This window comes from Hyperoodon ampullatus (assembly GCF_949752795.1).
Source record: "Hyperoodon ampullatus genome assembly, chromosome: 6".
Lineage (NCBI taxonomy): Eukaryota > Metazoa > Chordata > Mammalia > Artiodactyla > Ziphiidae > Hyperoodon > Hyperoodon ampullatus.
This window is the reverse complement of record NC_136919.1, coordinates 121576254-121648342: the sequence shown is the minus strand read 5'-3', so window position 1 is coordinate 121648342 and position 72089 is coordinate 121576254. Positions and strand designations below refer to the sequence as shown.

General features: G+C 38.5%; 1 protein-coding gene across 3 annotated transcripts; it reads right to left on the bottom strand.

Annotated features, from left to right (window-relative positions):
• Nucleotides 1–22165: 22165 nt before the first annotated feature.
• HPGD (15-hydroxyprostaglandin dehydrogenase) lies at nucleotides 22166–50037 on the bottom strand (the record flags this gene model as incomplete). 3 transcript variants are annotated; one of them, XM_079706325.1, is made up of 7 exons in its annotated part: nucleotides 49882–50037; nucleotides 49461–49584; nucleotides 46220–46326; nucleotides 38159–38255; nucleotides 26911–26987; nucleotides 24139–24302; nucleotides 22166–23143 (listed from the first exon to the last, which is right to left on the bottom strand). In XM_079706325.1, the coding sequence occupies exons 1-7, from the start codon at nucleotides 49972–49974 to the stop codon at nucleotides 23005–23007; spliced, it is 801 nt and encodes a 266-aa protein (XP_079562451.1). In that variant the 5' UTR covers nucleotides 49975–50037. The 3 variants fall into 3 exon arrangements, with proteins under 3 accessions (XP_079562451.1, XP_079562452.1, XP_079562453.1); XM_079706327.1 differs by lacking the exon at nucleotides 24139–24302 and having other exon boundaries at nucleotides 23105–23143; XM_079706326.1 differs by lacking the exons at nucleotides 38159–38255; nucleotides 46220–46326.
• Nucleotides 50038–72089: the final 22052 nt, after the last annotated feature.

The window sequence follows — 72089 nt, the reverse complement described above, 5'->3', positions numbered from 1 at the left end:
TGTTACTATGATCATTTTTCTATATAAAATATTAATTCAATACCAAGTGGTCAGGTTGTAGTTTTATACCTTAATATAATCTCTCTGTCTCTTTTGGTTAGAAAGAAATTAAAACATATTTTTGAAGGTCTTTTATCTGTAGGGGAAAAAAAATGTTTTTCCCAAACTGATTTTATAGACATTCTTCTTTCAAGCTACTCCATAAATATTTGGAAACCTCCCTTAAATCAAATGACCTTTTATTTGATATGTTACAAAAAAGGCAGTTAAAGATGTAGTGGACAGATAACAGAATGGAAGGAAAAAGAAGGACCCCATTTCTTTTGGAAAAACAAAGTTTATTAAATGAAAGCTGAACCAGCTTTTAACTATGTCTGGTTGCAATTCTAGTAGTTAATCATTGCTTTTTGTCCAGTGAGACAAGTAGAAGTTTTTCACAAAGCTGGTTCCTTTCCAGTTTAGATGGAAAATGCAGCAGAGAAATCATGTAAATATCTTGTAAGGACAGATTGCCAAGAAAATCATTGACTGGCAGGATCAGGTGAAGGGAGGGGGTGGGGAAAGGGGGTAGGAAGGCAAAGCCTAAGGTTTAAAATGTGGCATTGATTCAGTTTGTTTGTAGCAGGTTTTTGGCTTGAACCCTCTTCTAGTTCAAGGACATGTTCTTAGGACTTTGCCAGTTGTTGGTGTCAGGGTTCATACTCCAATGTAGACATACATAGTCCAAGTATTAAGATATCATTTATCAATGTTCTCTACATAGACTGGCTCTGGAGAAAATTACAGAAAGTGAGGTTAGGTTTTTGAACACTCTTTGTCACTTTACTACTCTTTCCTCACCCCTACCCTATGATCTGGTCTCCCCTGAGACCTGCCTTCCCCTGTAGGCTCGCGAGATCCAAAACCCTCTTCCACCCCATTCCTCCACCTAATAACGTTTGTATTCCATTTCCTGAGGGTTATTTCTCTGCTGGACCTAATCTGAGAAGGTAATGCCTGCTGAGTTGTTAGTAATAAATCATCGCCCCTACTTTGCCCATCTAAGATTATCATTTCGAATAGTAAGATCTTTCAAAGCTTTATCTTTGAAAGCATGACTAATGTTGGGTGTTTTATAGGATAGAGAAGCTGGTTAGTAGAGAGCACATATTAGATTAAGCAACCTCCTGATGGTGCACTCCCCTTTCTGGGCATAATTTTCAAACAAGACCTTCAAAGTTGGCCTCCAACATTTATTAAAAAGCACTTGAATTGATGACCACGTATATATACTATCAAAGGCGTGCTTGGTCCTGATAAACTTAGTTTCTTTCCATCTAATATTCTTGAGTTCATGAAAGGCTGCAGTGAGTGAAAATAAACAGTAGTGATTAATTTAACCTTTGCTATATTCTAGTATTTACTCTCTGGATAAGTCCACCTTCCCAGATGATTTATGTATTGGGATGTTTCTGGTTGTAAGTAACAGACCTCCAACACAAATTAGCATAAATAACAAACCAGATTTACTGGCTCCCACGTCTGAAAAGTCCGGGCGTGTTTTGATTAAGGTGGTCTCCCAGTTTTCTGTGATTCCCTTGGCTGTGCCCTCCTCTGCATGCTGGCTTCATCCCATTCTCACTCTGGTTCCCATCACATTCTCAGAATGGCTGCCAGTAGCAACCAGGGCAACATGTTACTTGATTCACATCCAAGGGGAGAGAGATGGTCACTTCCTATAACCATTTAATAAAAGTCTTGAGATTTACTCTGATTGGGAAAATCACTGTGGCCAGGAAGAAACCAAATGCTGATTGATCTAGGTTTGGGTGAAAGCCTCTATTGAACCAACCTTTGTTTTAAGTGGGGAAAAAATAATATACCTTGGAGCTGGGATGGAGTCAATCCATCCAAAGCTCATGGCGTATGGCATACTGAGTGAGGGACATTTCCAAAGAGAATCTGAGGGCAATTTGCCAAAGTGGAATAAATTCTAAGTATGTAACCAAATATTATTCACCAAGTTCCTTTATGTGGAGTGCATTCTTTCAGCTTTTTGACAAATGCACAGGAAAACAGAGGTATAGAGTTATTTGCTTGTCAAACAGGATAATTGTATGTGACTCATATCTAGTTCAGCAAAGAAAGCTCCTTTCTTTTTTTTTAACATCTTTATTGGAGTATAATTGCTTTACAATGTTTTGTTAGTTTCTGCTGTATAACAAAGTGAATCAGCTATACATATACATATATCCCCATATCCCCTCCCTCTTGCATCTCCCTCCCACCCTCCCTATCCCACCCCTCTAGGTGGTCACAAAGCACGGAGCTGATCTCCCTGTGCTATTCAGCTGCTTCCCCCTAGCTATCTATTTTACATTTGGTAGTGTATATATGTCAGTGCTAGTCTCTCACTTCGTCCCAGCTTACCCTTCCCTGTCCCTGTGTCATCAAGTCCATTCTATACGTCTGCATCTTTATTCCTGTCCTGCCCCTAGGTTCTTCAGAACCTTTTTTTTTTTTTTAGATTCCATATGTATGTGTTAACATACAGTATTTGTTTTTCTCTTTCTGACTTACTTCACTCTGTATGACAGACTCTAGGTCCATCCACCTCACTACAAATAACTCAATTTTGTTTCTTTTTATGGCTGAGTAATATTCCATTGTATATCTGTGCCACATCTTCTTTATCCATTCATCTGTTGATGGACACTTAGGCTGCTTCCATGACCTGGCTATTGTAAAGAGTGCTGCAATGAACATTGTGGTACAAGACTGTTTTTGAATTATGGTTTTCTCAGGGTATATGCCCAGTAGTGGGAATGCTGGGTCATATGGTAGTTCTATTTTTAGTTTTTTAAGGAACCTCCATACTGTTCTCCATAGTGGCTGTATCAATTTACATTCCCACCCACAGTGCAAGAGGGTTCCCTTTTCCCCACATCCTCTCCATCATTTATTGTTTGTAGATTTTTTGATGATGGCCATTCGGACCGGTGTGAGGTGATATCTCATTGTAATTTTGATTTGCATTTCTCTAATGATTAGTGATGCTGAGCAACCTTTCATGTGTTTGTTGGCAATCTGTTTATCTTCTTTGGAGAAATTTCTGTTTAGCTCTTCTGCCCATTTTTGGATTGGGTCGTTTGTTTTTTGATATTGAGCTGCATGAGCTGCTTGTATATTTTGGAGTTGCTTCGTTTGTCAGTTGTTTCGTTTGCAAATATTTTCTCCCACTCTGAGGGTTGTCTTTTCATCTTGTTTATGGTTTCCTTTGTTGTGCAAAAGCTTTTAAGTTTCATTAGGTCCCATTTGTTTATTTTTGTTTTTATTTCCATTTCTCTAGGAGGTGGGTCAAAAAGGATCTTGCTGTGATTTATGTCAGAGTGTTTGCCTATGTTTTCCTCTAAGAGTTTTATAGTGTGTGGCCTTACATTTAGGTCTTTAATCCATTTTGAGTTTATTTTTGTGTATGGTGTTAAGGAGTGTTCTAATTTCATTCTTTTACATGTAGCTGTCCAGTTTTCCCAGCACCACTTATTGAAGAGGCTGTCTTTTCTCCATTGTATATTCTTGCCTCCTTTATCAAAGACAAGGTGACCATATGTGCATGGGTTTATCTCTCGGATTTCTATCCTGTCCCATTGATCTATATTTCTATTTTTGTGCCAGTACCATACTATCTTGATTACTGTAGCTTCGTAGTATAGTCTGAAGTCAGGGAGCCTGATCCTCCAGCTTCGTTTTTATTTCTCAAGATTGAAGAAAGCTCCATTCTACTCTAGTAACCAAATCTTTACTCTTTCTTAGAACTGGATACACATACTTAATCATGTGAGAGATTCCAAGAAGCACATGGTTAAATGACACTTCTAGCCCCCAGCTGTGTGGGTAAGTTCTGAGATGCCGCATATGATTACTTTGAGAGGAAAAGATGGTAGCCAGCCAAAGTTATGAATTCCACATAACTGGTGTAAGATTTACGTGCCCATCCTGAGACTGAATGCAGGGCATGTATGTGTCTCCTATTTATAAAAAGGTAATTCTGAGGAAAGAACCCATTCAGTGCTTAAAGAGTTGCCTAGGAATTGATTTCCTTTATTCTCATTTCTCTTCTTGATTCTATTGCTACTATGTCTTCTAAAAATCAATCATTAGAAATTTTAATTTGATATCCTTACGATAGCTCTTACTTTATTACAGCGAAGGGAAAAGAAGAAAACCCATCTTCAACTTTCAGATTATCATGTTCAAATATTTAAGACAATCCAGGTAGCAGAAAGAAGCAAATAAGTATTTTTCTGCTTGGTATTGACAGGTAGGCCTAGAGCAGCCATGCTCCAGTCCCCAACTTTATGGCTACCAGAGTCTCTACGTCTAAAAGTACCTCTTTATCTTCCTCTAGTGCCTAGAATTCTTGCCTGTAGGATCATTCCTTGTTTGCTTTTAGACCTTATCCCAGCGAGTTACATTTCAGAATTCTTAATACAGACTACAGAGTAAAACATGCTGTTCATATGCAACTTAAATCACGTGCCAAGCTTAGAATGTAATATGGTTGGCCCTTGCCTATCTGTCCCTGGCTGTGTGTCTGTTTTCATTGGACAGGGCATACCTGAACCAGATCAACTGGAATCCTTACAACAGTTTTAGAAATAGAAATGAAGTTAATATCTTTCAGGATGCCATGCATGTAGGTATAAAGCATGGAAGCTATTAGTGGCCATATTTTCTACTCTGTGGACAGGACAAGCCAGGATGCAGTTACTACTGTGGTATTTGAGTCAAACAAAATCATGAAGGATATGCAAGCTCCAACATATATACCTAAATCTAAAAGGAAACAAACAAACAAAAAAATACAAAATCCGATTAAGTGGTGAAAAAAATGTAGCTAAAACCTCAGGTGGCAAAATTCCATTTACCCAAATCAGATGGAAATATAAGCTAAAGGAATGTCTGAAGCCTGCTTTCAGAGGCAGGAATGGTATCAGTCTGTATGTCTGCTGTCCCAGACCTTTCATCCTGACCCCAAATCACACAGGTTAGTAGCAACCTTGATACACTGAGATGACAATACCAGTTCTTCTCTGAATAACAAAACAATCTCCTTGAAGAGGTTTAAAGTTAAATATAGACATGGTTAAGTACACACTTTGGTATTAAGGTAGGAAAAATATGCTCATATTTGGTAATTATTTATAGTTTTAATATGTGTAAATTATTTATTGATGTTATGATGGTTGATTTCATATGTCAGCTTGAGACTTGGCTCTGGTGCCCAGCTGTCTGGTCAAACACCAGTCTAGATGTTGCTGTGAAGGCATCTCTTAGATGTGATTAACATTTAAATCAGTAGACTTTGAGCAAAGCAGAGGACCCTCCATAGAGTGGATGGGCCTCAGTTGAAGGCCTTAGGAGAAAAGACTGAGGTCCTCCAAAGAGGGTGGAATTCTGCCAACCACCCCACCCTCAACGTGCTCCCTGCCAGACTGCTTTTGGACTCAAGGCTGCAACGTGAACTCTTTTTGGAACTACCATCTGGTCAGTCTGCCCTTTGGACTAGCCAGTTCTCTCTGTCTCTCTTTCTCTCTGTGTACACATTGCACACACACACACGCACACACAAGCTATTGGTTCTGCTTTTCTGGAGAACCCTGACTAGTACATATTTATAACAAATGACTCCAAAACTGCGTGGCTTAAAGGCACAAATATTTATTATCTCACAGTTTCTGTAGATCAGGAATCAAGGTGCAGCTCTGCTGAATACCTCTGCCTCAAAGTCTCTTCAAGGCTGCAATCGAGGTGTCAGCTGGGGCTGCAGTCTCATTTGAAGGCTCAACTGAGGTCAGAGAGAGGGCGGTTCTGCTTTGAAGTTCATTCACCTGGTTGCTCACGAGATTCAATTCCTCATGGTTTGTTTGATCTGATTGTCCCAGCTCCTCACTGGCTGTTGCCTGAAGGCTTCCCTCTGTTCTCTGCCACATGGGCCTTCCATAGGGAAGCTCACAACACAGCAGCTGGCTACCTCAGAGTGAGCAATCAAGAGAGGTAGGAGGTCACCAAAGACAGAAGGCAGTTTTTTCATAACCTCATTTTGGAAGTAACATAGCATCACTTCTCTTGCATTCTATCCACTAGAAGTCACTAAATGCCAGCCCTCCAAGGGGAGGGTATTGCACAAGAATGTGAATACCAGGAGGGGAGGGTCATGGGGGGCCAGCTTAAAGGTTGCTACCACACTTAGCTTGTTGGAGAATCTGACAGTCGAGGTTTTTTAATTCTAATTTAAAATCATAATTAAAGAACTGATTTAAACTTGGGATGTATGTTGCAAAACAGGAGAGACTTTTTTTCTAAGATTGTAAAGACTGCTGAGATGCTTGAGGGGACTTCAGATTTATCATATTTATGAATTTAATATATTAGGTTTACTACAGTAGTGTAAATACTTGAGAAAGTACTTGGGGGAAACTTCACTTGTCAGGTGAGACCGGGCAACAAATGTATTAATCTTACGGATGCATCTAAAATTTTGAAGGCAATTAAATTAACTAAGTTGTGAGAAGTCTGCATGTTTAGTGAGTTCTGTAACTTGAGTGACTCAAAGAGCAGTCAAAGACCACTTTGAAAGTTATTGTTAAATTCTACTAAGTTTATAAATACAAGTATATGATGTATATACACATATATATGATTAAGGGCTTAAGGGAAACTAAGTTTTAGAATTTTTTACTTTAGTAAATTGAATATCAATTTAAGAGAATCCCAGTAGCTATAATTTGTCCTTTCTTTGAAAAAAATTAATGCCCTCAGAGAAAATGAAATCTGACATTGATAAAAGCAAGTCTTCAGAGAGAGAAACAGAGAGAAGATTCAAATAGATGAGAAGAAATGGGCAGTGCTGATATTTTGGAGATCTTGATCCCAGGTGTTCCTGCCTGCCATCAGCTGCATTCCTGCCCTTGAGTTCTGGAAGACACCTTGGTGTCCTTATAATTTTTTTTCTCTTGAAACCAAGAGCCCAAGCTCATGTTTTTCCCTATAATCTCTTCTGCAGAAATGTAATTTGTGAAACACAAACTGGAGACACTATCATCTCTAATAATAGTAACTCTGAGAATCAGAAAACCTCTCCAGGATGGGAATGATGAGACACTGTTTCACTCTTGACCTGCCATCCTTTTTTCCCAGATCTGTCCATTTCCCTATTTATTAAAAATAAGTAGATTTGATAATTGAGCCCTGCCTCATGTGACTATGAAGGAAATAATCAATTTCAAAATGTGCTAAAAAGAATGATTCTGGTTCAAGGTTGCTGATGTTACTGTTGCATTTCAGTGATGCTGATGATGCTTTTATAAACTTTGTGGTTTTTTTAAACTTTGAGTTGTCTTCCTTGTCACTGCTCGTTTCTCATGTGGCACTGCTGATTCTGATTCCTAACTGTGCCCCTGTCTGTGTTTACCTCTTCATCTCCATGGTTACTGCATGTACTGAAGCCTCTATCATCTCTCCTATGGAATTTTGTGATATTTTCCCACTTAGTTACCCAGATTTTCAGGTCAGCTTTTATCTATTCCATTCTGAAGCCACCCCAAGCTCATCTTCTCAAACACAAATAAGTCCATATTACTTCTTCTCAACGTCCAGGAAAGGTCCCCAACTGCCAAAGTAATGTGCAGACCTCTTAGAATGACTCACAGGTTGCTTTACACCAGCTTTCAACCCGAAGTTTTATGCTGAAATCATAAGGAACTGTTTTTAGTTTGTTGAACCAATTATGCACTTTCCTTCTCCTTGGAACATCTTCCTCCAAATTCTTAAAAATCTGTCAAGGCTGGGCTCAAGTGTCTCCTTTTTATGAAGTCTCTCCTTCCCTGACCCACCCAAGCAGAGTTTCCCTTACAATTTTCCCATCCACCTTGTACAGCAATCTGTTACAATCTTTATAGCATGGAATTGTAATTTTTTCCTCTACATGTTTGCTTCCCAAACATGATTGTGAGCTCCTTGAAGGCAGACACATAACTTATTCATCCTTGGCTGCTTGGTTTCTAGGGCTGTGCTTGAAACAAGGAGGTTATTCAGTAAACGTATGTGAACTGAAGGTAGATCTATTAATATTCTTGGCATTTACAACATTAAATGTAATTTAAATTTAAAAATTCACTCAGGAAATATCCTACTTCAGAGCTCTAAGAAAATTATTTAACTTTCCTTACAAATTTCTCTTCTATGGGTAGAAAGGACTGGTTTAGACTGTACCAGAGCACTAAATTAAAGCAAGATTGTCTCTTGAGATAGAGGGACAGGGAAGAATAGAAAAGTACTTTATTGCTTTAGTTTTTTACATGCAGGTTGAAACGTCATTAAAGTAAGATTTGTCACAAATAAGCTGAAACACAACAGGGTTGATTGACTATATTTAAGTTAAACAAGGGGGGAGTTTAAAGAAGGGCTAGTTTTCCCCTTTATTTACATTTTGTTTCCGTGTAAAGGGGGAGAACACAAGCAGGGATGGACTCAGGGAAGCTTATGACTGAGAATTACTCGGGCTGACTCAGCCTCTTCTCTTTTCTATAAAATGCTTAAGGAGCCATGAAGAGGTGCATGAAACAAGATACTAGCATTTGCCTTAGAAACCTCTAAAAAAGAGAAAGTCTTAGAGTCACAGGTGTAGAAAACAAACTTATGGTTCCCAAGGGGGGAAAAGGGGAGGGAAGGATAAAATGGGAGACTGGGACTGACACATACACACGACTATATATAAAACAGATAACTAATAAGGACCTACTGTAGAGCACAGGGAACTCTACTCAATGCTCTGTGATAACCTATATGGGAAAAGAATCTAAAAAAGAGTGGATATATGTATACGTATAACTAATTCACTTTGCTGTACAGCAGAAACGAATACAACATTGTAAATCAACTAGACTCCAATAAGAATTATTTTTCAAATGGGAAAGTTGTATTGGAAATCTGCCATTTCTCTTCTTTCTGGCTTTCTACCCAATCAAGTTGTGCTTTTGCGTGTCCGTGTATGTAGAGCTCTCCAAATAGTGTTATTCTGCTTAGTTTTTTGTTGGATTTTTTTTTTTAAGTTTTGAATATTTTACAGCAATGACAAGAAAAGTAGGATTGCTCGGAGTTCAGCAATCCTCATTAGTCACTCACCACAACTGGTAACTAGATGAAAAAGGCAATGGGAAGCAGGGACTAAGCAGGTCTCTGTCATCCTGTGTGTGAAATGATGCTGAGAGACAGGGCAACCCAGCAACCCTGGTGCCTGACGTGTTTTAGACGTTTTAGAACACAAAGAAAGAAGTGTCAGGGATAAAGCCCTATGGAGGATGGGCCGATTCGGGTTATGACTGATCACCCCTCACCACTAAACAGTTCAGGTGAACCAGCAAGTAAAAAAGCACTTAACTATGTGATAAGCACTTAACCAGCGAGGTACTGGGCACCATGGAAAGGCCTGCTTTTCTGTCTTAGGTGCTGTGATTATAATAAGAAAAGCTTATTCACTGTTCAGTTGCATCTGAATCAACAATGATTACAAACATCTGTATGCAGATAATTCCGAAATCTATTCCTTATGCTTTTATACTAGGCTAAATATGAAAACCATGTTTCTCTGAAACTTATCCAAATTCTTTTCCTAGCATCTTTACCCTAAAACTTCCATCATCCCCTCCCCCACCCCCAATTTTAATTTTCTTCCACTTGCACGGATTCTATCCAAAGCATCCCCGGGCACATTCTCCTTCTCCTTTCAACATAGGGAAGATTTACAGATGAAGATAAAAAGGGAAGAGAATAAGCAAAAGCTGGGGTGGGGTGGGGCTGGATCTGGGGAAGCCTATAATTTGATAAGGATGAACTCAGATAAGGCAGGAGTGGTGAGTGGTCGTCAGGTTGGGAAAGGTCTGGAATGTTCGGCTGGATGTCTGGACTTCATGCCTCTGGAAACAGAAGGCAGAAGGTTCTGAGCCTGGGAGTGACCCAGTTAGAGCGTGTGTTAGGTTACACCAAGTCAGTATTTCAGGTTAATAGACTAGGACAGACACTGGGGAGTTAAGAGCAGTTAATGAGAAAAGTAAAAATACTTTAGCACATGTAAGATGTTATGAGAACTTGATTTGGGGCAGTGGAAGTGGGTCAGAGGGATGAGGAAAACAAGAGATCAAAGACTAGAAAGATCCAACTTTCTGACTCCGTTTCATATAAGGCAGCATGTGCATCCCCATAAAACCCTAGGTGTCCGCTTGTGTTGTTCCTGTAAACTTTCAACATCCTCTCACTGGTAAGACATAGCAAGTGACCAAAAAAATCATTTTTACCGTAATACTTGAGCAGCCATCAGATAAGGGTGATAAAGTTCACTCAAGAAGACGATGCTCAAGACATCCTCCTTGTCAAGAAAACCTCCCCCCTCCCATCCCCATAGGCAGGAAGAATGGAGCAGGCCATTAATCAACTGACATTTTGGGAGCCTTTTGCCACGCAATCTGGATAAAGTAGTCTTTGGATTTATCCAAGATTAGGCAGCCGCTGTGATTCATTTGAAAAGGTCCCTGCCGTAGGCTGGAAGTAGGCACCTGGCTGTACGATGGGGAAGCAGCGAAGTAGGTACACAGTTCTGGAAAGTCTCCTACCAAATACTTCATCTGTTAAATAGATAGGGGAAACCAGACATTAAAAAAGTTAGAAAGGAAGCAATATAGTGCAGGAATACCATAATGACCTTTTGTGACTAAGGAAAGTATCAGTGTTATCATGGATGGTATTTACTTTGTATAAACTAAACTGCAGAGACCATTATATAGTGCATAGAATAGAAACAAAAGTTTAAAAAGATTTAAAGCTCTTTTGGTCCAATTTCCCACTTAGGTAGAAATGCTGTGCACAATATCCCTAATAGGTGGCTAACTGGTATCAGCCTCCATCATCTCAATGAGCAATGCATTGTCTGCTTCCAGGGCAAATGTATTTCATTTGGAGTATCCTAATTCTGATGGTACCTTATACCACATCACTTGGACCTCCACTTATTCACAGTTCTGTTCCTTGGAGAAAACTATGTCTATTCTGTCTTCCTTACAATAACTCAAATGAGAATTTTTGTCCTAACTGCGGGGGGAAACCAAGGGGGTTGTAAAGAGAAGTGTGGGATGACAAATTACGATTTGCTCACTCAAAGACCTATTTGTGTTCTATTGGGTCCACCATTATATGTACTGTTTTCTCTTCTTTCCTTTGGACTCATCAGCTAATTATTTTATTAAGATCTCTTCTCAATTAGCTTACTAGTTATACATGATTTATCTTATATATTACCATAGGCATGCTTGATTTATTGATATCTAATATCTAATATTAATTAGCGGTTTTTAACCAAATTTTAGAAGATACAGATACCTTAGAGCACTTTAACTTTATTTACTCTTAACTTTTGTGCTTTCATATATGTTAAATCCTGAAAGTCAGTAGTTTCATTGCTTAATAAAATAAATACTTATTTCTATTTCCCTTTCCTTTTCCAATATCCTTCATATCTCTCTGCATTTCTCTTCCTCCATCTGGGGATCCTTTCTGCTGCCTGAAAAACTCCTTGCTTGTATTTCTTTGAATGTGGATCTGTTGTGATAAGTTCTCCCAGTTTTTTCTTTTTTTTTCTGGAAATATCTTTATTGCACCTTCAATTTTGAAAGATTTTGTTTTTTTTCTGCATGTAGAACTCTAGGGTTTTTGTTTGTTTTGAAACTTTGAAACATTATTTCATTGTCTTCTGACTTAGGCAGTTACTGGTAAGAAGTCAGTTGCCAATTTTATTTTTGCTCCTTTCCTTCCCTCTGGCTGGTTTTAAGATTTCATCTGGTCATTGGTTTTCAGTGGGTTTTACTATCTATTTGGCAAGGCGTACTTTTCTTCTTGTCATTTGTATTGATTCTTGAATCAGAAGCTTGAATTACTTTTGGAAAATTCTTGAACATTGGCTTCAAACATTGCTCCTACCTCAATTTCTGTTTCCTTCTTTTCCAGGACTCTAATTGCACCTAAGTTAGACTGTTTTAAGGTCTATATTTCCTTTATACTGTTTTCCGTATTTCTCATCCTCCTTCCTCTTTTTGTTTCAGTCTAGACATTTTCTGCTGACCTATTTTCTTATTCACAGATCAGACTCACAAATCCTCTCTTCAGCTATGTCTAATCTTTAATTTCATCTATTGTTTTATAAATTTCCGTTATTGTATTTTCAGTTCTAGAACTCTTATTATTTCTAGTTCTTTAGCAAAATTCCCAATCTTGTCATCTAATTTTTAAATGTACTAATCATAATTATTTTAAAGTCCGTTTCTGATGACTGCAATGTCTGGCCCTTAGGGACTGTCTTTAAAAATACATATTATTTTATCACTATCTGTTTTTATGTATATTAATTTGTATTGGAATGCTAGAAATTGTGTATGAAAAGTTATGAAAGCTTTGGCTGATCATTTTTCTCCAGAGAAGGTTCTTAATAGCGTGTGGCAGACCAGGAGAATAATAGTGTATCAGTTAAATCTAATATGATATTAAGCTGATTTGAGTCTGGGTTTTAGTCTTCATAAGGCCTGGTCTCTATTTCTGGTTTGCCCTTACTTATAAAGTATAACCTTTTGGGGGCCTCAGATGAAAGCCTGGGCTATTTTTTATTACCTCACCACCATAATGGGAACTGGCTCTTACTTTTTTCTCCCTCATGTAGTGATACTGATGAGAGCTATGCTTAGCTTTTCACCAAGTTTGCCTGTCTCTCAAGCCAAGCTACGAATGGCTTGGGGGGAAACTGGCTCAGATCGTTGGGCTTTCTTTTCTGTACATCCTTTCTTTCCACAATCTTTTCCTCTTAAGTCCTGGCTGTTTGGTAGTCCTAAGCTCCATTTCTCTGCACCATGTAACTCTTTAAGTCTGTTCTGTTCTACTTCTCTGCAGTTTAGCAACCATGCTCTGCTCAGTGAAAGCATCTCTGTGTTTTTACAGATTGGTGATGTCTCAACAGAAAATAGCAGAAACACCATGCTCATTTCAGTGGGTTCATCTTGTCTCCAGCATCTTGGTCCCTTAAATTCTGATTGCCTGGATAGCTTTCCTATGCCATCAGTGAGACGATTTTTTCTTTACATTCAATCAAGCTTTTTTGTTTTCTTTCTTTCTTCCTTCCATTTCCCCCTCTCCTCTTTTCTTCTTCTTCTCCTTCTTCTTCTTCTCCTTCTTTCTTTCTTTCTTGAAGCCCGTCAAAGCCAGAGGCTACTTGGTAATTTTTATGCTGTTGAACATACTATATATATTTTTTTTCTGTTTTTAGGAATTTCTCATATTTTTCTATACTCTCTTTGTTTTCAGAGCCTTCCTGCATTAGTTAGCATTTGTTGCATAACAAAGAACTCATACATTCATGGATTAAAACAACAATTTATTTATCTTGCAATTCTGGAGGTTGGTGATTTGGGCTGGGCTCAGCTGCTTTGAGTCAGGCTTGGCTAATCTTTCAGTGGGACTCACTCATGTATCTGCTGCCGGCTGCGGGGATGGCTGGGAACTGGCTAATAGGAGGGTTTTGGTTCTTCCCTATGTGATGTCTCATCCACCAGCAGGTTAGCTTCAGGCTTGTTCATGAGGTGGCGGGATTCCATGCACAAGAGCAGAAACATGCAAAGACCTCTCCCGAAATCACACAACATTGATTCTCCTGCACTGTTGTGACAAAGGAGGTCATAAGGCCAACCCACATTCAGGGTTGGAGAAATAGACTCCACCTCTCACTGGGAGAAGCTGCAAGGAATTGTGCCCATTTTTTGGTAGTCTACAAAGCTAAAGTCATCGTTAATTCTAATAATTTCAATTTCTTAGACTTTTGCTCATTGATAGTCACATCCATTGCAAACAATGATAGTTTTATCTTTTCCTTTCCAATTTTTTACAATGCCATTTCCCTTCATTGCCTGATTGCACTGGATTGACCATTCAGTACAATTTAAAATAAAAGGAGAGAGAGTGGACATCCTTGATTTGTTCCCAATTGCGGAAGAAAAGATTTTGAAAAACTTTTCAATATTAATATGCTGTACTTTGTGGATACTTGTATTTTTTCTGCATATATTAAAATTATCATATGATTTTTAAAGTTATTTTGTTAATATGATCATTTCACTGATTCAATTTGAGTATTAGACCAATTTTTTTTTTTTTTTTTTTTGCGGTACACGGGCCTCTCACTGTTGTGGCCTCTCCCATTGCAGAGCACAGGCTCCGGATGCGCAAACTCAGGGGCCATGGCTCACGGGCCCAGCCGCTCTGCGGCATGTGGGATCATCCCGGACCAGGGCACGAACCTGTGTCCCCTGCATTGGCAGGCAGACTCTCAACCACTGCACCACCAGGGAAGCCCCCTAGACCAAATTTAATTACTATATTAACCAACTTGTTGATTTCTGTTATTTTTTTGATGTGGAAGAGTTATTTGCTAACTTATTTAGAATTTTTGTATTTATGTTTATTGTGGTACAAGTGTTATTGATCTACACTTTTTAAAAATTCTTTGGGGCTTCCCTGGTGGCGCAGTGGTTGAGAGTCCACCTGCCGATGCAGGGGACACGGGTTTGTGCCCCGGTCCAGGAAGATCCCACATGCTGCGGAGCAGCTGGGCCCGTGAGCCATGGCCGCTGAGCCTGCGGGTCCGGAGCCTGTGCTCTGCAACGGGAGAGGCCACAACAGTGAGAGGCCCGCGTACCGCAAAAAGAAAAGATAATAATAATAATGTCTTTGGCAGGTTTTGGTGGAAATTAATAAAGGAAAACCTCACTAAGATGGAGTCAGGAAGCCAGAAGGGGGAGCTCTCAGGCAGTACCACCTGATGTCAATTACAGGAAGCATTGTCAATTACAGACCCCAACAGAAGAATCATCAACCGGAAAGAATCATCCATCACAGGTCCCAACAGGAAAAGATGTACATGGTGTCTCCTACAAGAAATTGACTACCCCAGCAACTCAGCCAGTGAGAAACCGTCATCACCCTGAACTCTCACTTTTCTCCGATGGACTTTTTTCAAAATAACCCCTTCCGTCTTGCTCCTTTTCTCTCTATAAAATAACATTCCTCTTGGTTGTGTGTTGGACTTGCCTATGGCTTTTGCCATAGCTTGCTTGCTTTTCCTGAACTGCTATTCCTCTGCTATTCCCGAATAAACCCATTTTTGCCGGTAAAATAACTTTTATTTTTAAGGTCCGTATTTGAAATCAAGGTTATAAATTGGGAATTGGCTTCTTCTGTATTCTGGGAGAGTCAGCGTAACATTGGAATTGCTTCCTCCTTAAATATTTGACAGAATTAACCAGTGAAGCCATCTGGGTAAAGACTTTATGGGAAGTATCCAATTATAGATCAAATAAATTGGCTAGTTTGCAGTCTCTTTAGTAGTTATCTGACTAATCCAATTTTCTTTCTCTACTTGTGTCCATTTTAGTAAGTTGTATATTTCTAGGTATTTTCCCATTTAATGTATTTACTATTGCAATTTGTTAATAATATCCTTGTACTATCTTTTCATTTTCCACAGAACCTGTTTTTATTCCTGAAGTTGTTATTCATGAATTCTCCTTTTACTACCAATAGTGTGAGGTGTTTTACCCCAGTTTCACCTAATTTAAACTCCATCGACAGGGTGCTACTGAGTGAAAGAGTAACAGCTCTAGCTAATAGTCATTTGATAAGTTTGAGTTTATTAGTTATAGTTCTGGCAGGAGAGAAATGGCACTCTCAAACTGGGCAATTTGAAGAGAGCTGACTAAAACGTTTATTTATAAAGTCATCTGTGGTGTTCAGGGAAATAGCAAGGGGGAGTGTAGGACCCTGGGATAGTAACTGCAGGAGATTATTAACCACCCAAGGGCCTGGAGAAGAGAATGGTTACCAGGCTGTATTGTGAGTAGCTATAGGGGAAGGACCCCCAGACAGATGCTGATACCAACAACTCAGGAATGAAGCCAAGGAAAAATACCCTGACCTCACTTTCCTCTGGTCCTCCAACCTCTTTCGAGAGCCTCCTGTTGACTGAACCAAATCAGGTGCTGACAGGCAAAGGAGTAGTTAGTCTTTATATATCAGCAACCTGGGAGGGCAAACACAAGATATTCAACACATTTTGGATAGCCATTTTGTTATACTTCTCAGCAGGTCATTGGTTTAGTAGGTGGGTACTTAGTGAGGCTACAAAACTGGAGGAAGTTGGTAAGCAAAGATAAACATTTGACAAATATATTGTCTCCCCTGCCTATTCAGGCTGATTTCTAGATGAAGAGGTTGGAAGACAGAATGCTAGTGGTATATCTTTTGGTGTCTTCTGGTTACATTTAGCAAGGAATTGAACTAGGAGTTAAGCTCAGGCTGATATAGGTTAGTTGGCAGTAAAAATGGAAAGAAAAGGAGAAGAGAGAATCCAGAAATTTGGAGCCTTTTGGATTGAAAACTCAAATGGTTTTAGGCTCCAAATATGAAAAGGTAAGATTCAGAAATGTTTTCTGCATTAAAGATCCATTAAAGCAGAGTTCTGCCACAAACTACTAGTGTAGAGTTCCCTCCAACCTGGCTTACCTCAATGTAACTACCCTTATGTTGAAAGAAGAGAAGGAATGGGGGGAGGAGATTCAAAGAAATATATCAGCCTGGAGGATTATGACTAGTAATTATGACTATTCAAGATATCTGGGTGTTTATCAGGCAAATGAAATCAACTGGAAGCAAATAGATCAGAAGTCTACTCGTTTTTTTGAATTGCTCAGTTAAAGAAATCACATGCCAGACTGAAAAAGCCGTTAACTGTTTAAGACTTAAAGTAAACCTTGGGTTTTGAAACTTGCATTGACAGGATAGCGTGTGTGAAAACTACATCACTTCCCAGAAGATCCGGTACCAAAAAAACCCCCCAAAACCCCAAAAAACAAACAAACCACAGAGGATAATACAGCAAAAATGCCAGAGTCCCCCTCCCCCTTAGGGCAAAGCCAGAGTCACCCTCCCCCTCCCCTTTCTGGCACAGTGGTGAAATCATTAATCCCAAATTGAAGACTGTAGGAAAGTCAAGAAAGTCCCCACTTCAGGGCAGAGACCTCACAATGCCTACTTGTAGGGTTGTACCATGGCTATTGACCAGTGATCCCATTCTTCCCTTTTCTAAATGAGAGATTTGATTGTAGATTTTCTCTCTGCTCATGACTATAGAGTGTGTGCTCAGGCCAGATAAATCGTCCCTTGATCATGAGAAGCCACAGTGTCCTAAAGGAGAGGGCAGTGCTGCTACTGGAGATCTGGATTTGAGTTGGGTATAGTAACTGCATGGGATTTTAGGATGCTTCCCCGGAGTGGGAGTGAATGTATTCAGTGTGAGGAACACGGGATTTATAGAGACAGTAGATGTGGCAAAGACAAAAGATGTGTTTGTCCCTTGAAAATTCATGTGCCCTTTCTATTGTGTAGTTGTTTCTGGGAGGCATGTATGTGTCTGCATTTCTCAGCATCTAGATAGGACTTTTAGACTAGTTCTCATCAGTGGGCTATGAGTAAAATAATGAATGTTATTTTCGGGCCGAAGTGTTTAAGAAGCAGGTATACGTTCTCCGTTTTTTCTTCTCCAGTCCACTGGCTGGAATTGAATGACTGCAAAGCTCTAGACGGTGGAGATAGAAGGCAAAGCAGCCTAAACCACCTCGTGGAAATATGCTCACTGAATGCCAGCGTTGGACTCTGTGTGAGCAAAGAAAAACAACTCTATTGTGTTAAGTCATGAATTTCAAGGTTTATCTGCATCCTCTGCTACTCATACTCAATGATTCCAAAGTACACAAAGTTCTATAAATTACTTTGTGGGTCCAGGAGCAAATATATATCTATATCTATATGTTTCTCTCTACATATCACACATATAAATTTAAGGGCAAAGAAATAAAAATTTACTTAAGCTTATACATTTAGATTTTAGATAATGGTGTCTGATTAGCATGCAATTGCTTTAGGGCAACCTAAATCTAGGAATTTACCATTTTATCCTCTTACAATTTAAACTCAGGAGGTTGAACCCAAAAATGTGATAGGATTTAATAAGACAGTCAACGTGTTTTAATATCATTGTATCCTTCACAGCATCTATACAGTGATGGAGAGACAGTATTGCTTGAGTATAAGACAAAGAAGACAAATCATCTTAAGGATTAGTGATAGGGATTAATAATAAATTCATGCATCTGTACGCCTAAATGCATAGGCTGTTACATACATGCAAGATGACTGTAAGGCCACTAGCTGTTGTGGAATTAGACCCCAGAATATTGCACCATTATATTATTATGGAGTTAGAGTGATATCTTTACTCATGACTTTTACAAGCAAGTTGGTGCTAAAGCTCAAATCTATGACTGTAGCAGGGAACATACCCAATGTATGTCATGCCTGTCATTTGCCTATTTATTCTCAAATCCATTCCTTTCCACTCCACTGCTTGGCTCTGTATCACAAGGGGCTGACCCTGCAAGCTACATTTTCCTGACCCCCTTCTCAGCTGGGAGACACTGGCAGGAATACTGAAGGGAAGGCAGATGGAAGATTTCCTCTTACTTTCATTTAAGGTGGCATCCCTGGCAGGGCAGGTGGCATCCCTAACGCCCACAGGACAGCCCCTGCTCTGTAGTCACAACTTTGCATGGCAGCCTCCCTGCTGGTTCTCGGTGCTGCTGATACCCTGCATCCCACCAGTTCTAGAGGTGGTGGTGCCCTCCTGCTGCTGCTGGATTACTTCATCACCCCATGTTTGTCTCCTCAGTTCTTCCAGTACCGTTGTAACTGGCTCCTCATATCAGAGTCCTTCAGACTTGAATGCTGTTCTCCAGACAGGACCCTAATCAATATATGTGTGCACTAATGGCTACATAGAACACAATATATAACACAACTTGCATATATAAACTTACCAACAAAATAACTTTTCAGTGATTATTGGTTGAATGAGTGAATATATGTATGGAAGGGTTACTTGAAAACTGGGGGGAGGGGGAGATATTTTAACGTTTCAACGTTAAACCTAGAAATCCCTATTTCTATTTTGTGTAACTGTTACGAAGTCCAAGCTTGTACTGCTCACCGCAGGACAGGCCGATAAATCGAGAGACGACTTGTTGGGGCAAGGAATAGCGACTTTATTTGGAAAGCCAGCAGACGGTGATGATGCTGGACTAGTGTCCCAAAGAACCATCTTACCCCACTTAGATTTCAGGCATCTTTTGTACTAAAAGGGGAGGTGGGGTGGTTGGTTGTTGCAGACTTCTTGGTGCTGGAATCCTTTGTTCTTGCAGCTGTCCACATAGGTCAGGTCATGATGTTCCTATAAGCCTCCAACAAGACAAATGTTATTCTCTGTTCTGCAACTTTTTATCTCTAAATGAATGGAAAAGTGTTACACCTTCAAAGGTCAGAGCCTTGAGGATGGGCTATCCTGTATATTCTTTTCTAAAAGGTGCAGAGCCAGCCTGACTAAGCACAGGCAATAGAACACAAATGTTAGAACTAAATGGAAAGACTTAATAAGGAGTCAGCTTTGCTCTTCTCTGTTACATAACTATATGCTAAGGAGGAAGTTTTAGTAAGAGGTATTAGAAATGGTGCTAATAAATTTGAATGGAGCCCTAGAATTAAGATGGTAATACAGTCAGAAATTCAAAACAGAAGGAAATCTAGAGGCAAAGATTACAGCCATTATTAAAGCAAGTACCTTTTCAACCCTTTTCCACTTTGATTCACAATAAGAAATATATTTTATATTGAGAATGAGTGCAGTCATATATGCATGAGATGCTTGCTATATTTTCTATTCAGTTTCTTCTCTTTTCTTCCAGCATATCCTACCCAGTATGACACAGTTTGAAAACATGGGTCTCGGCATATTACAGGAACCGTGATCATCTTTGAAAATGTATCCAAAGGATTAAGGCATAACTCATCCTTTGCTCACTCTTTCTTTGTCTTCCTCCATAGTGGCCACCTATTGTTTTGGTTATCTCAGCGTGTGTTCACTCACTTTCCTCTTGGAAACTATCCCTCTCCTTTTCTTAGTCCATAGGGTTCAGGTCAACTTCCTGCCCACCTCTCCTGTCCCCCCGACCCTCCAACTTGACCAGCTCTGGGGGAAGCATGTCATCTGGTTTTGGTCAAGCAGAGAAGCCATCTCTCTGACCACAAGGAATGTCTCAATAGTTGGCACATAAGCTAAGATAGGTCAATGAACTCTGTCACCAAAAACAGTTTCTTGTTTGGCCAGACTGGAGGCTGGTGAGAATCAGGGATGGATCCTGGGAGCCATCAGATGGATAGAGCTGCCTAATAGAGAAGCTACCAAGAGGGAAGGGATGGAGGGGCAATGACATTTGTGATCGTGGATCCGGTCATTTTTCCTGAGCACTGGTAAACTGAGTTCTGAAATTCTAATATAAGTAAAAAGCTATTTACAAATGATACTTAATTTGTGAGATGACTTAAATTAGAAATGTATACTTTCAGACTTCTTCAGTATCCCAAATTTATAAACAGATAGGGCAAAATTAGACTGAAATCATCACATAATCATTTGTATTTTAAATGGTACTGCAAATATTTAAAATTATGTTTATAATTTTATAAAATTGGGTTGAATATTTCAATGGCATTATCCAGTCTCTTAGTCTTTTTTCAGCGCCAACATATTTTTAGTTTTGCTGCACTAGGAGCCCTACTTCATTTATTAAGAAAAATAGGTTTGAAAAAATTATTTACATTAGGGTTTTCACTGAAAAATTCAATTAAGGAAATTAAGACTCGCCCCCCTCCAAATTTAATATTTATTTTTTTCTCAGTCAGTAAATAGAGGTACCGTATTGTTGTGGTCCGTGCGCAGGTTGGAAGAAGAGTTTCCAGATGCAAAGTATTTTAGATGAGAGTGAGCTTATTGAAAAGAAAGAGCAGAGTTAGCGAGGGGCGCTGTGAATCCAGGGGCCGACTTCCTGATGGACCAGGGAGAGCGGGGCCCCTTTGTGGGCTAGTAGCCAACTTCTGTAGCCTCAAGACAAAGAAAATTCCTGCTGGCGGGATGGCATTAGGTGATTGGTCAGGATGCTACGTGGTTGCTACATGGTGAATATTTTACCTAACATGGACTTGAGGGCTGTCTGGTTTAGGTCAGGAAAGCCCATGGCAACAGTCGCTGTGGGGGCTCAGTTAATTCCAGAGATTTTTGTCCTGTGCCCTTGATATAGGACTCCACACCTATAACATTATAGATTTATTTAAAGCTATTTCTATAAGATACATTTTAATGTAAAAATAACTTTAAAAATTATAATGCATATTGTTTTTTCAGTTCTACTCAGTATGTGGTTTTTAAATGTCTGCATAGTACTGATTTAAAAACAATAATTCAAAGCACAAAGTATATTGAAGGCCGCCAGTGCAGACTTATCCGCAAATGAAAAGTTTAAGCTATAGCTTTGAACATTACAGTGGAAAAAAGAGTTGAGATAAATGATATTCCCCATACCTATATCATCGACTGGTTAGTTACTGCCACAAGGTATGAACAAGTTTGTGCCTAATTTTACAACTTCTCTTAGAGGTTCACTACTTGGTGTTATTCAAGGATGTAACGTGGACATCTAGCCAACAGTCATTCATATTCAATGCATTCCTTAAAAGTGAAGGCAACAGTTCTCTGTGGCAGAATTAAAACAGCAAGATCTGACAACCTGCCAGTATCCTTATTAATCTCACAGGGATGGATTTTGCTCCCACCTGGGAGCTTTGGAGTTAGCAGGCAGAATGTGTTACTTCTACAATATTTCTATGAAGAAATGATTGATTTGGAAATCTTGTGCTTTCACTATTATTAGCATTAATTATTGCTTGCAAATAGTGTTACCCAAAGCAGGTGCATTTAATGATCCTATCTTAAAATAACTGACAGGGAAAATGGCAAAACATCACACCTATTTTTACCTCTTGCTATTACCACTTTGAAAACACAAAAGCATCTTCAGTTGAGGTGTTGACAGAATTGGTTTCTTCCTCTCAGTAGCTATACATAGAACACTAAGTAACTTCTGAAGATTAGGAAAAAAAGTTTTATTGAAAAGTAGGCATTTTTGAAATTGGTACATATAAACAAACAAGTAATCTGAAAAAAATTACATTTGTATTTTTTTCTTAACAAGCATGTTTTAGGAGCCCTAACTATCCTTTTCGCTATAACTATTAAAAGTTTCATTCCTGAGATTTTTGTAGTCAAAATTCTTAAAGTAAGCAGAGAGGAAAGAAATGTTTTCCCCAGATGGGAGGCTGAACTGTGGATTAACATCTCAGCCAGTTAATTTCTGTCACTTTTCCATACATTAGATTTTTCATTTAGGATATATCCACACTGTAATTCATTCCTTATCTATGGGCCCCCAAAGGTGCCACATCCTCAAAGAGCTGAAATATTCGGCTGAAAGATGGTATATAAGTAAAAGTTATTGTTACTAAATATTTGCCACTGTAGGTAGCTTCCTTCTTTTAAAGTGCGAACATAGAAACAAAATGAGTTTTTCACATCTAGTTTGATATAAATAACAATTCAAGTATCTCCTTTAAAATGATGTTCTGAAAAACATTAACATTTATGAATCACAAACTTAAATATATTTTCTGCAAGGCAGAATATTCCTGGAATATCCTTTGTTTTAATCATTACTTAGACTATAAAGATCAAAACCTAGCTTTGGTCCACGTCATATTTTTGATAGTTCCTCATTTTTAAAATCTATATACTTAACTAATCATTTAGAAAAAATGAACATCACATGCATGAAAGGAAAGCTTCAAACGATAACATTTCATTTAAAAAGCTGTATTCAAATGAAGATGTGGTCTAAGTCATTTGTGCTTATTTTCGGTTAAAGCTGACATATAAAATGTTCACTGAGCTTTCGTGTGAAATGGGGTTGCATCATAATCTTGAAAATGAATTCCCTTAGAAGTTGTGATCTTCATTATAGCCCCATTCAAAGTGTCATCTTCAATGAGTGTTATTAATCCACTGGCAATCATTGATGGGCTAAAAATAAAGGAAACATCAGGGTTTTAAAATTAAAGAATGAGGCATAATTATCACATTGTCTTGAGTTATTTTTGAAGTATCTATCACCTTTAACATGTAATAGGGAAATGTATATCATGAAGCTATTGCTACTTTCATTTTTTATTCAATTAGATAACTAAATTATAAATTTAGTGGTAGATTTCCACACCCACCCTTCTGTTATTTTATAGGAAGGATTCATAAATTTATATTTATTATTTACATTGAGTAAAGATTATTTTTCCATCTTTAACCTATCAGTAGAATTTAGACTTATCAGATAGAAATGTTTATTAGAGTAGAAATTTGAAGAATTGTAACTAACATTTATTGAACGTCTATTATTTATCTGCTACTGTTTTAAGTACCTTACATATATCAACTTATTTGTGGACTTTCCAAAGCCCCTAAGTTTGTTTTAGTATTATCCCCATTTTACATGCAAGAAAATCAAGGTAAGTAGAGGTTGATGGATAAGTTCATGGTGGGTGTGGTGGAGTCAGGATTAGATCCAGATGACTCCGTCCTGTGAGACGCCAACTGCTCTAACTCAGACATGGTTCCCCAAACATGTGTGTTGATCAGTTGTTTCTTAGGAAAGTGGTTGAAGTTAGGGGGGCATATTTAATTTCACAAAGGGTATATATGAATATTGCTTGGAATTTAGGCAGATAAGGTATCATTGCTTCCAAAGACAACTAAACATCATCTTTTAAAAAAAGTATCTGATTATGGTTGAAGGTATTAATGATGCATTCTTCATACCTAAAAGCAAAATTCATGATGTGTCAACATATTCTATTCAGAAACCCAGAAAAAGTATTTTTTTTTCAGAGATTTTGTCAAACCAAAACTTTGAAGCTTGCATGAGTTTCTCAAATTTAAAAGCTAATTTTTTTCCTTTTGATTGCTTATGTCTAGATAGCACTTTGCTCCATTGTATAAAGGAAGATAGGTATAGTTTTACTTACTCCAAAATTCCATAGTATTTCATCATATCCTTGATATGATCCGTGTATTCTATATATTGTCCCATGTTTTCTTCTTTTTCAATGGATTTGAGGATGGGTGTATTAACAAAGCCTGGGCAAATGGCATTCAGCCTCACACCACTGTTCATGAGATTAGCAGCCATCTGCCAATTGGAAGTAGAAGGTTGCAGATTTCAGGAGTTTTGTAAATGTATAACATAGGATAAACTGATAATTAAAGGTAGTTAAAAAACTGATGTGAAAAGTACTAGACAGCTATCCTTCTAGCTATATAATGATGACAATGGTAAGGCTGACTGGTGGTAGAAACTAAAAGAATACATAACTAAAGTGCTGAACTAATTCTTGCAAGCCTCACCTAATTATCTTTTTTAAAAAATCAATATTACTGGGCAACTCCTGAAAATACTTGATTATCTAAAGCGCTCTTATCTACTGAACACTGCAGTCAGCTGAAGGTAATAAGCTGAGGCTTAGAATTGATATCCCAAGTTTTCTTTGAAATTGGGGTTGTATTAAAGAGAATACTTACTTAAAAAATACTGTTAGTGGAAAATTTTAGGACTTTGATTGATTCTAAAGACACTCAGTAATTTGCACTATCTGGAAGACAATTTTAATTATTTTTAGACTAACCTTCTTTGGCTTTTATTTGAACTATTTATAAAACAAAATGTAAGTCAATTATTTGTGGATTCCATTTGCTTTCTTGCTAAAATTTATTCATAACCCTCCTTATCAATACTTGTGGTGCTTTCAAGGTTTTCTGTGGACAAGCACAGAGTAATAAGAAATTTGAGTTGCCCGATGTGGACTAAGGCCAAATAAAATGATGCTCTGCTTTCTTGTTTCAGCTCTTACACCATGAACAAGTGTCCTTTTCATGGTACTTGCCCATGGTTTTTTCATCTTTGTGCTTGTGTTGGTGATTTTGCTATCTGAAATGTCTTCAAGGCATAGTGCTGACATGCTGTCTAGTATTTCTAAGTGCAAGAAGGCTGCAATGTGCCTATGGATAAAATACACATGTTAGAAGAGCTTCCTCCAGGCATGAGGTGTAAATGCTGTTGGCCATGCTAATACAATGCATATTAAATAAGGTGTCTTAAAAAAATAAGGTGTCTTTAAACAGAAATATTCATAAAACTAGGCTATGTGTTGATTGTTTATTCAAAATGTTGTAGCTAGAGGTTCAGAGGGACTTAACCCTGAATTTCCCCTATGAGCAACAGTTTAGTACCCTCTAATTCAGTGTTTGCAAGTGAATTTATAGAACATAACTAACAAATAATGAGCATCAGCTGTACAGGTGTCCAGTCTTACAACTGTGAATGCAACAGTTCTGGTCTTTACTTTGATTTACTTTGCTTTGTAGTAGTGTTATGTGTTCATTAAAAGTTGAATTAAAGATTAAGTCTCTGCAAATTAAATTAAAATTTCCAAGCAATTTCAATTAAGAGTGTGAGAGCTGCCAGTCTTCCTTTTTGACTGAACATTTACCGCTCACCATCTGCTTTCTCTATCCCTAGCGTTTCTTGTTATCAATGATTTCCTGTTCGTCTGGCCCCTCTCTCCATTTCCCCTAGACTAACCACTGTAGAGGTCTCCCAACTGCTCTTTCCTTTTCTGCACTTGTCCTCTCTCATACATTCTTTCTGAATCTCTCTTTTTATGTCTTATTTTGGGTTTTTTGGCCATGCCACGCAGCTTGCAGGATCTTAGTTCCCCGACCAGGGATTGAACCCAGGCCCTTGACAGTGACAGTCCTAACCACCGGACTGCCAGGGAATTCCCATACATTCTCTAAAGAGCAGATAAAGAGCAGGTCTTCTTCAAATGGAAATATAATCTTGTCACTCCTGTGCAGAAAAAACCCACTGACGGCTGCATTTAGAATACAATCCAAGCTCATGACCCTGACTCATAAGCTGCCTTTCGTCTCGCTTCTGCTTACATCTCCAGTCAACCACATGCTCCTTTCCCCTTGCTCATCAGGCTCCATTCAAGATGCCCCCCCCCTTTTTTTTCAGTTATTATAAAAAGGCACTTCATGCTATCAATGTATGTGGTCAATTAGTTCTAAAATAGTTTTCTAAGCTCTGTATGTACACTTTCACCCTAGGTCTCCATGGAGACAGCATCCTTGACAACCCTCTCAGGTAAACTCTGGCTGTACCCCTCCTTCCATTCTCCACGCTCTCACTCATTTTTACCATATCTTCAGGGACAAGTAACACCTAGAGCATACTGCATATTCCGTTTAAGGAAGTCTTAAGTTAATGATTTTTAAATTTGGAGTCAATTTCAAAAAAATTAAGGAATATCTTCCCATTTTTTACCCTTAAGGATATTTTTCAGTAACCTTCATTTTAAAATTATCTATTCTAGGGACTTCCCTGGCAGTCCAGCAGTTAAGACTCTGTGCTTCCAGTGCAGGGGGCGCGGGTTTGATCCCTGGTCGGGAACTAGGAACCCACATGCCGTGCGGAGAGGCCAATAAATAAATAAATAAATAAATAAATAAAATGGCTAATTTCATGTTAAAATAAAATAAAATTATCTATTCTATATTTGGTCCTTTACATGATCTGAAAACTATTTTTAATAATAAATCGTGAAGTAGAACTTAGTTTTCTATCTTTAATCCAGATGTATCGAATTCTGACTCTGTTCCCCTCTTCTTCATAGAACTCATGCGTCACATATGTACAGAAAAGAGAAAAAGAGACACTGCGGTCATTGTATCCTCACCGCTGCCGAGCGTGTAAATCCAATTATGCCATGTTTGGAAGCACAATAAACAGGCTGTTGTGCAACAGGCATCAGCCCTGAGACAAATAAAAAACAAAACCACTTTTATTAAAAAAAATAAGCAGACAAACCCCAATACTTGCTATGAAAATGAATAATTTGTGCCTGTTCCATTTTCAGATTAACCTAGAAAATACACTAAGGTAATCACTGGACAACTTTGCAAAACTCACTAGTCCAGGCATAGTTTATTCCTCCTATAACCTCTACTATACTGTCCAAAATTTATGGTCAGTAAGCTACTGCCTGGGGATGTAGCCAAGAGGGATACATAAGTTTTTCTGCTTCCCTGATGAAGTCAAGAGAAGTCAATGTTATCTAAAACACCAAAAGAATCATCTTGAAATCCTGTAAGTTACTATCTAATTTTCAGTTTTTACGTCTGGATTTTTAAAAAGTGTATATTCTTTATTTTTTAAGGCTTCCAAATGGCTGAAGGAGTTTAACCTGCTTATGCGGGATCTGGAGAGTATTATTTGTCTTCGTTATAAGTCGGTAAGCATTTCCCTGTCACGAATTGCACTGAACAATGCTGCTAAGTGTTTAAGAAAATTAAAAGTTAACTTCTTTTGATTCTGATCTGTAGCAGATGCCTAGATCTTCTCATCCCATGACTTAGGAAAAGAAAACCAGAAATAAAAATGTTTGATCCTATTTTATTTCCTTTCATAATTATGTACTCAGCAACAGAATTCAAGCAGCTTTAGAATTGGCTTAATTTTCCATTTACACACAATAGTAACTGCTCAAAAATACGATTAAATCCATGGTGTGGAGAAAAAGTGGTACTGCACTTTTCTCCCCTATCTCCCAGCCCGAGGTTACCCCCTCCCCGCTACCAGAAGAAACAAAACAAGAAAAACTGATTTTTCTGTAGTTATCATCACTATCAAGCTTATTTCTCATAGTGATCAATTCTCTATCTCAATCAACAGTGAAACTTTTAACTAGAGCCATTTGTACATCTTGGCTTTTAACTCATTTCTTGAGTTAACACGTTCTGCCATTTTTAAAATTTGTGATTTCTCCAAGGAAGAGCAATCCCTGATTACTTTAATGTTATTAATGTCAAATGTCATGATACTACTAGATGATTCTGCTGAGACGTGGTCATTATCTCCACCCAGCTAACTAGTCCCAGAACCCCACCAATGGTGAGCGTGTTGTACCAAAGTGCAGTCATAAAGGCGGACCTTAACCACTCCCTGGGTGCCTGCCAGGTCTCAATATATGAAGTACATTTGCTCAAGAGCAGTTTAAATCCCTGGGAATGGAAGATGACACAGAGTGCGTCCTCACAATGATCTCAAAGTATGTAACGTGGTTCTCTTTTTGTTTTGTTTTGTTTTTTCGGTTCAGTAACATGTGTAAGTTAATTAAGTTTGTCAGTGTCCGTCCACAAGCATTCATGATGCCTCCACAGGGTGAACAGGTGTATTAGGAGATCGAGATAAAGAGAATAAACAGGTGCAGCCAGGCGTTGCTGCTTCTTGTTCTTGTAAGTTAGTCACTGTTCTACCTGCTCCTTCAATGTGTATGAGACCAAGGTAGTGGTTGTAGGTGGCATTCACGGACAGCAGGAAAGGCAGAGTGAACCTGAGTCAGAGATGAGCTGTGGACAGCCACAAAAAACACAAGGATGTCAAAGATGAATGGGAATGAATTTCTGTTATGTATGTGGAGGCACTGAACTTCTGAACCCAAACGGGTTCAAAGTGTCACAGCAGCAGAAGAGAGGAAATACTGTTGTGTTGGTTCTGTCTAAGAAGCCAGCTGCAAGACACATACTTTCCTTTAAAGGGAGAATTGCAGATGCAATCAGAATTTGTTTGCATTTTTCAAGTGGCACTTGGCTTTGTGACTCTCGTGGCGTTCCAGTGACATTTTCACTGCAGTCCTGCAGAATGTTTCCTCTTGCATTGCTTTCACTCTCTGGCATTAGATCAAAGGCTGCATAAATCCATTTCAGACATTCAGAAATCAAGCATCCTTTTAAGATATTTTTCCAGCTTTTTGGTATAACTGGCATACAATAAACTGCATATATTTAAAGTGTGTGGTTTGATAGGTTTTGACATAGGTCTACACCCACAAAACCATGACCACAATCAAGATATGAACACAGCCATCCCCTAAAAGTTTCCTCGTGCCCCGTCATCCTGTCCTTCTGACTTTCCCCTCCCCCTAAGCAACCACTGATCTCTTTTGTGTCACTATAGATTCGTTTGCTTTTTCTAGAAGTTTATATAAATGTAATCATACAGTGTAAACTTTTCTGTCTGACTTCTTTCACTCAGGATAATTCTTATGGGACTCATCCATGTTGTAATGTGTATCAATAGCTCATTTCTCTTTCTTCCTTTTTTTTTTCTCTTTCTTCCTTTTTTTTTTCTGAATGGTATTACACCGTAAGGATATACCCATCAATTGCATATGCATTGCTCTTTTGATAGATATATTCAGTTTTGGGGTCTTATAAAAAGAGAGAATTCTGTTTTTCAATTGTTTTATTTAGGCAAGTTGTAGTTAATTTAGTTAAGTAGAGAGTTTTTCTTTATCTCCCCAGTACATGTAGATTTTAACTGTGGCTCCTTATGTTTCAGAAAGGTAAAGATGTATGGGGTTTTGTCCCCAACTTGCCAACTGACTTTCAGTGTAGAAGTTTGCTCTCTCTCCCTCAGTTTGCTGCTTTGAAAAGGGAGGCTAAAGGGAGAGAGAAAAGGTTTTTTTTTTTAAGCCTTTTTTTAAGGCTTTTCTTTTTGACAGTGATTTTAGTTGGGGTGGAAATGTTTCAGAAATCCAACATTTTCTATTGGGTTTCACGATCCATTTCTCCCTTCCAAGTATAACATTACTGCTGTTGTGGTCAACTTCAGTATCGTATTGTTTAGCCATACCTCTGTTACCAACCTTAGACCTGCAGCACCAACATATAATGTTTCCACGTGCCTCAAATAAAAACCTGTTCTGAGGCTAGTAATAAGGGTCAGCTCAGAGAATTGTTCAGGGTGTGTCTGATATGACTCTGGGGACACCACTCACGTGGTAGTTTGTGGAGGTTGTGCCCCACAGAGTTCCTGCAGTTTACAACCTGCACAGCTGTACATGGCAGCCCTCCATGGTAGAGGAGGATGATGGAGCAAGAGACTGAGAAGCATGAACCAGTGGAGGTAGGAAGAGAACAAGCTAAGCATCGTGTCACAGAAGTTAAAGATGGGACAATTTTAAGAAGCCTAGAGTGGTTGCTTTTATCATGTGCAGAATCAAAAGAGAATGGCTTTTCTTTGAGATATTAACATCTCAAAATCACCCATCTAAAAATAATAGCCCTCTTGGCTTCACCTCCTTCTCCAGCTACCTCTCCACTGCTCCACAGCTCACCCTAACCAGGTTTTCCTCTGACCAGTCCAGTCCAACAGATTTGGGGCGGTTGCCAATGACAGGGCATCTGCTAAGGCTAGGTCTTCATCTTGCTTGATACTTTGCTCAGTAGCAACCAAAACAGTTAATTATGCTCTCCTTGAAACACCTCCCTCCTTACACTGGTGTCCTTCCACCTCACCCTCACTAGCATCTCCTCCTCCTCGACCAGACCCACAAATAGGCCGGGGGACCTGAGAGCTGGTCCTGGTCCCCTCTGCTTTTCTATGCGCACTCTTTCCTTAGGTGACCTTATCCACTCCTGTGGATGAAATTCATTCTCTCCATGTCTCTTTCATTCTCATTCTCTCTCTCTCTCTCTCTCTCTCTCTCTCTCTCTCTCTCACACACACACACACACACACACACACACAACACATAATTTTCAAATTTAAATTCCAGTTGTCCAGCCAAGATCTTTTACTCTGTCTTGAGATGGGAAATTTCGTTTTCTTCCCTTAAAATACAGTGTGTGCTAATTCAAAAGGTTTTAGGAGTGAATTCATTTTAGAAATACGTGTTTAGTACCAAGTAAGTGCCAAATATAAAGAAAACATGTTTTAAATAGTTAGTTGAAATGTATAAAACCAAGGGGAGGATCACCATTTGACCAGAATGTTATTTCTTATACTGCTTAACCATTTAAAAATGTCCTTTTAATTGAATTGGTCGAGACAGATTATAGCACAGTAGTTTGGATTCTGGGTGCCAGACTGGCTGATCTCAAATCCTGAATCCACCACAATGAGCTCTGTTACCTTTGGAGGGGTTACTGCTGCGGACCATGGTGATTTTCCTCTGTGAAATAGAGTAGTAATAGTAGCTATTGTGAGTCCTGAATGAGCTAATTTACATAAAATACTTAAAACTGTGCCTAACACATAATAAGCATTACTATTTGCTATTATCTTTATATAAATGTAATCATTTTCCCTAAAGATGAAACATCTCAAGTCTTATTTATTGTTTTATTTACCTGTTTATCCACATCGTACCTTTTTATGAAAATGTATCTTTTGCACTAAAATGCCACAAATCTGGTACAGCATCCTAACTGGGTTTGGTTTCTGAACCTTGGCAAACCGTGGACTCTTGCTGATCCTAATTCAAAAGTATTACAGAAGTGCATCCATTTAAGAACTATGTATTTAGTTACTTTAAACACAAAGGATATTGATGTAGTATTTTAAATCTGTGCTATTGAGAGCCCCTGGTGCAGGGCTACAGTAGAACTTTGATATCTGACCATCCAGATCACCCCATCTGACTTCACAGGGAGCTCTGCCAGGATAGTGACTACAGGTCCAGTTGCTGGAATGAATTTGGATTTTTTAAAATCTTGCAAATTACTTCCCATATGCACAGCAAAATTATTTTGTCTTCATGTTAAAGGATTTAAGAATAACACAACAAAGGACTGAGACCATGAGAGAACAGTCTCTAAAAAAATGTCATTTTGTTTGATGTTGTGAGAGTCCTTAACTGTGCTTAAACATGGATGCCTTATATTTAAAAAGTTAAGAATAGATTTTCAATACTTATTATTCTGGGCCCAGCACTCTGCAAGTTTACTTAAAGAATTGTGAAATGGCTCTCTCTCCAAAATACAGCACGTGTAATTAGTTGCAGGTTTATGTCCGTCCTAACTGTAGATTAAGAAAAGTAATATCAACAGAGGGAGAAATTCTACCCATGAAACAGGGAAATATTTTCTACAGCCACTCAGGATAATAACACCAAATGGCACCGACTGATGGGATAATTATGAAAAAAAATGTTAAATACTTGAAAATGACACATGTAATTATAGAACAAATAAAGAAGTCATTTGGAAAAGTAAAATATCATTTCCCTTTCCACATTAGTTCCTCTATCTTTAATATTCTTTCTACCTGTATTTACAAAAGATAACTTTAATATCTACATTTCACAGAAGGTAAATCGCTCAAAAAGTTTTTGCGCAAAAAACTGAAATCTGCTCAGACGGCAGTTGTACTGAATCCTTAAACATATTTTCTTTTAAATGGATAGAAACTATGTAAGATAGACTATACAGAAGTGCTAAAGAAATTCAACTTAGGAAAGGAAATTGAGAATCTAAGGATACTGATCTTTGCATGATAAACTTGAGTTCAGCAGCTGTGCTAAAAAGCAGGGATCGAAATTTCTCACATTTTCTTTATAATCAAAAAAGAAATGGTCTACCCATCTTTCTGTGGTTAACCAAGCACTTCTCTAATAAGGAAAAAAAAGAGAACTGGTGAGAATCCGTTTATCTATGTTTGTGCAGAAAGTGGACCAAAGTAACTGGTGGACTTCCTTATTAGATGCTTTTCCACACAACAGAACACCTTATCTGATGCTGCTTTTTTTTTCCCCAGTCGCATGCTTGCCATTAACAAATTATGTCTTAAAGTATGACCTGACATAAAAAGTGGCATAAACTTCCACAGAACGACTACATCTTCTGTGAGAGAAATCTTTCCAGAAAGGTAACCCCAGCAGCGCTTTCCAGGGATTGTTAATTCTCAGAAAGTTGTCCCTAAGGTCCCATCCCAATCCCCCTTCCTAAAAGTTCAGTTGTCCCCTACGCTGTGAACAGAGGAAACCAAGATGAGCTTTCTCGGCCACTCAGAGAATGTCCCTGTGCAAACTAGAGGCTGGTTCCTCAAACTGTGGGTCAAGGACCAGCATCAGAATTGCGGGATCCACCCCAGACTTACTGAGTCAGAATCTGCCTCTAAACAAAGCCCGTAGGTAATGTCTCTCATGTTGAATTCTAGAAGACTATTCATTTTCTTAATAGTCTTTATGGCTATGAAACCCTAAATCTTTTATCCATTCCTCAAAAGGCCAATTTATAAATATTTAGCCTTTCCTACTGATCCCTTTTAGTGTGTGTCTTAATAATTTTAAGCCATAAGACAGCAAAACGGACACCACGAAGACTTTCGCTGGTACTAAGCGAGGGAGGTGGCCCACGTGCTCATAGCCATTGGCATCTGACCAGTTAAGATCCAAATAATGCAGACTCAGCCACTGTACGATATACACTAAAACAGAGCAACATAAAATTGCTTTTATGACTACTGCTGATCCTCACCACCTTTCCCATGTTATGCAGCTTGTTTGAGATGAGTTGTTCCACTATAAATTGCAGATAATTAAACAGACTTCTGTTGTAGGGATTTGTAAAAGTTAAACGTGATATCACAGAGCCGATAGTTTATCACAGTGCCTGGAACTTGACACTTGCTAAATATGTTACTCCCTCTTCTTTAAAGCAAACATAGTTGCAGAGGGTTGTACCACCTGATTACCTGAAATTTCTGGTCTGCTGTGACATTCCAGTCCAACTGCTCTTCAGGCCACGTGAGTTGTAAAGCCTTGTACCTCTCATCGTGCTTCTGCGTCACCTATGCCACGCTAACTGGTGCTGCCATGCTGACAAAACACTGACGTATAGCTCTTGGGGTAGAAACTTTGCCAGTTACTTTCATAGCCCTGTTTCCCTTCTGTTCATGTTTAACATGTTTGATTAACTTGAATGTGTTATTTAAAGTGGTAACTTTAGCTCTTCTACTGTAACACAAACTAATTACATAGTTGTTGATACAACTTAGAGCTCAAGTGAGCATGTCACTGGGCTGGGTTTAAGACATGCTAAACAAGTTCTAAGATTTTCAAGTATTTTCTTGAGACTCTAATGTTTTCAATTCAGAGCAGACACGACCTTCGTGGTGTCACTCCCCAAATGCTACCGAGTGACTTATTTTTGAGGCATAGCAAACACCAAGACCTCAGTAGCTGAGCAGGTGGGAGCAGGGTTGGTGGGCAGACTCCTCTTCCCGTGATGACTACTCTTCCTTTCCCACTAAGTATGGAAGCAGCATGATCGACTCCTATGGGATGCCTCACGGGAGCGGAGCTGTGTATCTGCTTTAAACCAGACTTCACTCTTCTCTCTCGTTCAACTTTTTCATGTTTGACAGTTAAGGATGGATGTGGTAAAATGAGTGCAGGTTTATATATTATGTTTATAGACAAAAACTCGTACAGAAGAATCTATGTGGTTAACACAGGTTGGGACAACTTCCAGGGCTTCCAGGGACAAGCACACCCTTCCCTCAATACACTGAGGAATGGCTCTCCACTGTAACTGCTCCTCTGTTTGTTAAACTTATTAATTGCATCTGATACTCGGTCTGCGTCAGCGGTCATTACTCATTAACTTCTCTGCCGAAACCAGTGTGTCAACTTGAGGTTTTACTATGACACTAAATGATTCCACTGGATCTGTGCAAGAGATCATGGGATGGACTCTGGTTGGGTTGACTATTACCCACCATTCCTTCAACAGAGTGAGCAGTAGGGGGAAAAGAGGGAAAAGTGAGGAAGGAATATTTGGAAAACACAGAGGAAGCAAGCATTAGAACTACTCTTCCTACAGATTTGTCAGTTATACCTCATATAAGCTGAGGAGTCAAAAAAAAAAAAAAGAATTACTTTGACTCCAGTAACCCCTCAAAGACTTTTTTGGTCATCTGGCGTCTGCCGACATGCTCCAACTTCAAGGGAACAAAATTGTTGATATTATTTCTGAGGAAAGTATGAGGATGTGAGACGTCTACGTTTATCTTCTGCTACTATTACAAAATCCTGTATTTTTTTATCGAACTGATCTCATTAGGGGAAGAACAGAAGCTCTTGGTGAGTGGATAAAATTCAAGACAATACATTTTAATACTCTTTCTGAGATGAGGACACCTCAGTGACAAAGCCCAGGGTCAGAGGAAGGGTAGCAGGGGCTGTCTGGATTGGCCAGAGGCAACAAGGAAATGGTGTAGATGCCACAAGTATGGAGAACGGGCATTATGAAGGTACCCAATCAAGTATAATGGACAGAGATGAACTATTGAACCATGATCAACAGAGTTACCCTGCCTGTGGGGAGGAATATCAGAGGGAGAACCACTTTGCTTTTTTTGTTTGTTTGTTTGTTTTTTAAAAATAACTTTATTGGAGTATAATTGCTTTACAATGTTGTGTTAGCTTCTGCTGTATAACAAAGTGAATCAGCTATACGTATACATATATCCCCATATCCCCTCCCTCTTGCGTCTCCCTCCCACCCTACCTATCCCACCCCTCTAGGTGGTCACAAAGCACCGAGCTGATCTCCCTGTGCTATGCGGCTGCTTCCCACTAGCCATCCATTTTGCATTTGGTAGTGTGTATATGTCAGTGCTACTCCACTTTAGACTGCTCTGCTATTCACTAGACTGTAAGAGTGTCAGAAAGGTAATTCAAAGCCAAAGTGGTCTCCTCGTTGAATTTATATCCATTCATTGTTTTATCTGCACGATTAGAGAAGGATCCACACAGGGTTCCCAATACTGGCTCTGAGATAGGTAAGAAGAACATTCACACCCAGGATGGGTGCTGTGACAAAGCAAGCTCTTAGCCAAGAAAGCCAAGTGGACATCTAATTGTAATCCCTGAATTACTCTTCTCTGTGGCATGTTTGGACTTGTGATGTTGGTAAGCTCCCCAGATGGTTCCAGGGCTTTACTCTGTGTGTGTCAAATGGGGCAAAAGCTTAAGCTTTCGCTGAAGGTTTAATAAATAGTCCTGAGATTAAAGTAGTGCCCAGGAGGCCTGAAGATACTAGCAAATGGCACTGGCTTAATCAAGTTATAGGTTTCTCTTTCTTTATAATTAGGCTAAGATAGACACAGAAAGAGAGAGAGACTGACAGACTCATAGAGAGAAGAGAGAGAAAATCAAGTGGTTAAGAGTAGGGGATCTCGTATCAGGCTGCTAGCATGAGAACTGCAGCTCTCCCGCTTCCCTGCATGGAGGCTTGTGCAAGAAACCTAAACTCCCCAGGCTAGGTTCCCTTATCTGCAAGATGAAGATTATAGAATCTACTTCACTGTGCTGTTGAGAGTGTTAAATGAGAGAACACATAAGCAGTGTTTAAAAGAGCATCACGCAAACGGTGAGCGCTCAGTGAAAGTTAATTGTTATATATATTTAAATATCTTTATTGGATAAAAGGCAGTACCACCCTGCATTTCTCTATTCATGCTCTTTGGGGCAAGTAAGCCTCTTCCGGTACAGAGGCTCTCCCAGAGAGTCCTATATTGATTCAACTCTGAGGCCTTCTCTCTTTCCTGAGATTGAAATCAGTGCCTCCAGTGATACAAGGTCAAGAGTCTCCTGGTATGGTGTTCATGGTTCTCCAAGTGTCACCAGCCCCCTTAACTTTAAGAGAGAATTCATGGAATTATGTCTTAATCACCACCCTAGGTTCTTTTGTACATTTATATTTGTATTAAACTATTAAATATTTCTTCTTAATTCTCCAATCATTTATATATTTTTCTTACGATTTCATTTCAAAATAGTGTAGATTTAGCCGTGACAATTTGCCTTTTGGGTTCCAGCCTCTGAGAATCTAAACTTCAGCCCTCTCTGGGGCTGAATATCTCTTTTAAGTATTGCCCATGCTTTCACCTTTTAATGTACTCTTGGACTTGAAATGTTATAATTTATAAGTAGATGACATGTTAGGAAAAATAACCAGATTACCCTGAACAATTTATAGACCTAGGGCTATAATAACTCTAGGGATGGCATTTTTGTCTTGAAGCAACTCAGAAAATGAGATTCGGGTTTATTTTTGAGAACTTCTGAAGAGGGAGATGTCTAAGTTTCCACCCATGCTAAGTTCACAGTGGTTTAAAGACCATCTGACAATGATTCCTGGAGGAATGAGAAAAACGCTGAGCCTCAGACACTAGTGTGGTCACAGGTACCTCCAAACCTGACTCCCCCAGTGCTACTGCAGCTGGGAGGTGGAGGACAGGATGGGGGTGGGGCGAGGCTGTCACATGGGCATAAGGGTGAATTTGAGCGAAAGGCACTTGTAAAACAGCAGGTGCAAGGGAGCACTTTAATCTCCCTTTTCTTCCTGAAAGCAGGACACAGAATCCCACGTAAAAGATGCTGTCCCCGTACCAGGAGAAAAGAAACGTTATCGCTGGAGATTGGAGTCAAGGCCAAGAGACATCTGTACAGACGTTGTTAAAATAACTTTATCTTTCTTTAGTCTCCCCATAGATTTTAGTTACTTTCCCACAATCGCCTTGCTTTGTTCAACCTAGTTTTAAACACCAAGGCCTTGCCATTTCTTTGGGTCTTCGTTTTCCTCGGGGGGCTCTCATGGATGTGTGAAAACCTGCATGCTTTGTTCTTGTTGATCTATCTTATGTCAATTTCATTCTCAGGCTGGGCCAGAGAGGCTGAGAAAGTAGAGATCAAGTCTGGCTTCCCCTACAGTATATCCCAACTAACTATATATGCCATATTTTAAAATTAGACACGCTTACTAAAATCACACGGGAGTAGAGATACCTTAACTTTATTTTAGTCCTTTTTAGTCTATCAAAAGTGCTTTTACATGTTTTACTGCTTAGGAATCTCACAATAACCTTTGACAAATAGCAACTCTGGGAAAATATCTATACTTTTTTTAAAATAGTACTGCAGAAATATAAAGTCACAATTTAAGATAATAGGAATAAACTTAGACTTTGAACTTCTGATATTATACAACAGAAAATTCCATAGAACCAGTAAAAAAAAAAAAGTAAACCAAGTTTCAATTTCAAACCTGAGTTGATAATAAATACACTTTGAAGAGTTACTTTTGTGGTCCCAATTACCAGTAAGAAATCATTATTAACACGATAATTGTCCTTACCTGCTAAAGAGGACATATTAATAATGACGCCACCTTCACCTCCATTTTGCTTGCTCATGTAATCCAAACCCAGGTAGGTTCCACTGATGACAGAAACCTAGTCCAGGGGCAGAAATGGGAAAAGCAACAGAGCTATTATACTCTGTTAAAGAGTATAGCTCTGATAAAGAGCTATTATACTTTATCATACTTTATCATATGGTCACACACCAAAGTTTTTATTGCTATCCCAGACACCGAGGGAGACTCCTGCACATGTTATCAGTGAAAGGTTTTGAAGTGGCTGTGTTTTTTGTTTTTTTTTTTTTTTTGCGGTACGCGGGCCTCTCCCTGCTGTGGCCTTTCCCGTTGCGGAGCACAGGCTCCGGACGCGCAGGCTCAGCGGCCATGGCTCACGGGCCTAGCCGCTCCGCGGCATGTGGGATCTTCCCGGACTGGGGCACTAACCCGTGTCCCCTGCATCGGCAGGCGGACTCCCAACCACTGCGCCACCAGGGAGGCCCGTGGCTGTGTTTTTTAAATGCATTGACTGGATTCTCTTTTATTTGCCTAAATTTGTAGAGCTCATCACATCTCTGCAAAACTTCACTTAGTTGCCTGATCTGAGATTTTATGATAAAGGTTATATTCCAAGTGTCTTGTTACTTTCACTAATCCTCAGCATCTTCAAGAATTCTATATATTCTTTTTCTTTTCTAAATACTGGATACAAAATGTATTCACCCTTCTTAGCACATGGTTCTCTTGCCCAGCTATTCCACATCCATCTGCTCTGTTTCATTCTCTTGGATCTTGAAATATGTAATAGTGGATACCCTTGATTTCCTACACAGTTTTCATTTCCTTCTTCTGTTTTGCATTTGTATCTCCTTCTTCTGCATGTAATACAGAGGAAGGTGATCTCCCCTGTTTTAGTGCAGACAGTGATTAATCTATTTCAATCACAGAAATCCCATTCCCCTTGCCTGTGACTGGTTTAGGAGCCAAATGTGACCATTTCTGGCGAGACCTGAGAAGCAGTCCTCTGGAGGTGGGGTCTGGGTTGGGGAGGGTGATGGAAGAGGACTCTGCGGAGAAAATTGTCATCGCTCTTAAGAAAACCAGGAAGAAATGATTGTGTTACTCCTTTCTTATTGCTTCCTACGGGGGCGATGGCTGGAATGAGGTTACATTGATAGCATCTTTAAGAGGAAACCACCATGATGGCTGGCAGATGGGAATGAGATCTGGGAGCTGTGGCGTCAAGCCATCCTGAACTCTGTGTTGTATGAGATCACATAGCTGTTGTACCCAGTCTGAGCAAGGGATTTCTGTTCCTTGGACATACGGTCTTCAGTAATGAAATCACTTAATTTTGTTCATCACGCCTGCAGCTGTCCTTTTGAAAGCTTACTCTGCTTTGCTACTCACATCCATGTATAGGCACCTTTTCGGTTTTATCCTAACATTTAAGAATTAACCACTGTCGGGCTTCCCTGCTGGCGCAGTGGTTGAGAGTCCACCTGCCAATGCAGGGGACGTGGGTTCGTGCCCCGGTCCGGGAAGATCCCACATGCCGTGGAGCGGCTGGGCCCGTGAGCCATGGCCGCTGAGCCTGCGCGTCCGGAGCCTGTGTTCCACGATGGGAGAGGCCACAACAGTGAGAGGCCCGCGTACCACAAAAGAAAAAAAAAAAGAATTAACCACTGTCAAAATCAACTTGTGACATGGAACATATTTGAAACCTTACATTCCCTTTTAGGTTTAAGAACTCCTCTCCCTTCCAACTCAGACTTTTGAAAGGTGAAAATTTGCTTTCCATATCTTCATTCCTACGTCTCTCATGCTTTACAGCACTGCAAAGAAAATGATACAACAGATAATGAGGTAACGAGTCTGAACCTGAGGGTATATATTGGTGGTTACCTTCTTTTTATTTTAAAAAGTCGTTTTGGAGTTTTTTTGACAAGGATCCAGAGTTGCCTCTCTACCTAACAGTAGTTCTAGCACACAAAAAAGTAAGCTGAAGATTCTATTCACTTAAGCCATGCATCAGTTTGATATTAAGTAGGCTTAGGGAGAATGAGTGAAACCTGCACATGATTCCCTTTACAAAGGAAAAACAAAACATTAATGGTTTATATAAGAAGGAAAAGAATGTAGATGGCTGAAATTACTCAAGTCAGTTAGATTCTGTGTGTTTCTGCCCAAGTCTCCAGCATGTCTGAACAGAATTTCTGTTTATGTGTACTGGCGCTACGCTTTTATTCTCAGGTATTTACAGCTTTGCTGACACCTGCTTTTGTGTTTTCAACATCTACAAGATGCAGCCAGATAGAATATTTGGGAATGTTTTTAATTTTTTTTTTAAAGCCAGATTTATTTCCTGCTTTTTGATGGAGAAGGAGGCAAAGGATCATCTTGCCATCCATTATCAGGTTAAGAACTGAGTAACTTTTCAAATGAAAGGCTTCTTAGGATAAAACTGCAAGACAAAGCCTAAGGTTTTAGCTGTACATATAAGAAATTTTCACCTCTTTTCCTTTACCTTGACAACCTCTTCCATATCCCAGATCATAAATCAATGGAATTGTTAGAAAAACATAGAATAAAAATGTTTCCTAAATATATGTGTGGCCTTTTGGCAATGTTTATACATTGTATAGATTGGGCCATTGTAATATCAAGCATCCAGGGAAAAAAAGAAAACAAAAGTTACAGATATGTTCTCGCTACAAATACAAAAAAAGCTGGAATCTATAGTATTATTTTCGTCCATTTTGTAAAGGTAGTTAAAATTTTGTATTTGACTCTCAAACAAAAAAAGAGGAAAATCCAATGTCTACTTTTACTTAGTGAGGATAAATGAAAATTCAATTATTGACAAAGTGATATAATTAACACATGCTTACTCAACATTTTTAGTTACGAAGAGACAATTTTTATATGTAATACTGAAATTGTATAGTATTCCAAATGTTAACATACTTTTTTTTTTAAACAAGTTAAAGCATTCTATAACTTAAAACCACTCTCATAAATTCCCCTATCCTGGAAATAATTCTCTAGTAATACAGATAAATGGATAAATGAACTTGTTTAACTCCTCTTATTAGGCATAATGGCTTCCTATTATACACACATATATGTATATATGCTTCTATAACATTTGGGTGTATGTGTGTGTGTGTGTGTGTATGTATTCACTACGGAATTTTCCTAATCTGTCATTTCCTTTATTTAATTTCCCTCCAGTCTGCAGTTGCTTTTAGTTTATTTATGGTTCTAGCGCTACACTGTAATTAAAGCAATTTTTTAAAAGATTCTGTCATCTAAATCATGAAACTCTGCCTTTCAGGTTTCTTGTTTTTTCTCCAGCCAGTTCTCAAGGGATACTAATATAGATGATCATTTTTTTCCTGAAAACTTTTCTCATCTTTTATTCTTCCATGTTCAATCTTTTAAAATTTCTGCTTATTTAGGGGGTAGATATGATTGTCTTCCCCCTTGCAGAAGGTACTTATAAAATTTAGCAAGATTTCCCTAACTATAACATTTCAATGGGATCTTTAGATATGGCAGAGTAGCAATAACAGAAAGTAGTTACTAATTTAAGGTGTAATCAACACCCTTGGGAGCCGAGAAAACAGGAGTACACTTGACAACACGGTTTCTATCCATTTCCTCAACTCTTCATTAGAGACAGTATAGAGCAGAGGGACCACCTCGTTTAGAAATGAGATAGTGCGAATGAAGGAACTGTAGGTTTTTAGTCTCTGGACAAGAACTGCAATTTACTGAGTGACTGCTATGTAGTAGCACTGTGCTGGATGCTTCATACAAATTATGGTTTATTGACACTTAACCAACCTTAGAGGTAAGAGGATTACCTTCATCCTTTCACAAACTGGGAAATTCAAGATCAGAGACATGAAATAAAAGTTCATGAATTTTAAATTCAGGTCTGAAACAAATCTTTTTTAAAATCCCCAACAATAGCCATCTATTTTGTTTAATTTTTATTTGAATATACTAAAGGAGTCAATATAAGTTAGTCATATGTCCAAATTAGGTTGTAAGTCCCATCTGAGTGGGAATGAATTATTTAGGTTTATTAAAGCTTCAAAAAGTAAAATAAATACATTACCAAATGGCCTTATCAATATTCAGAGTTAAGTCTACCTCTGCCCAATGGCCAGACCAAACTTTGAGAGTTATACAAAGACTCATTCTTTCCTGAACATTCCCTGTGAGCCTGAGCAGCTATAAATAAGGCAGCTGTGTCTGGTTTCAGAGTGAGGAAGCACAGAGGAGCCTAATGGAAACAAAAGACTGGGAAGAGGTTTACTGTATCTCTCGTGTGGGAAGAGCGGTGAAAGCTGGTGGCAGAAGAATAAAGAAAGGGCAAATTTGCTAAGGAGTAAAAGTGGAAGGACATATATACTGTTCGTCGTACACTGTTTGCAACACTGATGTGTTAGGAAACCATCCAAACATTGTACGGAAACACAAAAATGAATATCCACGTATGCAAAATATCGTAGAATAGCAGTTTATTTTTCTAATATACTTTAATTGAACATCTATGTATGCAAAACAATTTTCTGCCTTCAAAGAACTTACAGTAGACTAGCATAAGTTATACATGTATAGAAATAGTTCTAATAAAATTTAAAAACTGACATGCCTTATAAGGATGGTATAAATTATGTTGTATAAAATTTCAGAAGAGGAAAAGATACATGGTAAGGTCCTTTAAGCCGTTACTCTCTGACATGGACAAGAACATGGAAAAATATGCAAAAGACCACACAGGGAATTGTATAAGGAGGTAAATTACATCCAGAGCAGAGTTGAAAAAAATTATTATACAAACCACACACAAATATTTGCATTATACTGAGATAATCAAGTTATAAGGATAATGATTGGTCAGACTTTTATCTACTTTTGCAATGGGTGTTGTAAGTAGGAGGGGAAGTAACTTGTTTTAAAGTTATATATGGGTAACAAAGGTTATAGCTTGTTCTTTTTATGTAATATTAAATAAATGTCATCAGTCCCTGGAGTTAAGCTAAGGAGTGGCCTTTGTCAGCAGAGTTCAAAGGAAAATAAAGGCCAGCTCCAGGAGAGTGAGTTGTAACCAAACAGGGCAAATAAAATTCCCGTCTTGCAGAATTTTCTATTTGCAAGTAATGCAGGAACTTTCCATTGGAGCAGGTGTTTATTCACCTGTATATTTATTATATTAAAGCAAACATGCCCTCTCTGCTGGATGAAGATAGATACTTCGAATCCTATTACCTCTGAGACAATCTCTTCACTATTTTCATGTTTCATTATATTAACTCTAATCATTGCACATGTTTTCTGACAGCTGATTTCTCAGAAGAAAGGCACAGTAGGTGCCCATTATGAATGCACTGAATATAGGAACTTTATAGCCTAAGGACCTCTATCTATAAAATATCTGTAGTTTTACTGATGAAACTACAAATAGTAGTGATGCTCTAGGAAGAGAGCTGCTGTGTTATTTGTGCTTTTTCATTAGCATAGCTTGATTCAAAAAAAAGTCTTGTCACGTTATGTGGTTTTGGAGAGGGGCATAAGTTTATAAAAACATGTTTTAAAAAATTCCTGCAGTTTCCAATTGATTGTATATTCCAAAAAAAATATTTTAGATCTGGCAACCAAAGGATTTAATGAAGTATGGTTCATAATAAGTCAGGGATAACCACCAAAGATTGCATATAAAATGTATGGTTTTCTTACCAGCTGAAGAAAATAAAGTGATCCAATGGAATTTAAGACAAGAAGGGAAAAAGAACATAAACAGAAAGAAAATTTAGTGAACATAAAGTATGAACTAAAGTGGAAGGAATAAGTCCTAATAGAAGAGTAAAAATAAATATGAGTGGCTTAAATTCACAAATTTAAAAAGCATTTGTTTCTAGATGTGATTTGAAAACTAAGATCTCACATTATACTGTTAGCAAGAGACAAAATTCACATAAAAGGTTACTTTCATTTTCAAAATAAAGAAATAGAAAAAGATATGCCTAGGTAAATGTGAATCAAAAGAAAACATAGGGTACAATATTATTTCTGGAAATATAAAACAAATCAAAAATCACAGGTTGCAAATGGGGCTACAACTTTAAAAAATCAAAGATCAGTAAATTATAATCACCAGCCATTTATGCAGAATTCACACTGACAGAATGACTGAAAGAGGTAGGCAAGTTGACATTTGTCATTTGAGATATGACTACATGCTATTCAGAAACAGACAGATCAAGGAGATAGAAGTAAGCAAAGGAATAGCTGACAGCCAAACTGAATAGAAATATTTTAAGAAAAGAAAATTATAAGCTCTTATCATTTATAACAGAGAGACACAAATATTAAATTAAATTAGGTATTAACTGAGCAAATTCAATGGTGTCTTAGATATGGATCTACCATGATAAAGTAAGATTTAGCCAAGAGATGTAAGTATGGTTCACAGTATGAAAACGTTTCATTTTATTTCACTACATTATTAGCCTAAAGTAGAAGAAAATCATAGAATTATCTCAACTCAGGAACAGCAGTTGTCATGTCTCTAAACATACACACACATACACACACACACACACACACACACACACACACACCAGAAGATTTTGAGGGACACTTGACAAATAGGTTTTAAAGTTATTTTGAACTATAATGATATCCAGGAACACTTCAGACAAATTTTAGAAAGAACTGGAAGGAGAGTGTTTGTACTTTAAAATAGTACCTTTTGTTCTGGGTCAAAGGATTTTAGGCATCTGTCAAGCTTGTGCCTTATCAAAGTGGTACTCACAGATTCAGCTTTCTTATGAGGGTAATTCTCATTACTCCTATCAGGTTATTACAGTTAAGTCATTACTCATGAGAATGTCATTTCAAGTCAAACATTTATTGACTAAGCACTATCTTCAAGATATTGTGTTGATTACTGAGAGAAGAACAAAGAAAAACATCACATGGTTCCTGTTTTTAAGGAGTTGGATGTGGTGAAGTAGGGAGCACTCCCTGTGCATTTATACACACACAGCTGCCCCTCTGTACTTTACATGTGCCTGCTTTGCAAGACTAGTAAGAAAGACCTTACCAAAAACTGGGTGACCCCATGCCCCGCCCAGCTCTGACATTTGGCTTTAGCTAAAGTTTGTTACTAAACCCCAATATCTTATGTCAAGTCTGTTTATAAAATAAGATAATCAGCAAGCTTATGATACAACGAATAAAACAAATTTTATTTCCTTATTCTACATGTTTACAATTCAAGGAAGAGCTAAATAATCATCGAACATTATGGGAATTACACACACGCATGCACACACACATGCATGCACACACACACCGGCATTCAAGATAAAAATCTTAATAATTACAGAGTCCAACGGTCACTTTAGCCTTGTTTTCTGTTATAGTCCTGGAATTAAGATTTATTTTTTAAGTACATAAGTTAAGCCAGGGGTTGGAAATTTTTTTTCTATAAAGAGTCAGATGGTAAACATTTCAGGCATTGCACATCATAGGGCCTCTGTCACAATTATTCGATTCTACCACGGTAGCATGAAAGTAGCCAGAGACAACATGTAAATAAACGACCTTGGCTGTGTTCCAGTGAAACTTTATAGACACTGAAATTTGAATTTTGTATATTCATATATTTCTTTTTTTTCTTCTTTTTCTTATTTTTTCAACTGTTAAAACATGTAAAGCCCATTTTTAGCTTGCAGGTCACAAAAACAGGTGGCAGGCTCATTTGGCCTGAGGGCCATAGTTTGCCAACTCCTAAGTTATACAGTAAAGGATGTTTTTTTCTCATATTTCCTTTTAATATTTTAATACAGATTTATTTTCATAATTGAAAACCTCAAATGTCTTCCTATTTGTAAAAGGAAATGCTTTTTTCCCCAGCTTTTTATAACTTGCCTTTTTCTACATTGTAGGTCACTGTATTGTTTCCATGAAAAAAACCCTTTTTTCCTTTTAAAACATTTTATTAAGTAATTGTAGACCATGAACATGGCTAAGACAGCTTACCAAATTAATTTGCAGAGTTTTTTCCCAGTTTTTCTCATTATTCACTCCAGCATTATTCACCAAAATGTCCAGTTTTCCAAAGTGGTCTACAACTTTCCTAAAAGTATCTAATAAAACAAAAAGAAAAAAGACATCATAGATACGTTCTTATTTTGCACAGACACATTTATCACAGTCTATGCCCTGAAATGAGGTTTTAATTCATCCACACTTCTTGTGAAAGTTATACACTTAGACTGTGACTTCCTGCCTTGCTTCTCAAGTGTGGTTTGTGAGCCAGCAGCATCAATCAGTATTACCTGGGAACCTGCTAGAAATGCAGAATCTGTGGCCACCACAGACCCATGGAATCGGAATCTTAACCTTAATAAGATCCGCAGATGATTTGTATGCACGTTAAAGTTCTGTAAGCAGTAACTCAGTGGTGTAAACTTTAGAGAACTGAGCATACTATGCTAAGAGCTCTTAGAAGTCAGTCTGGGCAGCCAGGATCTCTGTCCCTAGGAAGTTACTGAAGCTCTGTGGCTTAGACTATGACAAGCATCCCTTTAAAAATAAGCCATATTTTCTTCATAAAGTGTCATATTAAAACAGTTATGTATCCAGATCCATTATGATCATTTCAGTGCATTTGGATATCCTAGTAAGTCTATTTTTCATTCAGATGATTTTATTTGATTATTGTAACTTCGATGTTTGCCTTTTCTTTTTCTATTTTGACAGCTTTGTATTGCAAGTTTGTATAACAACCATGTTCAACTAAGGTCAAGTCTGCATAGATTCTGAGGTTTGAAGGTCCCTCATTACGTTGTCCAACCACATTTCCAGTCCTTGCAAACCCTCCTTGACCAGTTAAAATTAGGCTTTACCCCTTGGTATTGAGAAACATTATTTCTCAAAGTAGCCTTTTACATAGTTCTATTGTTTCCCTGGGCCTTTTACCACTGGTTCTAGTTCTATCACTTGAAACTATAGATAACAATTGTGGTTATTCTTCCAAACGATAGAAATGCGTTCTTGGGTCTTGGGTCCAACATATGAGTTCCTTGAAAAAAATAGAGCTGCACAAACTTTATATTGATTGAAATAAAAGTAAAGAATTATTAACAACCACCAGACATATTGAAGACGGCATGGACTAATTTGTGAAATGGATAAATTACTATGCAAGTTAACTGCCAAAAATGTTGCCAAGACTTTCTAATATGTACCCCTTACAGTACCTTTTACTGTACTGGAATGGAAAACAACAAAATATATAAAAACTGTTCACTTTTTCAAAGAATCTTTAAAATGCTTCTTAAGATCTCAAATTGATTCCAGAAAAGGTCCTCCCATAGAAAAGATCTAAGGAATATTATTATTGTTAATTTTTGCATTTCATCTTAAATATATTCTACTCTTCAGAAATCCACATCCACCTTACAGGAAATTAGGTTGTCAAATATGGACGTCTAATTGCGTCTTTACTTTTCTTTCCTCTTTTGGTGTCCACTGTATTCCTTATACTCTGCCCTTACCGATGTATAACACACAAAATTATACATCGGTGTATTCTTCTTTATAACACACCACTGAATTTTGGGCTCAAGCAACTTACAATCTATTGATAACTCTTGCTGACATTTATATGCTGTGGTACTCTTTGTAATTTGCCTAAACTCTTCAGGTTGCATTTTTCATCTGTAAGTCATCTCCAAGAACTTTTTCACCTCTGTATTTTTATGATTTCAATGAAGTCTCTTTGGCCACATGTCTAAGCAGTTTTAAAAGTTGTAGGCAGCATTAAATCCTGACACTGGAAGAGCCAATGCCATGTTTTCCTAAACTGCAAATAGACGCTGATGTCCAGACAGCATGTGGATTTCTCACGACCAACATGGCTTCTGCTGGTCACTCATCCTGTGTCTGGTTTCCTCCTTCACAACCACTTATCCTTAAGGAATGTGTTTACAGTCAAGGTACTAATTTTAAATACTGGGAAGCAAAACAATTAAGGTTAAATGTCACATGTGAAACTACATAAATTCAGACAGAAATAGCTTTCAGATGATCTATAGGGAATCTGTTCCCTATTCCATCAGCACGGCTGTTGGGATGTGACATGACTTTATCCCTGATGAAAACTATCCTGTGCAATCAGCAAAACTTTATCCTCCAGCAGCTAGCACTATGTTTACAGGTCTCTTCTACTCATGCTTGTAATCCATGTTATAGGTCTTTATAACATTTTCAGATTTTAATTATATAATTTCCTTTCAAACAATTTCCCTGAACAGCAGTTGCTTTCCTTCTAACATAGAGCTCCATTTTCACTCTCTCACAGAACAGCCCAACGTTTTCGAAAAAACACACATCCACGTTAACAACAGAAGTACCAGAGTGACTTTTATGAAGATATTTTTGGTCCCTTGACTAAAGGCGTGCCTAATAATTGACTTAGTCTTTCAAAAAAACTTTGTAAAATACAAATATTTTATTTTCCCATTTTTCCCCAGAAAAATATGTATGTTTTTCATATAGATCTATTGGGTTTCTATATGACCAAATCTGTTAATTGTCTACGCCAATTCGGTCCCTGATATTTCACAACTAGATTGGTCTATTTTAAGTGAGTAGACGGAAACAGGAAAGCATTGAGGAAAGTCTGGTAGAAGCTTTTCTTCTGCAATTCTAAGGCTACAGTACAGCTATTATTGTTTTTAAAGTATCATTTCATAGGGAAAACACCAGAGAGAGCATGTGGTTAAAAGCATCCAGCACGTCTGTGATGACAACCCTTGACCTTTCATTCTAGTATGTTCCAAAGAGAAACACTGCCACATTTGATTGTCATTGGACTCTGTGTCTTCCAGCTTTCTGGGAGAAGTTGTTTGCCATACTCGCCTAGCCTACTTTGTCTTTCCCAGTTCCATCTGCAAGTTCAATCATTTAATAATTACTGTAGCAGCACCGTCTTGGAATACACCAAGGAATCTTGATTACATTATGTGCGGCCAAATCACTAAAATAAAAGGATTTCTCAAGCATGCTTGGCTTTTCTTCCCCCTTAGCTTTTAGGGCTACTGGGACGTCAGAGGAAACGTAACAGTCCCAGCTATCACTTGCAGCTCAGAGGTAGCTGCTCTTCAGGAGACAGTCGGCCGCCCGCCCCAGGCTGGATCTCTGGCCGGGGGTTGCCTTCATGTTGCTGCTTACTCAAGGCGCGCTCCGCGTGGATGGATGGATTCCCCGCCCTTACCTCTTAGCTGTTCCTGATCGGCCACATCGCACTGGATGAAGAGAGTCTTCTGAGGTTCAAACTGCTCATCCAGGGCAGCTTTACACTTTAAACCTGCTTCATGATTCCAATCGACAAGCGCTACCTACAGACAAGAGGAGAGGAATCGAGATCCTGCGCGGCTCTTGAAATAGACCAACAATAAAGAGACCCCAGGACGCTCCTCTTTTGGACCTGAGATGGGGCAGTTTATACAGTTCGGGGTCCCTCCCGGAGCGTTCGAGGTCCGCTCGAGCGCGCCAGCCTGGGCAGCTCTGGAGACTGCACGGCGTGCACCGGGGGCTCAGCCTCGGTCGCTGCCCCCAGCCCCCGGGGGCCCCGGCTGGGGGGCGGGTCTCGGGTGGGCCGGCGAGGTTCGCGCCGTGCGCCCTGCCTCGCTTACCTTGGCGCCCTTGAGCAGCAGCGCCTCGGCGAAGGCTCGGCCGATGCCCTGGGCCGCTCCGGTCACCAGCGCCACTTTGCCGTTCACGTGCATGTCGCCTCCTGCGCGCGGTGGGCGAGCTCGGCGTCTCCGCGCGGCCGCGGCTTTTAAGGACCCTGCGCGCGCGCGTGTGCTGCCCGGCCGCGCTCTCCTGCCAGTGGGCGGGGATGAAGCTGTCAAGCAGCGCCGGGCACCCACGATTGTGTCACCTGGCCCTGAGCGCTCCGGCTCCGCGATCTTTGCCTTCCTGACTCGCAGCCAAGCCCAGATCAGAGCCTCCCCCTCTGCCTGTGGCTGCCTGGCTGGCGGTGGGAGGCACCAAGCAGAAAGGGTACTCCCCAAGAAGTGTTCCCTTCAGTGCGCTGAAGACCACCCCGCAAAAGAAGGGTGGAGGAGAGGCTTGAGAGCCTGGATTCCTCCTCTGCGCCCAGGTCCTCCCCTCTCCTCCCCCATCCCCCCCCCAAAGAAAAATAAAACCGGGGGAAAAAAAAACCCACAAACAAACCCAGCAAACGGTAAAGCACAATTTTAGGGATGTTGCTTTTTTGTCTAAGTTTTTGTCTGAATTCCCATCTCCTGGACATTGGGGTGGGGATGGAGGGAGCAGAGGTCACGAACACCGTTGTGGGTTTTTTGTTTTTGTTTTTCTTTCTTAATTGTGTTTTGGACAAACCTGTATAGATATTGGAGATGAAAGGTGCACTGTGCTCGGAACAGAAACCCCTGGATCCTATCATTTCAAGGCTGGAACTCTTGAGTCTTGGAAATAGGAGTCTTATTGGCACTTAGGTTTCAGATCAGTATCAATCCTGGGTCATCCTGAGAGTGCCCAGCAAGAATTGTCGTCACTGACCACACAGGACTCCCAGACGCGCTGTCAGCCTGGTGAAGTGCTGGTTCAATGGTATCCTTGCTGGTTGAGTCATACTAGCTCTGGAGGCTCTGAGCTAAGTATAGGACAGAGGTTCCTGGTCCTCCAGGAACTTGAGCTTGAGCTGTGAACTGAGGTGCATTCCGCCGGGAATATTCAGCTGACCTAGTCTGTCTGTCTGTCTGTCTCTCTCACCTGCAGGCTTCAATTCTAATTCTGTAAGCTTAATACCTGCTTGGCATTTATTTTCATGATCAAAGAAATTTAAGCACCTGGGGATGTGGGGGTCAGGCAGAAAGCTTACACAGGAGAATGAATCCTTTGTGTACTTCGTCATCGGCAGAGGAGGTGACTGGCAGGGCAGGAATGTTTGGGGAGGTTGTGTGAAACATATGTTGTCAGTAAATCACTGAAACAGAAGTCTTCACGTTGAAAGAGAACAGCAGAGGATTTAAACAAACATAGGAAACAAAAGAAAACCCAACATCTCTAGGGGCACACACAGAACATAGAAGGAGAAAAGGAACTGTTTTTCTTTATCAAGAGAGAACACCTTAAGAGCCAGAGAAGGAGCCTCTGGAGTGACCCAGGGACATGTTGGGAAAGCAAAGTGTTGCAGCACATATGGGGAAAAGAGTTTCAAGAATAAAGGAGCTGTTACTAACACAAAGTACTCTGATAAGCGCAGGGAAGGAAGGATGAAGAAATACTTTGAATTTTTCCAGACAGTGATCAACGTCAGTAAATTTAGATGGCACAGAAACCAAATGGCTGAAATTTAAGGAAAAAAATGTCTGATGAGAAGATGAATATTGCAGACGCTGCAGAGGCACCAGACCAACATGATATGGAAAGCAGTAGATTGGACAGCAGTTGGGAAGATTCGTAAGCCAATAAGTTATTCTTTTAAGAAAGGAAGGGGACAGATTCAGGTTAAAAGGCTGCCAGTCACTGAGAGAAAAACCGGAAACAGGAAGCAGTACGGGGGCGGGTGGGTGAACTGGAAGAGCATCGGCTGTGGATTCACACAAAGCTGGTTTGGATCTTGTCTCTCTGCTCCTGCCCAGCTGTGTGATCTTGGCCAAGTCGCTTCAACTCTGTGCCTCAGATTTCTTGCAACAATGAAATTACGTCTGGCACAAAATAATAACAATATTAGTTCAACTAATTACTGCTGGGTCATTAACAAATAATACACATGAGATGGAGAAAAATGTGAGAAACAGGTTTATTAGCACAAAGGAAGGACTGGAATCTACCCCCAACCCCTTTCCTTCCCGTTGGTTTCCATGGCCACTGCCTTCGTTCAGACCCTTATACTTTTTCCTGTGACAGCAGCAGCAGTTAGACTCCTGAATGATTTCCTTGCCCCCAAATTTCTTAGATCCAATTTGGTTTCCACACTCCCCCCGATAAAAGTTCTAAAACACAGATCTGATCATGTTTAGACATTCTGATGTTTAAAACGCTTAAACTGTCTTAACCCCAGGGCATGGCATAGGGGGCATTCCACTCCCCATATCTTTCTTGTAACCCCTCTTTACAGCCTGGGAAGCCACATCAGCTGAAACCTACCCCACTGTCCAGGCTCAGGCCTTTGCCATACAGTATCTGCTCACCTGAGTATAGTCCCCTCCTGCTTTCTTCACCTGTCTTCCAACTGAGCTGGAGAACTCTACAGTGGAAACACTTCTCACTCACATTATCATAATTACCTTCCTGTCTCTGAGTGTCTTCAAGCTGTGTCCTGAGCACCCAGGGCAGGGTCTGTGCTTAATACATGTTGAATAAAGAAAAGAACAGATAAATATAAGATATGTGTTTGAGAGAAGATGGAAAATGGTGAAAATTCCCATATACTGTGATTACCTTTTTATATAACTTAAAAGTAAGACTGGAAAAAATACGTGGGTATGGCGGTTTGGAAGAAGAATGTTTTGATATTTTATATTAAATGTACATTTTGATTTTAAAATATGTAAAGGACATTATGTATAGTATATTTGAAAACCAAAAAAAGCACTCTTTACCCAGTAAACAAATTCCCCATTCCTCTGTGGTTTTTTGATAAACATTTCTCATCTTCCATGCTCATAACATTATTTAATTTCATTTACATTAACTCTGTAATTCTATCCTCAATGTCATTTGTGTAATTAAAAACATAATTCTTAGCTAAAACTAGTTTAAGTCTGAAACAAACCATCATTCATATAATTTTGTGAAAGCATTCCTATTTATAGGTTATGTTTTAGTTAGTTTGTTGTACAAAGTTCTCTTAAAATAAAAACAAAAATTAATTAACAGTCGGATTAAAAGGAATTATTTTTATTATTTTTATCCCATCCCTAGAGGCGTGAGATAGGGAGGGTGAGAGGGAGATGCAAGAGGGAGGGGATATGGGGATATATGTATACGTATAGCTGATTCACTTTGTTATACAGCAGAAACTAACACAACATTGTAAAGCAATTATACTCCAATAAAGATGTTTAAAAAAAAAGGGATTATTTTTCCTTTGAAGCAATTGCAGGTGTTTGATATTTACTCAGGGGCAGTCATCCCATAAAGGCTAAAAGCACAGCCTCTGGAATCCAGCTTTACCGCCTACTGGCTGTGTGACCTTGGGCAAGTGACGTAACTTCTCTGAATCTCAGCTTCCTCATCAGGAAAATGAGGAGGATGATAGTACCTATTTCATAAAGTTGTTGCAAAGACTATACCGAGTTAAATAAATACTACATATGTAATTGAATTTGTTATTCACTACCAAGCTGTGAGGTGGTTATTACTGTGGTCATTTTACAGATGAGGAAAACAGGTTTGGGGAGGTTAGGGAATTTAGCCAAGGTCACTTATCTAGAAAATAGAAGGAGCTGGCTTTGACTCCAAGTGTGGCTGACTCCTGAGTGGCACTCCTTCTTCTTCTTTTTCTTAAATTAAACTTTTTATTTTTTGAGATAATTGTAGCTGAGCAGTACTTTTCGCCATGATTGAATAGCGATTTCTTTAAGAAACACAAGTTAAAAACAGACTTAAATTCAAATCAGAATTCCTTGATCACATTATATTTCCACACACACACTATTGCTTGTAGCTCAGCCCTGACTTGTTAAGACAGGCCAGTCTCCAATTGATTTTCCTTTGTCCTGTGCCCAGGGGTGAGCACAGACATCCCAAAATGTACCTAGTCACAGGCCCCAGCTTGTGAGGGCCCCAGTCTATCAGGTGGCTGATCTACCTGTGACAGATCAGTCACCTGATAGATAAAAGCTTGTTTAATTTTTAAACGATCACATATAAAGCAACACAGAAATAGGCTTTTTCCTTATTGAAACCAAAAAGCCCTGCTGAAATAAGGCAGTTTCTGCTAACACCAGGGTCAAGGATTCTTGTCTCGGCTTTGCCTCTGCAAGCTACAGCGGAGGAGCTGACCACTTTGGGATATCTACTATGTTCTTGTTCTTCTGCATGTTATCTCCTTGAATCCTTTTTCCAATCCTGCAAAGTAAATATTACTCCCCTCGTTTTACAGATGAAGAAACTGAGGCTCATGTAAGACAAGTAATCTCTCCCAAGGTCAGACTTTGAGATTTAACAACACGCCTGGGTTCAAACCCAAGCCTCCGCTCCTTCCAGCAAACTCAGCTCTTTGACAGATGTGCGTTCAAATGTCGTCCCCGCCTTTGTGCTGATGGTATGATCTTGGGCTGGTTACTCAATGTCTATGGCCCAAAGTGCCCTGGACTGTTAGGTGCAGAGTAAACTGGCATTCTGTGAAGCACCAGTTACAGGACCTGCCACGCATACTTTGACCAATGAATCCTTGTTATTAGATTCTTCCTTAATGTTCATATTTATTTCTGGATGTAGAGATAAAAGACAGGTAAAAATGGAAAAACAATGCTGATGAGGGTAAACTTTCGGCTCCAGAATACAGGTGAGATATTTCTAACCTTTCATAGTGTACTAGTCTGCTCCAGCTGCCATAACAAAATAGCATAGACTCTGTGGCTTAAACATCAGATATTTATTTCACTCAGCTCTGGAAGCTGGAAGTCTAAGATCAAGGTGTTGGCAGGTTTGGTTTCTTCTGAGGCCTCTCTCCTTGGCTTGCCAAATGTGGGCAAAAAATTTAAATAGGTGGTTGTATTTGAGTTTGTATATCTTTATTGCTAGTGTAGTTGGATATTTTTCATATGTTTATTGGTCACTTTTTTTTTATTCTGTGAATTGTCAGCTCCTTCACCTTATCCATTTCTGATCATAGTTTAAATATTTTTATTTTGTGTGATAGTTACAAAGATTATGAAATTATATTTTAGAAACGCACTCTGAAGAGGTTATGCATTAAGTGACAGGGTGTTTGGAATTGTAAATAAAATAACCCCGTAACGTGGTGGACACCAATGAAGCAAGCATGGCCGTGAGATACAGTGAGGACTAAGGCTTCATAGCACATTCCTGGCTATTTGTATGGACGTGTGAATATCCACTCCATGTGAGTATCCTCCAAAAGGTAGGATATGTCCTTGTACCAATAATTTTATGAGTCACAAAGGATGGATTAAAAAGGCCAGAGGACACCTTTGGTGTCAAAGGTTTAAGCATGTATCAAAACATCAAATTGTACGTTTAAAATTTGCAGCTTTATTTGTAATAGCCCCAAAATGGAAACAGGCCCAATGTCCATTAACAGCTGAATAGATAAACAAGTACTGGTGTATCCATACAGTGGAATACTACTCAGCAAGAAAGATAATGAACTATTCACAAAAATAGTGTTTATGAATCTTAAAATAATTATGAAGCATGAAGGAAACCAGGATTTTTTAAAAAAGCAAACATGTTATGATTCCAGTCATGTGAAATTCTAGAAAATACAAACTAATTTACTGTCAAAGAAAGTAAATCAGTGGTTTCCCTGAGGGTCAGTGAGGGTAGGGAGAGATTACTAAAGGGCACAGGCTGAATATGGGCATGGGTGATGGAAGTGTTCATTAGAATGGTTACAACGGTTTCATGGGTTTATATGTACATCATACAAATCCAATTGTACACTTTAATTATGTGCAGTCTGTAGCATGTCAGATGTCAGTAGAACTTTTTAAAAAATGGTTCAGTAAAAGTTTGGATCTACTTCTTTTTTTTTTTTTCAGAAACCAGAAGATTTCTCAAGCTTATATTGACCTGACCTTCTGACTCTCCATGCCTTGGGGAGGGTAGCCCCCCTTAGTGGCCGGCAACATTGGTAAGCAGTAAAGATCATTTCTATCTGAGTCGACAAAACTCTGGCTGGATGATAAAAGATTATAGGATTTCCCTTTCTTCTATTTTCATTTTCTTGTCTGTGCAGTAATAGCCTTGAGGTGAACAGTTCATAGGCTACAGGAGTAAACAAACCCTTATTTGCTCTGACAATGACCTCAACTCCAGGAAAAGCCCCAGTATGATATGTACACACTCATCTCTCATAACTGTAGTCATCAAGACATCTGTGGATGCACTTTCAGAAAAGGCACTGTCTCTCTAGTTTGGTACAGTCTCCTCCAGACCCTGTGTGATTCATATCACACACAGTGTCTCTGTACCAATTATGATTTCAGCTTGGCCCCTGTAGTCTTACCACAAGTGACTCTAGCAAACCAAATTCTGGACATCAGGGTGCATGTTCCTTTGTAGTACCTGGGAGCAGCTCCCCCTCTATATGCTGGGTGTTATGTGACATCTCTTGGGAAAAAGGGAGTCAATTCATCCTTCTCCCCAAACCACTAGAGGTTGTCACGACCGCTTTCCCCTCCTCAGGGTGACTTCTGGATCCTCAAAAAACCCTGGCATCCAGGCCACAGAAGGGAACCACAAAGTGCTGTAGTGTTTCCTAGGTGGCATTTGCCAGCAATGCAAAGTAGATCAAAACTGGGAGAAGAAAAAATTCTTTGCAAGTTGCCAGCAATATCCAGACTGGGTCTTTTTTTTTTAATTTTAAATTGTATTTTGTTTATTTTTTTATACAGCAGGTTCAGACTGGGTCTTCTTGGCCAAAATGGGGTCAGAGAGGAGGGAACAATGTCCCCCTAAGGTGTAGGTTAGGTGTATTAAATGCATTATTGACTTATGATATTTTCAACTTAGGATGGGTTTATCAGGATGTAACAACATCATAGGTCGAGGGAGATCTTTATATTTAGCCAGTCTTTGACAAAGGAGCAAAGGCAATATAATGGCGTAAAGATAGTCTTTTCATCAAATAGTGCTGGAACAGCTGAACATCCACATGCAAAAATAATGAACGGTCACAGACCTTCACAGTACCCCTTCACAAAATTAACTCAAAATGGACCACAGACCTAAATATAAAATAACAAAAATATAAAATTCCTGGAAGATAACATAGGTGCACATCTAGGCTGACCTTGAGTTTGGCAGTGACTTTGTACATCCAACACCAAAGGCATGATCCATGAAAGAAAGGATTGATAAGCTGGACTTCATGAGGCTTTCAAACTTGCACCTCTAGATCTGTGGGCATTCTCCTTCTTGCCTATCAGGCCTCTCTTGCTTTTCCCCGTGCCTCATCTTTTCTAGAACCCACAATCCATTAGTGCATTACCTTCTTGCCAGTAACCTTTGCGCCATTGTCCGTCTACTGGACCTATAACGACACAACTATCCAACTTCTCTATTTTCAAATTCAGGCAGCTAGGATGCTATGAGGGCAAATCATAAACTCTAACAATGGGAGTGGCTGTCTTTGCTGTCCTCTCTCTCATGCCCGATGGTAATTATATAATTCAAGCGATCGAATTCTCTTCTAACCCCTTTATCGCTATTCTTTTCCTTTCACTGTCAGGAGGAAACCTTTTACTTTCCCTGAAAGTATAAAATGGAATTTCCTCTATTATTATCAACCTACCTGTGACTTTACTTCCTTTCTCCTTGCATCCAGATCATGCTAGCAAAGTCGCTTTGGTGTAAGTCTAATCTCTCCATCTGTACTTTGAAATCTAGCCCTTTCCCTCTTCATGGCAATGCTAATTCACCATTTATCTGCTTTCTTTTCCCCTTATTTTCAGTTCTTCTTTCTCTGCCAGCATCAATGCTATGCGAAAATTTTCCAGTTTCTTTTCTGTTGAATTAGAAAAAAATCTCTTGCTGTCATATTTAGTTAACGTACTTTCATACTGGTACATATTCATTATCTTAAATCCATCACTTTCCATTCATTCTTCAATCCATTAAAAAATATATATATATATTTTTTATTGTCTGTCTTCCCTACCTCTGGAATGGGTACACCACAAGGGCAAAGAGTTGGGTCCATTTTGTCTTTGATATATCCCAAACCTGAAAAAGCTCACCTTTCCTTTGAAAGAACTCCATTTCTTGGGACATAATAGGCCCTTAATAAATATTTTCTGAATAAGTGAATGGATGGTGGTTAGTGAGCTGGGCACTGAGAGTGGGCAGCTGAAACAGAACCATCTTAAATTTCCATTAAGATGATGACAGTACCCACGCCGCAAGGCCCGAGCACATTTCGTCTTGATCTCGTTTACTTCTCTTCCCCACCTAACCCTCTTTATCACTTACCTCTTGAAACATTTTCTTGCCTTGAGTTTCCTGACCTTGCACTCTATGCTTTTTTCTAATTTTTGAGTCTTTTCAGGATTCTTTGCAAGGCCTTCTTCTGTTAACCTGTTGATGTCAACTTCTAAATGTTAACGCCTTCTCTTGTTTTCACATGTTACACAGACTCGCTGGTTATGCACATTCATTTCCTGGTTTCTCAAATCTAAAGCCCAGTTCTTGCATCTGAAATTCCATCTGCATTGATCACTCTCCCCTTCTCACCTCCAACAGGCCCCAGAATCAGATCCTGCTCCCATGCACCATGCCTTCATCTCCCCACTTCCCCAAGTCAGAGACCATCATCATATCCTTACTATTCCTCCACCTTTTCTTTCCTTTACTAATCATTTTTCTTATCCTGTCTATTTTAACTCTGCAATATCTTTCAGACTGGCATAAAAGCAATAGGTATGTGAACAATTTTTACTCACTAAAAATCTTAAACTTATCCATTACTGTAGAAATAATTGTACTGTATTATAATTGCAGTTCATTGGTCCTTTTCACTCAAGAAAGTGTAAATTCCTTAATGGTAGGAATGTTCTCTGTTATCTTCTCAGCTTCTCACACCTGGTCTGGAAGTTGTGTAATTTAAAATATTTTTGGAAGGATAAGAGATTCTAGATAAATTATAATTTTAATTAATTTAATTATTTGAGTATTTTGAGTTTAATAGTATTGAGCACACAATAGCTGAAAGTATATATTGGGGCAGTCTTTTAAAGATTTATCTTGATGGAGGAAATAATCTCGGCACTATAGATTTGAGTCAAAAATATACTATTTGAATATAATCTATTAGTGTAATAAATTTATTATACAAGTTATAAAAACTTCACATAGAATCCTCAAATAAATACTATGACTAAACATGAAACTCTTCCCTTGTGTGCACATATACTTTATATTTTTATTTTTTATTAATTTTTATTGGAGTATAGTTGCTTTATAATATTGTGTTAGCCTGCACTGTATAGCACAGGGAACTCTACCTAATATACTTTAAACATTAGCAGGCTGCTGACAGATAGAAAAGTAGGTTTAGAAGTAGGGAAGATTCCTTCTAGAAAAATGGTACAGATGAACCAGTTTGCAAGGCAGAAATAGAGACACAGATGTAGAGAACAAACGTATGGACACCAAGGGGGGAAAATGTGGCGGGGACTGGTGGTGGGATGAATTGGAAGATTGGGGTTGACATGTATACATTAATATGTATAAAATAGATGACTAATAAGAACCTGCTGTATAAAAAAAAAAAAGAAGAAGAAGAAGTAGGGAAGATTCCCTAAGGAGAGACTTGCTTTGCCAAGTAATGATTCCTGGCAGTGTGTCAGAAATGCAAAGAATCTGAGGCATTCAAACTACAGCTTGGCCAAGTTAATCTTAATATGCTGACATTAGGGTTTTTAAATACACTAATGGCAGTTGTAACGTTTGAGAAAACTTTAATATGGCTCGGTCACATGAAACAAAATCTTGACCCCTAAACATTTTATTTTGCAATACATTTTTAAAGGGAACAGATTTAATTTTTTAAATTAATTAATTAATTAATTAGTTATTTGTTTTGGCTGCGCTGGGTCCTCGCTGCTGCGCGTGGGCTTTCTCAAGCTCTGACGAGCAGGGGCTACTCTTCGTTGCGGTGCAGGTCTTCTCATTGCTGTGGCTTCTCTTGTTGCGGAGCACAGGCTCTAGGCATGCGGGCCTCAGCAGTTGTGACACTCAGGCTCAGTAGTTGTGACTCGCGGGCTTAGCTGCTCCGCGGCATGTGGGATCCTCCCAGACCAGGGCTCGAACCCATGTCCCCTGCACTGGCAGGCAGATTCCCAACCACCGCACCACCAGGGAAGTCCCGAGCAGATTTAATTTTTAGAGCAGTTTCAGTTTACAGAAAAACTGAACAGAAAGTACAGAGTTCCCATGTAACACAATAGAAACGAACTATCTGAGGCGGTGGGTAAGTGGAGGATAGTTTGTTTCCCAGAGGAAATGATTTCTAAGCTGGGCTCTGAGAATATGAAGTTTGGCCAGAACAAAAGAGTCATCCATCTTCAGTTTCGTTATTTTGATAATTCCAGGAGCCTTTTACACTAAATATATTTCATACATACAACCACTTGAAAGCCACTCCCTTTCTGTATATCCTTGATACGATTTAGGATTGCAGTGGCAATGTAATCTGGGCACATGACAAATAGAAACAAGGGAACAGGATTTCAAAGACTTGCCATGCATATGCAAATCATGATGTTATTGGCCCAATCTGCTTGTACTTTGACTTGTTTTTCTGTCACTGATGATAAATTTGTGACCAATACAGCTGGAATCCTTTAACCGTGTTGTCAGAGATTGTAAAAGAAAGTCATCTGTCACACACTGAGGCTAAACATATGACCTTCAGTCCTATGCCAGAATAAACTGTCAAATGACTTAACGGTTTTTTGTTCAGAAATAAATATATGCACATATAGGTACAATATCTGTCCAAAAATATTCCTGATTTTTCCTTTAGGCAAATTTCTACAGAATTACAAAATTCTACAATTTCTGACAAAATTAATCCACTAAACGATTATAGATTACTTGAATTAAAAAAAAAAAATTCCATGCCCCCTTAGTATGTTTTGAGTGTCTGTAATTACAAATGAGAATTGGATGAAAACACTCATAAATATTTGTAGGATGAAGGCAGAAGTACAAGGTTTATAATCCAGAGAATAAAAAATGTGAAACAATAGCACACTGAGATTTTTTAAATTTTTGATATTTCCTCTAATTCCTTATTCAGCCCCTCTAATTTAGACCATACAGTCTGGACGACTGCAAATAACTCAGTCATAAGTTGATGATAAGCTAGGGGTCTTATCATCAACTATTACTTTAGGTAATTGAAGTAATAACTCTTTGGGTTAATGTGCACAGCAATCTCATGGAGAAATTTGCAGATGACGGCCATAGCTTTAATGCGCTATTTGCCTGGGATCTGAAAGACTCAACCTTTAGTCATGCTTTAAATAAAAAGAAATACAGAGTGGCTCAAGTCATTTCCTGTGCTTCAAACATTTGGCAAAACTGAGTTCCAGGGTTGTTATAGCTGGCGTATTCAATTTGTGCAGCTTCTTTTGTCCTTAGGATACACTGTAACATCTGCTATTCTGCAGTGCGTGTGCTAATCACGAGAGGTCTTGTCTTATTATTGTGGTTTTTTTTCAATCTTTATATAGGAAAAATAAAACTCACATCAACCTTTTAGGGTGAATGATATGGTAGCATTACCTGTTTGCAGCCAAGTTTGGGAAAAAACACATTTTTTTCTCTTCATTTAAATTCTAAACATATGAATTGAACACCTACATATATGCACACACCAGTGCTGTAGGATGCTTGGGTTAAAGAACATCCCCTTTTTCCCTAGACCATGAGAGAAGCTGCTTTTTAAAACCCAAGACTTTTTGTTAGCAAGTGAGTCGCTTGTAATTTCTCTTCAACATATAGCTCATTGACAGTAGAATAGCTGTTTGTTTTATAATCACAGAAACAGCTGCACAAGGGCTCCTGTGCCTCATGGGCTTATCTTTCCTAGCTAGAGATACAAGAAGTGTCCAGGTCTGGGAAGAAATTTCTTAAGAACTGGTACTCTAGGTATATCAGTGGGAGTTAAGGTTGTAGGGGAAGAAAAAATATCTTTTCCCTCTACCCATTTTAGGTTCACTGGCTAGGGCTCTGCCATTAGACTGACAAAAGACTAATTAACAAGAAAAAAGCCAGCAGAAGTTTATGAACATTTTTATTGCACATATACACGGAAGCACCCAGTGACGAGTAACTCAAAGCGGTGGTTAGAACTTGGGTTTATGTAGCATCTTAACAAAAGAACGATAATATTATAGAGAAATGGCAAACCAGAATAAAAAGACTTTGAGCTTCTGAGGGCAGCAAATTCTGGGAAGGCAAATATGTGGGAAGATGATGGCAGATAAGAGCTAGTTTTGGCAAAGTTTGTTATATAGATTCCTCTGGTACTGCCTCTGGGCTGATATGGGTCTAGGATTGTCTCCGATGATTATTTCCTGTTCTTCCTGGTAGAAAGGGGAGAGGAGGTACCTTTCAAAATTTGTGTACTGCTCTTGGGCAAATAATGGGAGAGCAGAGAGCTTTTCTTCTTCTGTTGCCTTCAGATCAAAACAATCCTTATGCCAAAGGGGTATATTTTGGGGTAGCATATTCTGCTACCCTTGAAGGTCATCACAAACTGTCTTCAATAATGCAGTTCAGGAAATGTATTTCTTCATTTTATTAGGGTCTTTGCATGGAAAAAAAAAGAAATTTTATTGTCATATACACATGGATGTTACTTCATATGAGTAAGATTTCAGATGCATCGTTAGCTAGAGTGTCATATATGCATATATATATTAAACAGTTGTTTTTAAAACAAATTTCATTTTTGAAAACAGTTTTAGATTTAAAGAAAGATTGTGACAGCACAGAGAGTTTCCCTATACCTTGCACCCAGTTTCCCCTATTATTACCGTCTTACATTAATAGGGTACATTTGTTACAGTTAATGTACCAATATTACCTATTATTATTAATAAAGCCTGTATGTTATGCAGATTGTCTTAGTTTTTAACCTAATGTCCTTTTTTTTGTTTTGTTTCCAGGATCCTTTCCAAGATACTACCTTACATTTGGTTGTCAATGTCTCTTTAGCCTCCTCTTGGCTGTTACGTTTCTCAGACTTTCCTTGTTTTTGATGACCTTGGGAGTCTTGAGGAATACTGATCAGGGTTTTTTGCATATTTTTTTTCATTAATCACTCTCTTAAAAAATTACTTTGGCCGTGGCCAGTGGGTAAATTTCCCTTTGTGTAAGTTAAGGGATGAATGTCCCCATGGCCAGATCTCATTTGCAAGAAGCCTCTTTGGTATAAAAGACTAGATATTATTCCAGAATTCCTGCTGTATGAAACAATATCCTCGCATTCATTGGGACCCTCTTTTTAAAATACATTTTGTGCAGATGTCCTTGTAAACCGTGAAGGTACTTCTGTGATGATCTAAGTGGCTATTGAGGCAATTATGGGCTTTTCAGTTGATAACATTCAGGTATTATCAGGTACTATTCTGAATCTAAAGCACGGCTGCCCTGGGGTTCTCACCTGATGGAAACACTGCCTTATGTAACCTGTACTAGGAAATGTAGCACGTATGTGTGTGTGTGTGTGTGTGTGTGTGTGTGTGTGTGTGTTTCCAGCAGAATACTTTCGGTCATTCAACAAATCTTCATTGATTCCCAGTTCTATGCCAGACACTGGGCTGGTTGCACTGAGGGCCATTGTCAAGTCTTATTCTCTTGATTCTCCTGCCTCCCTGTTCTCTATTCCCTGACTGAGTCTCCCAGGAAACCCTTGAAGATCAAAGCTTAGAGAAACCAAATGAAAATGACTTCACCTTATAAACAAATAAGACAGAAATAAATATTTTTAAACTGTAAGTGAAAGACGCAAAGTTTACAGAAAGTTAGCTTTGTACCCAGATTATAGCCTAAAATGTCTGAATGCAAGACCTTATGATTACAAATGTAAAGCATTAAATTGGGAACAAAGGTTACACACTATGTGGGATTTCTTCTTTCTTTTTCTTACTTTCATATCATCTGTTTTTCAAATGTCTTGTAAATCAAGATTTTTTAAATTTTGTAAGTCAATGAATATTTTTAGTTTCATAGTTCTGGCAAGTAGATTGCACCCTTATTAGCATCCCAGGTAATCAATAAATACGGTCCACTAATAAAAAGGACAAAATTAAAGAGTTCTGTATCTCTGCACACAAGTTTTTAAGAAAATTTTATTCTTACCGTGCCATTTATGTTTATTTTGTGAATTCTAAGAATAAATTTATTCACTTTTTATCATGCCTTTTGATAGATATGAAAGTAAATTACTGCAATCTAACATTAGAAATACTGAAAACATCTTACGAAATATCATACTCATTAAGAGAGTATCTTGAGTGAATGGAAAGCAAAGAGGAAAATTTCCCATTTTTTGTGGGTTTTTTGTAACTTTAAAAAATACCACGTGCTCCAAGGCCAATTATTTGCAAGTGCCTTGGAAATAATATAACTTAAATATACAACATCAACATAAGATAAAGCAGACATTAGCTCCTGACTTTGGAAATATTTAAAAATTAAAAATAAGTAATTTCTGCAACAGCCCAACAGTTTTGTCTTTCGTTTTTCTAAGTTAGAAACGTTGTGGCATCATTTGTAGCATGAATCAAATTAAATCCTGCTTATTTTGTAGTGTGTCTGTAGAGATACAAAATCATCATTAATCGGCTAGGCACTTAAATATAAGGTCACAAATTAATCATTCTTTGGAATTGGGTGTATGGAAAGGGAAAGCTCCAGTCCTCTGTCCACCATTCACATGATCTTTTTCCTTTTCATGGGAATATTGATGCATTTATGTGCCCATCTCTTAGTATGTTTCACTAAAGCGTTTACCATCTTTTATTTTAAGATATCTGCATTTACACATTAAAGAAAGATATGTATATTTGTACATTCCTGCGATTAAATTTCTTTTGTTCAGGGACCGTGCTAGGTCATTCTAACTCTTCCTCATATATTTAGGGAGAAATTTGTCCCTCTTTTTAAGGTTTCACCTAGGACTTTGCTCCATACAAAAGCAGATTGGATTAAGCCCTAAGGAGACTGTAATTGTCTTTTTATCAATAACACGTTTGCCCCTCTGCCTCCTAAGAAAGTAGCAAAAGTCAGAACATCTATTTTTCTGGAGTGGAGAGCCTGGAAGTTCTTCAAAGTCGTTTCACTGTGGGATGTTCCACCAAGGCCCTCCAAATTATCTATTCTCTAGCCTGAGCAAGAAATGCCAGTTTGGGGTATAGGACTCTTCAGACACTTGAATTTTTCACCTTCAAACAGAAGGCTGGAAGCATTGTGGATAAAACATAAATATTCACAGAGCATTGCATTTATAAAGGTGTAGTAAGAAACGAATGAGCACGTGAAACCCATAGACCACTTTCTTTCAACATCATGAAAGTACTGTCTTACAGAGATTAAAAGAACGAAAGTATTGTCTGACTCCGAGACCGGAGCTCCTCTAACATTGTGCAGCTCCCAGTTCATAACAGCTATGTTTCTCAAACTCAACCAACCACAGAAAGAAAGGAAAAAAACAAACAAACAAACAAAAATGCACATCTAATTGATTTCTTCCCTTACTCTGATGCCAATAAACCAATAAGATACAGCAACTACTGGACCAAGGAACTAAGCTATAAGGAAGAGAGTCTAATAAAAACAGCTTATTGTATTCGTTTGCTAGGCTTGTGGGGTCTTAGTTCCCCTACCAGGGACTGAACCCAGGCCCCAGCAGTGAAAGCAAGGAGTCTTAACCACTGGACCACTAGGGGAGGGATAGATTGGGAGTTTGGGATTGACATGTACACACTGCTGTATTTAAAACAGATAACCAACAAGGACCTACTGTACAGCACAGAGAACTCTGCTCAATATTATGTAATAACCTAAATGGGAGGTGAATTTGAAAAAGGAATAGATACATGTATATGTACAACTGAATCACTTTGCTGTACATCTGAAACTAATACAACATTGTTAATCAACTATACTCCAATATAAAATAAAAAATTGTAAAAAAGAAGTAGCAAAAATAAATAAATTAAAAAAAAACAAAACAGGGGCTTCCCTGGTGGCGCAGTGGTTGAGAGTCCGCCTGCTGATGCAGGGGACACGGGTTCGTGTCCCAGTCCGGGAGGATCCCACATGCCGCAGAGCGGCTGGGCCCGTGAGCCATGGCTGCTGAGCCTGCGCGTCCAGAGCCTGTGCTCCGCAACGGGAGAGGCCCCAACAGTGAGAGGCCCACATACCGCAAAAAAACAAAAAACCAAACCAAACCAAAAAAAAACAAAAACAGCCAAAATTTATGGTCTCAGTTTAGAAATCTGAAGTCAGGTGGTCAGCAGGGCCATGCTCACAATGAAACCTGGAGGTGAATCTTCCCTCGCCTCTTTCTAGCTTCTGGTGAATTGCTGCCAATTGTTGGTGTTCCTTGGATGACAGCTGCATAAGTCCAGTCTCTGCCTTCGGGGTCACATGTATTATTCCTCTGTGTCTCTGTCTTCATGTGGCCATCTTCTTAAAAGGACATCAGTCATGTTGGGTTAGGAGCTCACCCCTAGTTCAGTATGACCTCATCCAAACATAACTAATTTCATCTGCAATGACCCTATTTCTAAATAAGGTCACATCTGGAAGTACTGAGAATCAGAAACTCAACATATCTTTCTGGAGGCAGGGGATGGGCAGAAACAGAATACAACATGTAGCACTTAATATGTGTTTTTTGCCTGACTTGTTCTGAAAAGCAGAGTTACATTTACAACTGTGCTACTCATTCAGCAAATCTGAGAAGGCAACATCCGGAGATACCAAGAAGAGAGACTTCCTGTCCTTAAAAAGGTTAGAATCTAGTTGAGGAAACAGATCATTTACAACTGTTGTAGGTAAAATGAAAATTCCTATAATAACAATTTGGGCGAAGTGCTGTGAGAGCAGTTGATGGATGACATGTTTTTTGGCTTGAAGAGATTTTTATTTTCTTTATGCTTTAATGTTTTCTAAGTTTTCTGCAACAAACATTTATTTACCACCGAAAATTGACTCGAGAGAACTTGAGAGTTAAGCTGCATTAAAACTTTAAAATACAAAACTCCTAAAATAATATGCTGTCTTTTCTTCTACAATCTACCAAGATGGTTCCTGAGGAATGTATAAGTAAGTTTCTATGTAAGAACCTATTTCTGAATCAAGACTAATTGTGACGTCTGCTTTATTATGAAATCTTTGTTTCTTATTTAGCAATAACTCAAACAGGCTTTGCAAGATGCTCAGAAATGGTTTCATGGGTGTAGCTACTGACTAAACAGGTAGGCAGAGAAAAAAATTAACTGGCCCCGCTGGTTCTCAGAAGCGGCCCTGAATATTGTAAGGAGACTTCATTAGGAGAGGTGCACCTCACAGTCAGTCACCCGGCTGTGGCATCAAGCCAGCTCACTTCTCTACTTTCAGGATTTAATCAGTCTCAGTGCTGCAGTAATCAGGGATAAACCATCACCATCCTAATGCGCTCATCTTGTAAGATTCCTCATCCAATATTTGCATGCCTTGGGCTGCAGCCCTCATTACTATCGCCCAGGCTTCCGCTCACACTTTCAACGATGAAAAACTCACTCCCTGCCCCAGGAGTCTGCGTTTTTGTTGAAGAGTGCAGTTATGAAGTTGTTTGCTATGTTGAACAGCAAAATATTTCCTAACTAGAAAAAGGTCTATTGTTCTCATTCTATCCCCCGGGATGACCCACTCGGGGAGACCTACTCGGCTCCCCACTTCCTCCTGTTATTCTTTCAAATACTTGGAAGCAATTTGCTTACCTCTTTCTCTGTATTGTACTTTTTTTAAAAAACTATTTCTTTTTACTCAATATTTGAATTTTACTAACTCTGTGAAACCTGTTGTTATAATGTCTCCATCCAAGGATACTTTGGGTGTCAAATTTCTCATGCAAAAACTTGTCAATCTTGATCAGCTTATAGCAATTTGGTTTTCCTTTGTATTTGAAAATGATAGAAGCATTGGTTATGCTTCATCCATTTCACACAGTCTGTAAAGTTATACTGTAGGCTTGCGGCTGGTGCCTGTTCTGATTTCTTAATGCTAGACCAGTTCTTAAATAGTTTGAATGTCACCCACTCCTGCCTTTAGATCTACATCAAAGGAATTGAACATAGATGGAGAGCTAGATTTAACATAAAACGTCAGAAAAATACCCCTATGCGCTCTCCTCTGACATGATGGAGAAAATAAACTCATAAATGCTATATTGTCTATAACATCCACATTAAGTCAAGAGTTGGAAAAAAATGATTGTAATTAGTCAATTTATCTATTTTTGAAGAGATGATAGTTACAAAAGTCACATGTTATCCAACCTTCAGGAGTACATGTATTTGATGTTTTTTCTTTAAAGTGCATCTCTCTTCAGCAATGTGTGTTATTTGGAGTGTTGAGTCTTTTCTGGGTAGTTTGGTGAAAATGTAAAATAATGTTCTCAGCGCGGTGCTTCTCCGTCCCTATCTTCTTTCGATCTCTGTCCTTCATGCAGTTTTGAATCCGGCTACATCATTTTATTGCCATACGTCAGTGCTTACTTCTCCTTTGTTTTCATTTCCTGCTGCCTTCAGAGCTCCGCTCAGTGAAGGTGATGGATCTACCATCCATAAGACATGTGCCTTTCCCAGGCCAACTGTTTATTTAAGGAAAAAGATAGAAGAGAGGTCCACTCTATTTGTTAGGCGTTATATAAATATGCTTAAAAAGGAGGATTTCCTCATGTATTCCACTTCAGTCTTCCTGTTCAGGGAGTTTTAAATGCACCTTTTATCACTATACAATGACGGCTTGAGTTACAGTTTTATAATTGTACCAAATATATTAGAGACGTTGGAAATCAGGAAGGTAAGATGGAATCATAATTCTGAATTTCTCTCCATATGTATTATAAATGTAGGATTGTCACATATATATACACTCAAAACCAGTTTATCATTATAAAGCAGCAGATATAGTGCTATAATAGTAGCTGAATGTAATAGTAGCTGAATATGGATGTAAATTATGGAAGAAGAAATTGATAAATAATTGTTCTCTGTATCAGTCTTATAGTTTTATTTTCCCCTTTATTTCACATTCTTCTTCTTAGGGAGTTTGCTCACCAAGTTGTAGTTGAAGTCAAAAAATTCTTTAAAAAGGAACGTAATAGAAGAATATTTTCCATCAGAAACTATTTTACATTCCCTTTGACATTACCTTGTAACTGAAGTTTTAAAATAAACATAGAACTCAGATAACATTATTAATAAATCTTAAAATATTTTACATGATTGCCAATACAATTCTCAAATATGTAACTAAGATGGGACATATGGTACTACAGAGAGAAGACAAACAGCAATGATTAAGATAATGCTAAAAATAACATGTTATAATAAATGTTAATATTTAATGTAATAAATATTTAATATATACTATTCCTATAAATATATTACATACACTGCATTTAATATTTATAATACATATTATATATTAATACATCTTTTTATAATGTATAAGAGATAGTATTTACAAGACATATATATTTAATGTAATAAAATAACATGATAGTGTTTTGTGATTGATGTGTTTCAGGACCCATGTTATAGGCTTTACATATTATCTCTTTAATGCTTATGCCTCTCTGTGAGGTAGACCCTACTTTATCTTCATTTTTTACATGGGGAAACAGGAGGAAAGAGGTTAAGTATTATGTTGACAGCAAGAGAGATAATAAGAGACCTGAGTTGGACAGAGTCTTACTTCTATTGGACTCTCACATTTGTACCTAACTTTATTATATAAAAAAGCAGATAGTTCAGAGAAGTGTTATCCCGACTTTGCAATTTGTCACAAGACCTTGATTTTTTAATTAGATTTACCTTAAAAATTATATTTAGCTTAGAATAATATTAAACTGATTTTGTCATTCGAGAGCAGAGAATTTGCTGAGTGATCAGCACTAACCAGGGCTGGGATTTTTAACCTACAAAGTAAATAATTGTAGATAATGGCAAAGACTCGCATTAAAAACTGGGAGAGAGGATATTGTGAGAGACTGTTTAGACAGGACTACCTCCCTTCCTCTTAAAAAATGAATATTTGATTTTATAAGAAATGACTTAATAACAATAAAAATACTTGTTCTGAGTAGCTCATATTTACTGTAATGTCTATTACTATTATTATCAACAAGAAAAAAAATCCAGAAGAAAATAAAAATAATAATCAAGCAAAAGCTATAAAATATGACCAATGTTAGTACAATAGATATCCATAGATACCATGTTTTCTTCTTTATTTGAAAAATCTGTACAGGCACTGATGGCAAGAATCCTTTGATAGGTACTTCCTGGTTGGCCCAGTGGTTGGGACTCTGCGCTTCCACTGCAGGGGGCACAGGTTAGATCCCTGGTCTGGGAACCAGGATCCCACATGCTGTTCAACATGGTCAAAAAAAAAAATCCTTTGATAATAAACTTGTATTAAAGGATAGATGTGAAACCACTATGCAAAATCCCCAAAAGTTAATTACTAGACTACATTTACTTTCGAGAAATTAACATACAAATATCTTTGAGGTGCCATTGTGTAGACAGAGTAAAAATGGAGGCTGAATCATGAGATGTATGTAATTCAGTCCTTACAAAATTACATCTAGTTTCTAAGTCAGTTAATAATATGCTTATTAATCTGGATTATAAATGTCACTTAGATAATATCTGTGTTACCTGATAGAACTCTAACTTCTACTTTTTTATTACTGAGGAAATAAATGTAATTTTCTATTCAGATTGAACAGTTACACAGAACACTGGAATTCCTAAGAGAATAAAGACCTGTACCCTCTTATCTCAGTTTTGTCTTTTGAGCCTAACACATTATGAGAGCAGCCTAGATGCGTTGGGATTTTATCCTGTTGAGGTTTGAATTACCTTATGGTTTTTTCATTTTATAGGGTGAATTACACTGTAAAGGTGAATATCAGCTAGCTACTGGTGTGTTTTTTTTCCCCAGAACACTTTTAAAGTACATTAAACATTCTAGCATAAAAAGAGTGAAGTAAAAATCACCAAACTGACTTACTAACTCAGCATAATTACCTAAAGAAAAGAAGACAAAAGTAGCAAATAATTTTTATCTAAATCATGATACCCATAAATATAGATGGCCTTGTTAAAGACAAAATAAATGTATTCAAATCACTGTGAAACAGCAGAGAAAGAAAAATGTCATGAATTTAATGTTATGTGATGTTTTCTTTAAATAATAATAAGAGGTTATCACAGCTTCTTGAAGTTGACACATGACCTTTAGATTTGTCATGCACAGTACATGATTTTCTTGTTTGGAGTTGCACTGGTTTTGTTCTGCGATGAAGTACCTTAATTACTCTGTTATTCTTTTTATTTAGAATTTTGGACATTATTTCCAGAAGAGTCATAGTTTGAAGTACCTCAAAATCTTTGAACTCAGAAAGGTAAAGGAAGTTGCTTTATGTCAAATATTACAATAAAAGCAAAGTAAAAAGCAAACAGACACTGAATAAATATTGGAGAGACTTAAGTAGTTTTCTTTGTGTTCATCTCAAGCATGCATGGAACGCTCATTAAACTGTATTAGCTGGTGTAATAAATGTCATAAAAGAATCATGGCTCTGGAAGCTTCCTCTTGGTTCCTTTAGAGAGAACCAAATCTGAAACAAACTGAAGTGAGAGAAAGTGTGATTGTGCAAAAGACACGAGGAGGGGATTTTACACACTCCTTCAGCAACCGTTTCTATTTTGCTTAGCTGTGCAACTGTACTGCACAATCATTCGTCCTTCCTTTTCAGTTGTCTTCCTTTTACTACAAGTTATGATAAGTTATTGCTTTCAGCTCTGTCTCCAGGTTTGGGTTACATTAGTCCACCACTAATGTGTGCCAGATGTTTGTCTGACCAAGATGGCTGGTTCTTCTC